Source organism: Bombus vosnesenskii, unplaced genomic scaffold (genome assembly GCF_011952255.1).
Source record: "Bombus vosnesenskii isolate JDL3184/JDL3185 unplaced genomic scaffold, Bvos_JDL3184-5_v1.1 scf7180000014628, whole genome shotgun sequence".
Taxonomy (NCBI): Eukaryota; Metazoa; Arthropoda; class Insecta; order Hymenoptera; family Apidae; genus Bombus; species Bombus vosnesenskii.
The window spans coordinates 57,362-129,450 of NW_022883560.1; the positions used below are offsets into that span (position 1 = coordinate 57,362).

Consider the following 72,089-nt stretch of genomic DNA (forward strand, 5'->3'; position numbering starts at 1 on the left):
ACATTTACCAGCGTTACCAAGTACTAAGTCTTACTGGAAAGAGGACTAACACGACGGCTCAGAAGCAAGGGAGTTACTGCACTATATTGTTTACGAATTTCTTATATACGTACAGCTACTTAGGAACTTGCTACATCCTGTAATTTTGATTCCTCTAAGAATTACTTTTCCCTCAGCGTAATGCCCGCATATATAGCCAACGATCGGATCTGCGCGTGGCCACATATCCGAGGAGGTGACTGTTTAAGGATAGAACCAAATTACCCGACTTCTATTCACTCTGTCGTGCTCTATGGTACGTAACCATGCGCGTATTAAAGGTTAGTGCGAATGAGATAGAATAGCTAAATTGCAGTAAGATATTATATATGATAGTGTTTCAGTCACGTATTACGTATTTCTTTAATTTAGTTAAAGACTGTTGGTGAAATGTAGCCATATTTAATATCATTTTGATCGCACGAACCTCAATAATCTAATTAGGGCCATTTCGTAATATATACGTCGGAAATGAAAGGGCATCGGGCCCTTTTTTTGGAACGTTAGGGAAGGCCCCGATACTTTAGTCCAGACTTTTTATTATAGCTACACTTAAATAATAAAACTGAGGAACAGTTGATTATATTCTAATCCGAGCATGGGTGTCCGAGGTTTATGGCAGTGGGCTTGGGATCGAAGTGATATGACGGGTCGCTGAACGTAGCTACGGTCACGGCAGGAAGGTGCACCTAACACAGGTATCAAGCAATTATATAGCTCTCCTTAAAAGAAATATTTGTAGCGACACGCGACAGTAAACATTCCAACGGTTTCTGTCCCGTGGCTCGCCGCACGCTGATCCTATTCTTCGGGTATGATGGTTACCAGATGCCGACGCGTCTCCACAGTACGTGATCAGCTAGCCGGAGGGACATTATAAACACTAAGATCTAGTTACCTAAAGTCCTTCAAACAGACAAACCGTCTTTGTCTCAACTACTGGAAAATAAGGGAGATCTATTTCTTTCAACGAACGACGTCTCCCACTAGCAACTTTCCCTCGAGGGCGGCTAGCTCCTTTTTCTAACCACCGATATGGAGATTGACCAATTAGCAGCAACGTCAATTTTTCTTACTTTCTGAACGAAGGCTATCCTCGACGAATCCGATGATCTCGTGTCTGTAGACACACCCCATCATAGTTTTGCTCTATGACATCAACGCGACGGAAAGTCATTCTCTCGTGAGGTCGTATTAGCGAGTTACTTAGCGTCTTTACGCTCGGTGGATATTCCACGTTTTAACAAAAAGTTAGTTTAGTTATACATCCACCGTAGCCAAGCAATTCGAGTACCATTTGGGCTTTGGAAAAAAGCGCATTCTGTTATCCCGTTGACCGCGGATTCGTTATTGAACCTGGGATCATTGTCATTAGCTTCTCGAGTATTTAATTAGCTCGGTTACTTGTCAAATTCTGTAATAATCATATTTGCACTAGTCAATGTCTTCTCTATTGCATAATAACAATGTCTAATCCAAACGAAGATTCGTTTCACGGCCCTAACCATAATCGTAATGTGAACCCGACATATATAACTGCGTATTATATATATGGCGTAAGTTGTTAATTTCTGGGTATGTGAGGGCTGGTTAACTATTTAATATAGTAATACTATATGGATAGATTGCTTATCTATGGTGACGTTTTGGCTTTGTTATGTATTATGATTGGCACTCTTTTTGGAAGGATATGATATAATGGTACGACGATTTTGGCTATGTCCCTGATCTATGCGCTATATTTGTGGTATCGTGGAAAAGGGCCTAAGAAACGCCAAGTTAACCATGAACAATGAGCCGAGGCGCTGCCGGGTCCATCAATGTGTCGTCGGTCTTGCAATTGTATAGTTTTGTAGAAAAGGCATACGTGACCCTGGCAACGAACGTCTGCGGAACACTCGCGTGGTGGGCCTAAGAAAAGACAAAGGGACGCCAGAACGGGGAGGATGTGAGTTTAGAAGCGACAGTGTCGGTGGAGAAGTCAGTTGAGGAGCGGTAGTGTATTTGTTGAGAAGTCAGAGAGAGTCAGGGGAGAAGCCGCAGAGTGTAAGTGGAGGAGTCGGTGAGTATGAGTCGGGAAGTTGAGAGCCGAGTATGATAATAACACGCACGACGATATTGTAATCTATTTTTTGTATTGAGTATTGCTTGTTAAACTAAACTTGACTCAACTCCAAATAAAACATCATTACTTGTCCTTACTCTAAGACCCATTTAAGTTATCATATATTTAATACAAATATGGACAAGTGCATTAAAGAGAAAGAAATTACAGGGGGTTTCGGAGCCCCCAGGGCCCGTCGGTGCTTCAAGTGGCGTACCAGGCTCAACCCGACGGTCGTCTAGCGACTGGACCAACAGCGGGAGGAGGGTCGATTCTAGGGCCACCTCTCGCTCGGGTAAAGCTACCAGCGATCAATCACATTCAGCGAATTTTGAAATTTTTCCAAAACTATGCCTCAGTCTTCTTAGGAAGATATAGTGAAAAAGCTTCACCTGCTTCAGCAGCTGCTCGAAAGAAATTCAATGATTACAGGGCGGTTTTATCGGAAACCCAAGAAAAAGTGTTAGCAAATTACATACTAATCTCAGAAGAAACATTATTTGACGTCACTTTAACGGATCTACAACAATTAGCTTCTCAAATAGCAGAGGAAATTAACATTTCGCGTAACTTTAACAGAGGGAAGAGGAGGCAAAACTGATCGTACGCATCCCTTCAGAAACATATAACATTATCATTAAAAGCACCTGAGAAGACGTTCGTTAGTCGTGCAATTGGTTTCAACGCGTTGTTGTAGGGCAGCTCTTCCATTCGTTACAGTCGATTTATAAATAGTACAAGACTCAACCTGGTAATATTCACAACGCTGACGAAAGCAGGATTATGCAAGTGCCTAATAAATAATTGAAAATATATTATAATTTGTATCCTTTGGTTTAGCGGATTCATAAAATTCTCAAGTCACATGCTTGAGGAACCAGTGCTTTCGTTGCTTGGTGGTCACGTATCGCCAATACACTAAAATCGTAGAATTAATTAATCTCGCTCAGAAAATAATATTATTACTTTATGTCATCAACCATAGTGCGCCCATCATTTGCAACCACCTCCACTAAATACTTTAAACGTTGTGTAACAAATGACGAAGTTACGGAATTATATAAAGCAACATTTTTTCGAAGCAGTTATCATTGAAACTGTCATTCAAGGGTCCCAAGAATCGGCAATATTTTCTTTTAATGTGTTTCCCGATTACTTGTGTGCTCCTTTAAAAACTACAAATAGAGACCACAAAATATCAGCAGCCAGATACAAGAGGATCCGATAGACCAACAGGTGATCAACATTGTGCAGCAAGTCCTGTTATCAAAAGACATAGAGACGTTACTATCCACATCTAAGGACGCAGGAACGCTATCAGTGACGTCTAAAGATGCAAAGTCTTCAGCATTTATATTTTCCCCCAAAATAATCAAATCTATCTGCCAAGCAAAGGAAAGGGTAAAGAGAAAAGCAAAGAAGAGAGGGAACACGGTAACAGTCATCTCGCAATAATATAAAAACCATCTCGAACAAGAAATTATTCAGGCTGGAAAAAAAACCGAACGAAAAAAATCTTTCATAACCAGGAGCGCACTTAGCAGTGATAAAGAAAATGTAGCAGTGGTAAATGAAAGATGCAAAATTCTTCGCTCGGGCTCGCATATTTTGTAATGAACTCTTTATATCACCAAAATCTAAGAAAAAGATGGATTCAATGTATTATATGGCATAGATGGGTACATGAAATTTACATCAATGTTGAGGCCTGATGGTTTAACTAACTATCACTGTTTATTAGGTTAGTTATATGACCTCTTACCTCGTCGCACAACTTATTCCGATTATATCCATGAAGCGTGAGTTATCTGTAAAATTTAATCGTAGCGTTTAGCTTCCCTTCATAAACGTAGCTTATTATAGTTCGTATCGTTGTCGTCTGACTTGGAGCCTACATATTCATGCACACCATCAACACAATGTTTGGATCTCTCGCAAAGCGTCTTTTAACTGTTTGCCAACCGATGCACTGATAAGGCGTCTTTCTCCAACACTCACTGCTGAAGTCATCAGGACATGGATTGCATTGGGTGATCGACAGAACGACGAGTTTTTGAAATTGCAAGGTCGTCCCGCGGCCTACTCCAAGAGAGCGTCGAACGATGACACCGCGCTCCATTGTATCTGGCTAGTCGTCGAATCGCTTCAAGTTCGTTCGAATCTATCAGTTAGGAATCGGTGCCAGTGCACTTCGCAGGGCGTGTGTTCTCGCGCGCTTTCGCGGGACATTCTCTTTGTATTAAACATTGTAAAAACAAATTATGTGTGGACACGATTAGCCTATCGTGCAGATAGCTAGAGAAAGAGAAAAACAGAAAAAAAAGGATTAAAAAATCTGAAGAAGGAAGAATGCGAATTGGAAAACAGAAAAATGGGGCTAAAAGCCGAAAGAACATTTCTTGACTTAGAACGCCCAAAGAAAAAAAAAAAGAATGCAAGGCAATTACTGGGGAAAATTAATTTTTATTATAAATTTATTGAAGATGCCTGCACACTCCTTGAACCACTTCATAACTTATTAAGGAAAAATGTGGAATTCATCTGCAATGAAGAATGTGAGAAATCATTTCAGAAAATCAAGAAATATCTCTGTTCAAGTCCGATCCTAGCAATATATGAGCAAAACAAAGAAATATTCATTTATACAGATGCAAGTGGTGATGGTTTAGGAGCCGTTTTAGACAGCACCAAGATAACGGTATTGTTAAGTAGATGATACATTTACACTGTACATATGAATGTGTGTGTAAGCGTTAGAGGGCGTTCAGATCTCAGTTGAGACAAAAGACTGTTGTTAGCTGTTAGAAGGATCTAGAAAAGTCGGTTGACAACAAGCGTGCGTGCAACATGGTTATCGAGGTCTTCAAAGTGTAATATATATGTATAGCTGTTGTGTGTGAAATAAAGTAAACTATTTGTATTTCCGAATCCTCTCTATACCTCAACAGGTATGTTACACCCGGTTGCGCACTTCTCAAGAAAAGTGAAACCAAACAGAATCACTGAGGAAAGCAATCTATCTCGAATGCCCTGCTATTAAAGACGCGACTCAATATTGGCAACTGTTTAAGTGGTAACCACTTCTAAGAAAACTCTACATCTGGTGTAGATTCGAACAATCGCGGGGAGATGCAATCGCGAGGAGAGACGTCAACGGGAGTCGTAAATTCCCGTTACGATTATAGCAATCGACACCACGAATTGATCGATCCCCTGATTTCCGTTGAGATAATAGGGGTGATTCAGTTTGTATAACACTGTGATTCACAGAATTATAAGTTATATATTTCCAACACTTAGAGTACACTGTTGAGTAGATATAAATAGATAACAACTTAGTGCACGAAGATATGCACTCTAAAGCAGGGCTCTTATAATTGAATGAATTTAGTGTATTAGTGGACGTAGCACTATAGCGTACATAGTAGAGGAGATGGATGTTCGACAATACCGAGAGCCGACTTAGATAGTTTACGTGAATTACGCTCCTCTAGCGTTGTGCTTAGACTTAAACGTTAAGCGTTAGATTTAGACTCAGTAGTTGACTTGACCCTCCTGATGTCGTAGAGAAGTAAGGTACAGTGACGATGCTGTGTCGTAGGAAAGCTAGTGATGGGTGTGTCTAGCGCACGGAACCATCGGATTTGTTCATGACATTTTTGGTCAGGAAAGTGAGGGCAGTATACATTGCTTCTGATTGGATAAACGTAGGTTGGTGGACTAGCAAAGGTCTTCGCCGCCCTCGATAGAAAGTTGCTATTAGAAAGCATCGTAGGTGAGAAAAACTAACTTTCCCGTGTCAAGCCGTAGTAGGCAACAGTCTTAAGAAATGATTCGGAAAACAGATGTTTGTTGGGTCTGAAGGATCTTAGCTAGCACATTACTGGGATTAATGACGGATCCTTAAGGCTATTGAGGGTACGCCGTAAGGATGAGCAGACATCTGGGGTCCGTCTGGCCCGTGGTGTATGACCTGGTCCAGATAGAGAGTTGCCCAACATAACATCTGGTCTTTTTAATTTTCTCAAGCACTGAAGCCATCGACAGCGTGTAGACAAAAAACTGCGACGAAGTCAGGCCATAAACAGTTGCTTCGCACAGAATGCTTCATATGAAATGAACCTTACAGCGATAACGTTCGTGAAGAGAAATAGCTGCAGTGCATATATAGCAGCAGATGGGTTCACGAAAATTGCATCAGCTCTAATATGGCGTTCTACGTGTCAATCAACTGCAACTCGAATGGTACACGTTGCTGCACCGAATAACAAGTGAAAAGATTGTGAAATAGAGATATGATGAAATGTTCGCAAGTGATCTTAGTTAATATATCTTGAACTTTGGTGCTGCATTTTCGATGATAGCGACTAGTGTTATTTGGAAGAACTGGAAAAGAAAAATTCAGTCTTCTAGAACCAGAAACCGCGGCTTAGGTTCCAAAATTGCAATTAAGTGCGAGTACTGGATGAAATTTTTCAACTCATCTCCACTAATTGGCAATACCAATCCATACCAAAAGCCATCTGAAACAAATCGCAGGATTGTGTTGGCAACTTTTAGAGAACGGAGTGGGAAATAATATTTAATGGATATTTTTCTGGGATTGGCTATCAATAGATACTATGGCTGTCCGGAAAATTTAAATTCTGTTGTCTTACGGGTATATAATCGTCCAATTTCGAGAGCTACCGAGAAAGACAGAAGAAAAGTTAGCGTTTCGGAAGAGAGAACGCCAGGAAAATGAGAGAATTGAATTCTTTGTTCGGGCTTGCTACTCTCCTCGGGAAACACAGTAAGAAAGTGCTTGACATAATTGTAAAATCTAGTTTTCCCAATCTTGCAACGTTGCGTGGGAAAATAAAATGGACACAGAACAGTACAATGATTAGTATGGAGGCGACAAAGATAATTGCACTATAAACCATATCAACGTTGGCAAATTGATGTCATCGCAGAAAGGTTTATGAGATCAGGAAAGAAACATCATGCCAAGTATACTACATGTATTGGAGATGGAGATAGCGAAACGCGTAAAGATATTAATCTATACGAAGACATTGCTGTTTAAAAGAAAGAATATGTCAGTCGTGTATAGAAACGAATAGGCGCAAGGCTAAGGGATGCCAAATAATGTTGAACAAACTGTTTTCGAATAATTACAATAGCGTTTTCGCACAAAGTGGAATTTCTAACTTGAGAAGGACAGACATAATTTGTAAATGTCCTAGGAATAGCGAAGAGTATAATAGATGCATGTTTCAAACCACTTAAAGCTGGATTCCAAGTCACTTTACACAAAGTTCATCTGAATTAGAACTTTTGCTTGTAATTGCTTTAGCGCTGCTTAAGTTAATGTTAGATGAATATAATTAAGTGCTGTGGTAAAACCCTGAACCCTCGTCAACATTTTATTGCCTACCTATTAAATTTGTATTTATGAAAGAAAATGAGGCATTGGTTAGGGAAGAAGAAGGTAATAATGGAAATAGGTAATCTTTCTCCCAATACATACAATTCAGACTGTTTCGTCGCGTGATGGGAACCGTGCGACGTCCCTCGGTATTGGGGTTAGGACTCACCATAAACGTAGAAGTTTTAAGCAATTGTAGTGCAATTCGTTAATTCGATTTATGGGTGTTCCTTTGAAAAGTCCTTAAGGTTTATTGTGCGCTGTTAGAAATTGCGGAAAAGCTGGTAATTATATAATGGGAAAACCGGTAATTATATAGTGGGAAAAACCGGACATTTACCTAATGGAAATGTCTGGATTTTCCCACGAGCAAGGTCACCCATGTGCCACAGTGGTAGGACGCTTACTCTTCCGATCTTCATTCATCAACGCTGGTCATAATCAATGGGTATCGCGGATCCTTGTCCTCACTTTTCATAACGAAAAGTGTGAACAACGAATCAGTTTCCTTCGTTCAAGAATTACCTACATACCGAGCTCTCCTCGGTAGGCATATAAGAGCGGACGGGCAGTTATATCTCAGTTAAGTTCGAATACTCTCAACCCTCAAGACTTCTTCGAAGACTACCTAACTACCCGTACTTAATCTCGGTCTTCAGGTCAGTCAACATATCTACTCGCATTCTCTCGTATCAGAGCCATCCATTTCTTCGTCACCTATATCTTAAGCAGCGGAATTACTAACTTGTGTTGTTGTACAAAGTTGTTGGAAATACATATTTTCTAACAGTGTTAATCGCAGCGTTATACCACCTCAACCACCCCTATTATCTTAACGGAAATCACGAGATGGATCTATTCGCGGTGTCGATTCTTAGAAGCGTAACGGGAATTTATGACTCCCATTGACGCGCTTCTTCGCGATCGCGTCTCCCCACGATCGGTCTGATTTACAGATACTTTCTGGAGAAAAGAAGGAAAGAATAGAATAATCTACCTATAGTCAAGTATATAAATATGATAAAAATATAGAAAAAATAATTAAAGTTACTTACTTACATATGAAACTGCTATTAATAAGTAAAAGGAACAATCAAAGTTAGAGTAGCTGAGAGGCAAGAACGATCAGTGAATGCAGAAAATAGAATAAAATACAAAACAGATGAAAACAAAATGTATAATATGTGCAAGAAAAATAAATTGGATACAGTATTCAGAATTTACAACAAAATTCATTAAAGAAACAGCAATAGGATGGTCATTTCCTTTTTTGACAAAGAAAGATAGTTATGAGGACTGACAAATTTTATTAAAAAGCAAAAGCAGTGTAGCGGCACATGAGTCATAGGACGAGGCGGATCGAGAGCGTCTCATGTTGTTGTTGTGTCTCAGAACACGAACATAGCCTTGATGCTCGAAACACATCGATAGACAACACAAAGTCACCTTTATGGGCAACCGTCGATCTTAGACGAATTCAAATTTTGCGACTCCTCCCCGACCGATACAAATAGACGTACGCGATCGCGGGTGAGACAGTATATACCAAGCGACACGATTTAGCGATCAACATCTACGAGTCGGGTTTTCCGCGAGCGAACGTACACTATTGTTGCGAACAAAGTGAATGAGCGTCTTTTGTACTTTTATTTATTTATTTGTTTAACTTATTTGAAGTATATTTGACGGGTTGCGAAAGCAACTTCTCGCTCTCGTTATTTTACATTATCTATTCACAACCAATCCTCCACAGCAGCATTAAACTAAGATCATTTCACCATAGAAGAATAGCAATTCAGACAAATTCACAATTTATAATAATCTAAGAACAACTTAAAAACTTTGTTATGTTTGTTTTGTAGTAACCAACAAATTTGTCTTTCAACCTAAGAATATATATGCCACAAATAATTTTATGTAGAAATAAACATAAATAATATGAAGGAAGTAGAATATTTCTTATTGAAATGTGACAGTCTGTAATAAAAGACGAAGTAAAAAAGAAAAAATAACTTTAACAAAGAAAAAATTTATAAAAATTTATTCCTAAAAAATTTTGGCCTATCAGATAAGTGAAATAAAAGTACAAAAAACAATATTAGATGAAACGTAATGTATTCTCTCAACGTACATTTGCGAAGCGGTTTATTTTATAGTCATTTCAGAGATTCTTCGTTTCCACCCAATCATGGCAGTTCAGAACTATTTTATGAAAATTAAGAATTTTCTACATCGAGTCATTTCATTTGCATATATTTCTAAATTATTCACACAAAATTAGTACAGCGCGCAAACATTAAAAGGAAATAAGCGATAGAGTAGCCCATACAAACAAGGACAAAGGTTAAAATAACACATCAAAAATAGCAGTTATTATTCAAATTTGTATGAAAGGTCATTGAGAATGTAAATTCTTCTTTAAATGAAAGACGGTTATGTATATGAAAATCAAAAACGTAATGAAAATACAAAAAACATAAAAGAAGAAAACTGTATTTTATATTACGACTTACTTTTAAATATAGAATAATTTCCTTTCCAATTACTGTACTACCCCACTCATTCTAGAACAAATTTTTAGGCTAAAATTATTTATACAAAACTAATACGTATACGAATCTTTTCATTTTATAAAATTATATGTATAAAATATTTACCTTCGCTAAATCACCTTTTACAGAAAATTTGCAGATCATGTTTCTAATCAAATTTAATTCCCCACTTAGTACTCATTACCAAGAAATGCTTGGTAAATTCAAAACTTATAACGTTCAGTAAATTTGTATACGATGTACACTCTATCTTGATTCGAATACGAATGACGATTGAACAGCACCCATTTCTAGGATAACAGTGTGTTAGGGAAGTGATACATTTACACTGTACATGAGAGTGTGTGTGTGTAAGGGTCAGAGGGCGTCCAGATCTTAGTGGAGACAAAAGACGGTTGCCAGATGTTAGAAGAATCTAGGATAGTCGGTTGGCGACAAGCGTGCGTGCAAGACGTTCTTCAGAGTGTAATATAGATGTATAGCTGTTGTGTGTGAAATATAGTCAATTATTTGTATTTCCAAATCCTCGAATTTCCTTAACACTAATATCATTGACAGCAATGCCGCTACTTTCCGACAAACGAGTTTTAAGTGTTGCGTCGGGTGTTTAGATACTACGTGACTTTGTAATGATTTCGATAAACAACTGTATAATGTGTACCCTTTTTAGCGGTTATTCACAAAACAGTTTTAATATAATAATAACTATATAATAACATAATATTATAATAATAATAACATAGTGGTGTGATATTGACTGAAATGCCGGAGATCAATAAAATATTAGTTATAATGATCCAATCCAATAGCTTTAAAATTAGAGTACTCACAGATTATAATTTCTTATATATAATTACAATATTTGCATTGATTAATTTATGCTTTCTTAGGGCATACGAAAATTATGTTGATGAAATAAAATAAATAAATGAAATAAAAAAAACAAAATAAAATAAAAGGAAATAAAGTAATATATGATAATATAAATAAAATAAAACAAAATAATTAACGAACCAATTTATAAAAAGAAACTTTTTACCGAAAGACTAAAGCCTCGATCAAAACCCAGCCCTTCTAGATGTTCGTTTATCTTATACCTACGTGCCGAATTCATATTGCTTTGTTTTGGGATTTGGTGTCGTGTGCCAGGCGGTTCGGGTTTCTTGAGTCGGTTGGAGATATTTGTCGACGTTACGATAGTGTCACGACCAGCTCAGTTCAAGACTGGAGATAAAGATGTGTTGACACTCGGCAACAATGTATATCGCCGAAGCGAAGTGCCCAATGAACCATCAATATCCCAACAGTGCTTCCGTCGAATGTTCGAGAGAAGGGCGTGCGTGGCAACAGTCGCGGACGCCTAACAAACTCTAGGATAGTGGGGATATAGTGTAACGTCGCTTCATATTAGAGGCAGGATGTATGCAGGTCTTCAGTCCATACCCTCAATTACCCCAAGGACCCACCATAAGCCTAAACTTTTTAAGTTTATTATTTCTGCTATCTGTTTATGGATGGCCCTTGAAACAGCCCTTAGGTTGTTATACGTCCTTACTAATTACGGGAAAGCAGGTAGTTACTTAATGGGAAAAACCCAATACTCGACTAACGAAAAAGCTGGTTTTTCCCATAAACAATATTACCTACTCGCCGCGCTGGAAGAAGGCTTTCTCCTCCTATCTTCATGACTTATAACCAATTGGCATCGTGGATCGTTACCCTCACATTTCCTAACGGAAGGTGCGAACAGCGAATCCGCGTTGTTAATTAAAAAGGGCGCACCCACGCCGAGCTTTCCTCCGTAATGAGACGGAAGCACCTGGGGAGAAATAGATAAAACTATCGAACAGTGAACATCTCTCCAATCTATGTAAACCTGTGCCGTGAAATAAAGACGATAGTTGTGTTACGACTCGGCTACTTTTTATTTTCATCAACTAACCCCAAAAATTACGTGACAATAGAGTGGTAACAAAAGAAACATAACCGAATCCGATCGGAAATCGAGTCGTAAGAGACAATCTTGAAAAGTCACGCCTAGAGCTCGGAAGTAAATTGTAAACCAGGTGTCAGAAAAAACTAAAGTTTCCTTTTTTTATTTTTCATCTTAAATTTCTTTTTTTATTTTTTTGTTATTTTACGTGACAATAGCTTGAATAAGTTAGGAAAATTATTGTAAGTAACATGGTGTTACGAATAAGATTTGGAGAAGAGACAGTTTGGAAAAAAAATGTTATTTTAGGCTGGAATTTGAATTTACAGATAATTATCTATAGTTGAGGACTGTAATTTATAAAAATACGCGAAACTTTTAGTAAATATATATAATTCTTTACTTTGTATTGAATTATTCTATGTACTTTACTGCAGTCTGCTACAAGTAGTATACCAATAACTAATTTTTTCTACGTTAGTTTTACTCATATTGTTAAGAATGATGTAAATAAAATGATAAGAAGAGCCTATCACAAAGAACGTTCAAACGTGTACTCAAATGAATGGTCAATAGCATGAAAATTCTTAATTAACCTCTTTGCATTAAGTACTTTCACGAGTCATTTCTTTTCTATGAGAAAAATTTGAATTGATCATAAATAAATAAAGATTTAGCGTGGATAATGATTCTGATGTAACTACTTTCATTCATATAACTCATATGTCATTTGTAATTGTTTTTAAAATGATTTCGAAAGTTAACAGAATTGAATAGAATAGAATTTGAATTTCTATAAAATTTGTTAAAAGAATTATCTTTTTTGTCGAAACTGAAAAATTAAGATATAGCGCCTGCTCATTTCTTAAAAATTAGTTTACATACAAAATATTACTCATACATACATATCTGTATTTATCATATTTCTTAATTATTTCACTATTACGTTATATTATATTTCAATTTTTGTATTAGACATCTTTAAATTAATCAAACATCTAGTTGTTTTAATTATTATACGTTTGTTGCAATTAGTTCATGTTTAATAACCACTGCTTTCTGTTTAATTAACATCTGCTTAATTCATTTATCATTAATAAACTAATCATAATTATTTACAATACTACATTATGATAAATAAATAATCATCGATTTTCTGTTTAATCCATTGTAATAAATCCATCTACCAGTAAATTGTTGCATAGGTTAGAAACCATTGGAAATCCTAATTTCTAACATTTCTGAATAAAGAAATTCTATAATATTGGGTTGCCAACCCAATACATTCATCCACACGTTTGCTCTCTCTATTCCGAGATAAAACCTCAACAATATGGAAAGCCAAATTAACGAAGGTAATACAGGGAGCAGAGAATACTAACCAGAAGCAGAAGAGTTTCAAGAAAACATAAAACGCGGACCCAAACTAGGATGGCTGAATAAAGTCACACGAGAAAAGCATGACAGGTTGCTAATGGCAAGAGAAATGCGCTTAAGAGAAGAAGACGTTTCGACAGATTAGAAAAGCGAAATGAGTAAACGAATGTTATTACTACCAAACAACAATGTGACAGCGATAGAATCAGAGATCGTGTCTCAACACGATGAGACAGTGCACGATATGGAGATTAGTGCAGCATGAAAAAGAGATAGAAACGATAGAAAGCAAATAGGTGTACAGTCAGAAACATTCGCAGGAAGGAAATATAAAGTACAAAGCACGATTACTCGCAGTAGCACGTAACTAGAAATCGGAATAAATTACGGGGAATCCTTCGCTCCTGTCAAACGATTGGACACAGCAAGGGCTATGCTGGCACTAACAGCGATTAATCGTGTTGAGGTTATTTGATGTGTAAACAGAGAAACTCGTGGATAAATTGAAAGGTAGAAAATATATTTAAATGGAATTATAAGTAAGAATACAATTTGAGCTGGTCCAGATCCGTAGGCTAGCTGTGTTACCCAATAACTGAAAAACCCCAAAGCCAACATCGCCGGTCTACTGTTTATGGTCTGTCTTCGTCGCAGACTTTTGTCTACACGCTGTCGATGGCTTCAGTTTTTTTCTTTTTTTTTTTTAGTTGTTCACATTCACTATTTGTCCGATTTGTACATTTGGTAGAATTTTTTGGCTGTTTGATTATCATGCGGGTGGCTACCCCCAGTGGGATACCATCTTCGTGTTTATCAGGTTGTGTCCTTTGTGAGGTCTGCTGGGTGTTTCCTTTTCAGTCTTTTGTCTATGTTTGACGTGTTGATCGTTTCCACAGCTGGCCGGTTTGGGTGTGTTCCTATTCTTTCTTTATATTTTCCTGCGTGTCTTCTAATTTCCTCTTTGACCGTTGGTATTCCCGGATCCTTCCGTATATCCTCGTTTCTAACGTACCATGGGGAGTTTACTATTGCTCTAAGAATTTTAGCTTGTACGGTCTCTATTTTGTTTGTATGACTCATTGCTGCTGTCCTCCATAGTGCTATTCCGTACGTCCAGATTGGTTTTATGATCGTTTTGTATATTTTTGATTTATTTTCTATACTTAGTTTGGATTTTCGACTTGTTAGCCAATGCATTTGTCTGCTTGCTGTTTGTATTTTGTCTGTCATTGATTTGATATGCTGTTTCCATGTGAGGTGTGTATCCATGTGGAATCCTAGGCATTTGACCTGCCTTGTTTGTATTATGTGTGTGCCGTTTAGTATAATGTTTGGTGGTTTCTGTTTTCGCAGTGTGTAATGTATTTGCATTTATCGGGGTTTGCTTTAATTTGTTTTGCTTGAAGCCACTTTTCTATTTTTGTGATATGTTCTTGTAGTATGTAACTGCTGCTGCAAGGTTAGTGCGCCTGCCTAGTACAGCTGTGTCATCCGCGAATGTCAGTATTTTGCTATTGTTAGTTGTTGGTATGTTGGCCGTGTATAATGTGTATAAAATTGGTCCTAGGACGCTTCCTTGCGGAACTCCTGCCTTGATTCCTTTAACTTCAGAGTATGTGTCTTTGATTTTTACTATGAAGGTTCTACTGCTTAGGTATGATTTGATTAATTGGTGTATCTGCTCCGGGAACTGTTTTCTGATTGATTGAAGCAGGCTATTGTGGTTTATTTTATCGAATGCTTTTTCGATGTCCATAAAGGGTGCCGTGCAATATTGTTTTGTTTCCAGCGCCAGTAACATTTCATTGACGAGTCTATGCGTTTGTTCTATTGTGGAGTGTTTGTTTTTGAATCCGAATTGGTGATCCGGTATTAATTGATTCTTCTCTATTATAGGTTTTATGCGGTCGTAAATTACTTTCTCTAGTATTTTAGAGAACACAGGAAGTAATGAGATTGGTTTGGGTAACATTATGATCTGTGGCAGTTTCCATAGTTTAGGAAAGTATTGAATTTGTTGAAGTGGTCTCCACTTCTAAGAAAACCATACATCTGGTCTTTTTAGTTTTCTCAAGCACTTAAGCCATCACCGATAAAAATAATTAACAAAGAGGAACAATACTACATAAATGAAACAACAAACATATCAAAACCAAGCCAACCATTAAACGAAGAACAGGAATGCTCAGCTACAAACGAAGTTGATATGGAAACAGTACCAAACAACGAAGAGAATGATACCAATAACGAATTAACCCAACAGGATGATAGCTGGAAGGTGGCAAGTTAAAACAAGAAACAAAAAATAACAGGAAATCTAGATACAGAAAAGCAGCGATGGTTACAAGAATTACCATTAAAAAATTCCTACAGCTCACTAACGGAAGAAATAGACGACGACTCAACAACCAAAAACACAGCTCAATCAACATACACTACAAAACTACCACCAATATTTGTCGAGGCCCAATTAATAGACCCGCTTATTGATCAACTAAACAATATAGTTGGGAAGGAAAACTACACAATAAAACAAACAAAATTAGAACAAGTAAAAATTCAATCAAACACCCCAGAAAATTATAGGAAAGTGGTAAAAGAACTAAAAGAAAAGTACGCTATATACCACACGTACCAGCTCTAAGCGGAAAGGAGCTACAAAGTAGTCATAAGAGGATTACATCCAAAAACTAACAAAAAAATTCAGTGACGAATTAGCAAAAATTGGCCACCAAACAAGAGCAATAAACAATATGACAAGATACGATACGAAGTAACCATTACCATTATTCTTAATAGAACTGGAACCTAGAACCAACAACAAGGAAATCTACGAAATCAAAAGAATACTAAATACGATAGTAACAGTGGATGCCCCAAAAAAGATGTACTACAATGCATGCGGTGTCAACAATACGGTCACACTAAAAATTATTGTAACAGAAGCCCGGCATGTGTTAAATGTGCAAAAAATCACTTAACAATACACTGCCCATACACAGGAAAAATAGAAGAAGTTAGATGTTACAATTGTAACGGAAACCACCCAGCCAGCTATAAAGGATGTGATATATGATATATGATATGATGTGAATATGAACCAAAAGCTATAAACAGAAACATAGATCCCCAAGGAAACCGAAGCTACGCGGAAGTAGCCCAAAACATTAGACAAGCAATGCTCACAAATAATCAGAATCAAAGCAAGAACACCGAAGACGATACAGAAATCAAAGAAATGCTCAAACAATCCATTAAAGGTACGGAGATATTAAGAAAAATGGTAAGTGAGCTAAACACAATACTAAGGCAACAAGTACAACAAACAACAGTCATGTTACAACTACTCACAAACTTGCTAAGTAAACAATAAAAATGTACATGCTTAAAATAGCAGCCTGGAACTCTAACGGACTACAACAAAGGGCCCTAGAAACTAAAACATTCCTGTATAACAATAATATCGACATACTACTCGTATCGGAAACACACTTCGCTACAAAAAGTTACATAAAAATACCGTACTACACAATATATGATACCAAGCATCCCTCAGGAAAAGCACACGGAGGGATCGCAGTAATAATAAGAAACGACATTGAACACCACTTACGCAGCCAAGCTAGTAAGGAATATACACGAGCAACCACCGTTACTGTACAAACTAGCAGCAACCATTTACAGTTGTCAGCAGTATATGTACCGCCGCGACACAAAATTACATCACAAATGTGGGAAGAGTACTTTCGACACTTAGGTGACGAGTACATCGCAGCGGGAAACTATAACTCAAAGCACACACTATGGGGATCAAGAATCACCACACCTCGAGGCAGAACCTTGGAAAAATACATTAGAAATGATAACCTCCATATATTATCCACAGGAAGACCGACATACTGGCCGACAGACCTGAGCAAAATACCTGACCTACTAGATTTTGCAGTTACAAAGGGACTAAACGCAAATAAACTAAACATAGCACCCAGCCTCGAGCTTACCTCCGACCATACGCCCATAATAATTACATACAGAAACAAACCAATACCTTACAGCAACACAGAGACGCTATGCAATAAAACCACCAAATGGCAAACATTTAAAGAAATAATTGAGAGCAAAATCAGCTGCAACATCCCACTGAAAACACCCAAACACATCGATCAAGCAGTAACAACATTCACAGAAACTATCCAAGAAGCAGCAAGGGCAACCACTATACCTGAAACAACCATAGACAAACAAAAACAGTTCCACTAGACAACCTCGAAAAAATTAGAGAAAAAAGAAAAGCGAAAGCAAAACGGCAAAAACACAGAACAAAAGAAAACAAAAAGCACCTAAACAAACTCGCAAAAGAAATAAAAACAAAATAATAGAGCACAACAACAACGAGTTCACAAAGTTCATCGAGTCACTATCTGCACACGAGAACTACGACTACTCCCTATGGAAAGCCACAAAAAAAAATAAAGAAGACAATAAAAATGGTCTCAGCAATCAGAAGAGCAGATAACACATGGGCAAGAAGCAACGAAGAGGAAGCTGAAGAATTTTCCAACCACCTATGCAACACATTTACCCCACATAATACCAACAACAGCAACCACAATAGTCATACGGACGAGGATGCGCTAACCACTAGTATACCAACTGACAATCACTACACCATACCCAAAGCAACAGCACAAGAAATCAGAAACATAATTGAGAAAACAAAAAATAATAAAGCACCGGGAATCGACCTAATTAACGGCAAAATCTTGAAAAACCTTCCGCCAAAAGCGATAAGACAAATCACGATAATAGTTAACGCAATACTAAGAATACAATACTTTCCACAAACTTGGAAACTGGCACAAATCATAATGTTACTCAAACCATGCAAGGACCCACACGATACCAAATCATACAGACCAATCTCATTACTTCCTGTGTTCTCTAAGATACTAGAGAAAGTAATTTACGACCGCATAAAACCTATAATAGAGAAGAATCAATTAATACCGGATCACCAATTCGGATTCAAAAACAAACACTCCACAATAGAACAAACGCACAGACTCGTCAATGAAATGTTACAGGCGCTGGAAACAAAACAATATTGCACGGCACTCTTTATGGACATCGAAAAAGCATTCGATAAAATAAACCACAATAGCCTGCTTCAATCAATCAGAAAACAGTTCCCGGAGCAGATACACCAATTAATCAAATCATACCTAAGCAGTAGAACCTTCATAGTAAAAATCAAAGACACATACTCTGAAGTTAAAGGAATCAAGGCAGGAGTTCCGCAAGGAAGCGTCCTAGGACCAATTTTATACACATTATACACGGCCAACATACCAACAACTAACAATAGCAAAATACTGACATTCGCGGATGACACAGCTGTACTAGGCAGGCGCACTAACCTTGCAGCAGCAGTTACATACTACAAGAACATATCACAAAAATAGAAAAGTGGCTTCAAGCAAAACAAATTAAAGCAAACCCCGATAAATGCAAATACATTACACACTGCGAAAACAGAAACCACCAAACATTATACTAAACGGCAAACACATAATACAAACAAGGCAGGTCAAATGCCTAGGATTCCACATGGATACACACCTCACATGGAAACAGCATATCAAATCAATGACAGACAAAATACAAACAGCAAGCAGACAAATGCATTGGCTAACAAGTCGAAAATCCAAACTAAGTATAGAAAATAAATCAAAAATATACAAAACGATCATAAAACCAATCTGGACGTACGGAATAGCACTATGGAGGACAGCAGCAATGAGTCATACAAACAAAATAGAGACCGTACAAGCTAAAATTCTTAGAGCAATAGTAAACTCCCCATGGTACGTTAGAAACGAGGATATACGGAAGGATCCGGGAATACCAACGGTCAAAGAGGAAATTAGAAGACACGCAGGAAAATATAAAGAAAGAATAGGAACACACCCAAACCGGCCAGCTGTGGAAACGATCAACACGTCAAACATAGACAAAAGACTGAAAAGGAAACACCCAGCAGACCTCACAAAGGACACAACCTGATAAACACGAAGATGGTATCCCACTGGGGGTAGCCACCCGCATGATAATCAAACAGCCAAAAAATTCTACCAAATGTACAAATCGGACAAATAGTGAATGTGAACAACTAAAAAAAAAAAAAGGAAAAAATCTGAAGCCATCGACAGCGTGTAGACAAAAGTCTGCGACGAAGACAGACCATAAACAGTAGACCGGCGATGTTGGCTTTGGGGTTTTTCAGTTATTGGGTAACACAGCTAGCCTACGGATCTGGACCAGCTCAAATTGTATTCTTACTTATAATTCCATTTAAATATATTTTCTACCTGTCAATTTATCCACGAGTTTACACATCGAATAACCTCAACAATTGTACCACACCAAATGAAGTTACTTAAAATTCTCAGCGAGAATTGATTGTAAATAGTCTACCAAATGAAACAAAAATTTCGTGGTTTTAGACACACCCACACCTAGCTTTCCACCTCCACAACATCCTCACTAAAACCTACTGATTCTCCATCTTTAGAACAGTCAACATCTCTTTACCGAGTTTCTACTCTTAAACCAATCGCCTTCTTAATTTATATAAAGTTACTAGAATAAGGTGTAATTTATACGTGTCTATTCAGTGTATATCTTAATTGTGATTATTAAGTGTATAATAAAGTGTAATAAAAAGTTCTAGATGGTTGGAAAAGTCGGCCGGCGCCACTCACCCAATTTAACGTTGGATTTCTTCAACGGAACCGTCGGTCAACGACGAAGGTCGTACGCAACTACGTTTGAAGCACTCTTAAACCCGAATCAAATGGAGGACATTTATATCGTCTATCTGGGAAAATCGCATAGTGGTACCAGTTGCGATATACACACCCGTCGCTTGTATTAATACACATACAACTTGTAACAAACATGTGAAAATTTCGCTAACAGATATATAGGGCTATGTTGGCTAATAAAAACCTCTTTTAATCGTGTATCTTAAGGCTCGGTGCAGATGAGCCATATATTATCGTAGGACATCGTTCCGGCGCCTTTGGAAGAGCAGAGAAAGAAATAAAGCTCTCCTGTTTCGCAAAAGAAGGATACATACATATGTATTTTCTTGTTCTTCCAACTCATTGCCGTTGTGGTCATTTCTTGCAAATTCGATCGTTTGCAACGGACCTACATCTTGAGGTTAAAATCATCTGTTACAAATTGTTAATTAGACCTATTTATAACTTATGCTAATCCCATATGTTATAAAATCTCTGCCAATGCGATGGAAAACGCAAGGCTAGGCATCTTGAAAATAAGCGCATTAGTAGAGGCAGGAATTCTTTTAGAACGGCCATCTCTTACTACAAGAATTATAATAGCAGCAAAAATATATTGTTAAGAGCTTCATAATGGATTTAATAATAATGATTTAATTGAGGGAATTATTTAACTTTACCCCTTGTATTTTGAAAGAGCTATGAAAAATTTGCATCTCCTTCAAGAGGCTAATTAGAATACTTCCTATGATATACATTGCCACATTAAGAATCAAATACTTTCCAATCAGCTAGAAGCTCGGCGGGACAACCAGCTACGCTCGTTAAGGCCCGGAGCTGAAGACGACGCGTTGCGAGTTCGAATCCTCGGCATTGGATGGATGCCTCTTAGAAAAGAACGGAAAAAGCGAAGTTTCTCTTTACTACAGGCAAGTGGCCTGCCCCTCCCTTGCGTTTGTTGCGGGTGTACTTTCTGTGAGTGCGCTTGGCAAAGGTGCTTGGTGATAAGCACCAGGGGCCCGAGGAGGAACATTCACGCACTGGTTTACCGTCCCCGCCCGTGGAGGTTTTAGCCGGTAAGAATCCGGCACTATCTCTTCTACCCGTCTGCACAGGGGTGGTAAGAGGTGTCTATGAAGATTTCCTCCACGTAAAAAAAAAAAAAAATTTTTTTTGTAGTACGAAAGGAGACACGTTTAACACATATATAAATGGTTAGGTGAGATTATTTTCAATCAAAAATGAATTTTTGATCAATATCCAAACGTGTTACGTTGTATATCAATTGTATAAATAACAAGAAAGGATTAATATATCCTTTCAAACTTTGCACGCTGCACAAAAATACAGAACACATTTACTCGCAATATATTCTAATAGAGTTTCATTCGCTTGAAAAGAAACAAAAGATTTTGATTGCAATATACTTGCGTCTGCAGTTTGCTACTGGAACAGACGATTATCAGACATGTACTTACATCCGTTTAAGGCGGATTCAATATTTGATAATTTTTAAAAATCAGTTGGAAATAAAATTTTTAGAATTAAAAGACAGACATGTGTTTATAAATTCCAACATCAGAAAGTATTGATTCTTTATTGCGAACGAAATGTCATTTAGATATGTTAAATCTTACACATTAAACCTTCAAAAGAGCAACTCGATTACAAAAATAGTTTCCGAATTCCATTTTCATGAAATGAGCAATTCACGTAAATTATATGATATGCCACTGAAAAGAATTCCTAACTTTGAAGTCAAAAAATGATCGATTTGATGTGCAATGACCCTTATTGGAAAACAGAAGCATGTTTCAGTTATGCAAATGGATGTGGGCCATACATCAGACGCTACCATCTGATACTTATACTGTCGGTTCTATCGTTACTTAGCATTCTATCTGGCACTTCGAGACTGAAAAAACTGAGGTTTTACATTTTCTTCCTGTGATTCTTGCTGTTCTTTATTCGATTTAATTAAGTCAGCTTTTCGTAACAGCTTATACCTACAATTATAACTAAGCGTACAGGTAGATAATACATAGATAATAGCAATAGATAATGAAAAATAAATAATAAGTAAATAGATAATAATGTATTAATTAGTTAAATGCTTCAGATAGAACGTTTTAATTTTATAAAAGGAGCGAGATAGGGAATTTTTATCAAGAAATGACTTGAAATCATATTATTGAGATATGTATAATTTTATATGCTAGACTAGGTTAGCTACGTCGTAGTAGCGATGCATGTATGTGAATATCAGTGTGTGGAAGATTGTGTGAGCACGGCGTCTCGAAAACAAAGGAATGTAAACTGTTGAGTTAACATTCTGGTATGGAAGAAAGTGCTGAGAAGCGTGCAAGTGTGTATCGATTAATATCTTTGGAATCGTTTATCAAATACATATATAACTATTCTAATATTAATTCCAAGTGTGAATTTAGTGTTCCTATACCATTATTTCGGCTATTAAGATCCAAAATTCTGAAGATGTATTTAATTAGTGTTTTTAAATATACGTAAACGCAAACATAGTAAGGAGAAAACAAAGAATAGAAGTGAAAGCTAGAAAAATTTGTTAAGAAATTGATAGTTTCGTAACAAGATATATACGTGGTTTTACAATAAAATGTCCTATTTATATTTAAAGGTAGGGCTATCTAATTTACGATACTTTGTAATGGAACATTATAAATTGGTAAAGACACCTAAAAACAATTAGAATAAATAAATCAGGTTGTTTCTAGATCCCTACAAGCTGCATAGGATTTTCTGACTTTGTTTAAAAGGTTAAAAGTATGAAGAGCTTGAAATATTTCGACTAGTGAGCAAAAATAACAATTATTCCCAAAATTCCTACGAGAGGAGTTATTTAAAAAAAAAGTTAACTCTCCTTGGCAATAAAAAAAACCTACTAAATTATAAAAGATGTTTTGAAAAAATTAAGTGATTACAAAATATTAATTTTCGAGTGTTCTGTTTACGAAAAATCATTACAGATGATGGACTCCCGGTTTGGTTCGGGGCGAGGGTAACACGCGAATGGTGAGCTCTGTGGAAAAAGTGAAGTGTGAAGGGAAAAAGGAGAAGGAAACACAAAGTGACACGAAGAAGTTAAAATAAAGGGTGAGCAGACGAGGAGAAAGTGAAAGAAAAGCGAAAAGAAGACAGTAACGAGAGAGAGATACAAATAAGAAAAACTAGAAGAGAAGAGGTTAGGAAGTCGGAAACCCGGCAAAAGAAGTAAGATGGGGAAACGACAGATGGCAATAAACAGTGGAAAACCATGGAACACGGGTAAAGCGGATGATAAGGCTGATTTCAAAACTACATTGGATAAATACAGCTTGTGAGAAAAAGAGACACCAACCAGGGAGAAAGGGGGGAGTTAATGATGGAAAAAATGGAGAAAATGGAAAGAGGATTCGAGACAATGATAAAGGAAATAAAAGGTATATTCGAAAAGCGATGAAGAGGGAAATGCGGAAAGAGAAAGAAGGGAGAGAGAGAGAGAGAAAGAAGAGTGGGAAAGGGAAAAGAAAGAACTATTGGGCAGAGTCAGAAGAATAGAGGAGGAGAAGGACAGGGCAGAGAGCGAGAGAGAAAAGAAGAAGGAACATAGTAATCGAAGGAGACTGGAACGAAGGAAGCAATGCAGAGACAGTAAAGGAGTTCATAAGAGAAAAAATGAAAGTAGGGGCAAAAATAGAAAGAACACGTATGATAAGGGTTTTATTATTTATTTATTTAAATTTTCCAATTTGTCCAGTAGGACATTTGGTAAAATATTATAGCGGTATATTAATATAACATGTATGTGGCTACACCCAGCGGGGTACCATCATCGTGTTTGTTAGGTTATGTCCTTGTGAGGTCTGTTAGGTGTTTCCTTTTTAATCTTCTTCTTATGCTTGATGTGTCGATCGTTTCCGCTGCCAGCCGGTTTGGGTGCGTTGCTATTCTTTCTCTGTACCTTCTTGCACTTCTGTTAATCTCCTCCTTGACCGTTGGTATTCCCAGATCTTTCCGAATGTCCTCGTTTCTAACGTACCATGGCGCATTTACTATTGTTCTGAGTATTTTAGATTGCATTGCCTCTATTTTGGTTATATGTCTCATTGCTGCTGTTCCCCATAGTGCTATTCCGTACGTCCAGATTGGTTTTATGACCATTTTATATATTTGTCGGAGACGAGAGGACGCCGGGGCCCCTCTGGAACTTCAGGACGATGGAGAACTCCAACGCGGAACCGCTACCTTCCGCGAGCCCTCCCCCGGAGGGCGCCTCGAGCTCGGACTCGGAGTGTGACTCGAGCTCGGATTCGGATTCAGACTCGACATCAGAAGTGGGATCCGAACACACGTTATCGGCGCGGGATCGTAAGACCATCGTGCGCGCACTAAGGCGGTCGCTAGGGAAGAAGAAGAAGAAGAAGAAGAAGAAGAAGAAGAAGAAGAAAGGACACCGGGCAACCTGGGTATCGCTACCGCGCTTCAACCCCGAAGCCGCGGACGCAGATCCAGCCGCCTGGTACACAGCCGTCGGCCTGCTCATGAGGGACCACCCCCTGAAAAACAGCGCACTGTATTCTGCCCTAAACCGTGCCCTAGAGGGTCCGGCAGCATATTGGCTTACGCAAATATTGAACGGCGACGAGCTCACTTTGCCAGATTTTAAGGAACAATTCGCCGCGCACTTCGGTGACCAAGAAGTAGCAGCCGCGTCGCTAATCAAGGTAGCCGAGGAACTACCGCGGGACGGCGAAACACCAGGGGCGTACGGAAATCGTATCATCACCCTCCTGGGGTCGAAGTGCCGAAATTCAACCAGGGAAGAGGTACTCACCGCCACCGCCCTCCATCTGCTGGCCTTGCGCGACGAACGTTTTAAACGACTAGCGCTCACGAGTGACATCACGTCGGTGAAACAATTCCAAAGAGAAATGAAGCCCTTCCTATACGCGGAGTGGCCAACGCCCCCGCCGTGGAGGTCATCAGCGAGCTCCGGAAACAAACGAGGCAGGTCACCCGCCCCCCGGACCAGGTGCGGCCACTGCGGTATTTACGGACACCCGACATCCGAATGCTGCAAGAGGGCGAAATGGGAACCGAAGAAGGACCCCCGACGCCCGGAGGAAAGCCGACCGGCTGCACCACCAAAAGCGTTATGCTTTCACTGCCACAAGCCGGGACACATCGCGTCTCGCTGTCCATCGCGGCGAGAAGGAAAACATCGCCCCGAAGGTGAGCGCCGGGTTGATGCCTGCGTGGTGGAAGCCCCGACGGATAGACTAAGCCAGCAGGGTGAGTCGTTTCCATTCTACTTCGATTCTGGAGCCGAATGTTCGTTAATTAAAGAGTCCGCAGCCTCGAAATTTTCCGGCAGAAGAACGACTCGCGTAGTAGTACTGCGAGAAATAAGAAATACGTGCACGGAAAGTACGTCTCAGATTCTGTCCACCGTGTGTATCAACGGTCTTACATTGGACATAACTTTTCACGTTCTTGCGGAGAGCAACTTAAAGTACGATATCATGATTGGTCGTGAAATTTTAAGCCAGGGTTTTGACGTAAACATTACACGAGACAGCGTTGATATTTACAGGAGCAAGGTGATTAACGTTTGTAGTAAAGTCTCGGAGGTCGCGGTCGATATTAACGAGGTCGACACCGACGTGATCGGTAACGATAAGGCTCGATTGATTTCCATCCTCGAAAGTTTCAAAGAATCATTCATTACGGGCTTCCCGCGTACTCGCGTAAGTACGGGTCAGCTAGAGATACGGCTAATCGATCCCAACGTCACCGTGCAACGAAGCCCCTACCGACATAGCGAGCAAGAGCGCAGGATAGTACGCGAAAGGATAGACGAATTAATTAGAGCCAAAATAGTAAGGCCTAGCAATTCGCCGTTCGCGAGCCTCATGGTACTCGTGAAGAAGAAGGACGGTACGGATAGATTGTGTGTAGACTTCCGAGAGCTGAACAAAAACACGGTCGCGGATCGGTATCCCTTACCCCCTATCACGCACCAAATCGCGAGACTACAAAACGCGAGATACTTTATCACCCTGGACATGGCCAGCGGGTTTCACCAAATTCCCAGTCACCCCGACTCGACAGAGTATACCGCGTTCGTCACCCCCGACGGCCAATACGAATACCTAACGATGCCGTTCGGACTGAAAAATGCCCCTGCCGTCTTCCAGAGGGCCATCCTCAAGGCCTTAGGCGACCTCGCGCACTCGTACGCCGTTGTTTATCTGGACGACGTTCTAATAATTGCCTACTCAATCGACCAGGCGTTAGAAAGGTTGCACATCGTACTAAACACCCTCGTGGACGCCGGATTTTCTTTCAATTTCGCGAAATGTTCCTTCCTGAAGACGTCGGCACTTTATCTGGGGTACGTGGGTCGTAACGGAGAAGTTCGTCCAAACCCGGGAAAGATACAAGCTTTGAATTCTCTACCAGCTCCGTTGACCGTCACACAGCTCCGGCAGTTCATAGGCCTGGCCTCCTACTTCCGGACGTTCATCCCCAAATTTTCACAAGTGATGAAACCCCTGTATGCACTCACTTCTAGTAGCAAGTACATCGCTTGGACGGATAGGCATGAAAAGATAAGACAAAAGGTCATTTCCGTCCGGCGAAAGAGATTAATATGGCCGAGATCTCCGACGACTGGCTACTAGCGGAACAACGTCGCGACCCCCAAATCTCGGAAATCGTCGGCAAACTACAGAACGAAGAGCTCGCGGAAGACGTCGCGAACACCTACGAATTACGGTCCGGCACCCTGTACCGCAAAATACAAAGGAGGGGCAAAACTCTCTGCTTGCCCATTGTCTCGAGAAGCTTCAGATGGTCAGTGATTAACCATGTGCACCAGTCAATTATGCACTTGGGGTGGGATAAAACGCTGGAGAAACTGTACGAGCATTACTGGTTCGAGGGAATGGCGAAATATGTTCGCAAATTCGTCGAGAACTGCCATGCCTGTCGAGTTTCGAAGGCCAGTTCAGGCAAGATACAAGCGGAACTGCACCACATACCCAAGACTAGCATACCTTGGCACACGGTGCACGTAGATGTCACGGGCAAATTGAGCGGGAAGAGTGACTCGAAGGAGTACGTCGTTGTGTTGGTCGACGCCTTCACCAAATTCGTATACCTACGTCACACCCGCAAAATAGACTCCAGTAACACCATCGAAGCACTTAAGTCGGCTATATTTTTATTCGGCAGTCCCTGCCGGGTAATAGCGTACCAGGGAAGATGCTTCACAGGCAAGGAGTTTCAAAGCTTTTGTAAAAACAGAAACATAAAACTCCACCTGATAGCAACCGGAGCTAGTAGGGCCAATGGACAAATAGAGCGTGTAATGAGCACACTAAAGAATATGTTCACGACGGTAGAGACGACTAGAGATTGGTCGGTAGGATTTGGTTTCGTGTGGGGCCTTGCCTGGTTTGGGTATCATTATGATTTATGCCAGTTTCCAAGTTTTTGGAAAGTATTATATTCTTAGTATTACGTTAACTATTATTGTGATTTGTCTTATCGCTTTTGGCGGAAGGTTTTTCAAGATTTTGCCGTTAATTAGATCGATTCCTGGTGCTTTATTATTTTTTGTTTTCTCAATTATGTTTCCGATTTCTTGTGCTGTTGCTTTGGGTATGGTGTAGTGATTGTCAGTTGGTATACTAGTAGTTAGCGCATCCTCATCCGTATGACTATTGTGGTTGCTGTCGTTGATGTTATCTGGGGTGAATGTGTTGCATAGGTAGTTGGAAAATTCTTCAGCTTCCTCTTCGTTGCTTCTTGCCCATGTGTTATCTGCTCTTCTGATTGCTGGTACCATTTTTATTGTCTTCTTTATCTTCTTTTTTTTGTGGCTTTCCATAGGGAGTAGTTGTAGTTCTCGTGAGCAGATAGTGACTCGATGAACTTTGTGAACTCGTTGTTGTTGTGCTCTTTTATTTTGTTTTTTATTTCTTTTGCGAGTTTGTTTAGGTGTTTTTTGTTTTCTATTGTTCTGTGTTTTGCCATTTTGCTTTCGCTTTTATTTTTTCTCTAATTTTTTCGCGGATGTCTAGTGGAACTGTTTTTATTTGTCTGTTGGTTGTTTCAGGTATAGTGGTTGCCCTATGATAAGGGTGAGGGACAAAGACACAATAATAGTGGCGACGATGAAATCAATGAAGGAAAAAATGAGGATAATGAAGGAACAAAGCAAATTGGAAAAGGGGGTATATATAGATGACGATCTGACAAGCAAAGAAATTGAGCTACAGCAACAAATAAGAAGGATAACTAGATTAAGAAGGGAAAAGGGCGAAGATGTGAGGATGGAATATAAGGAACTAAAAATAGAAAACAGATGGTACAAGTGGAACGAAAATGAAGAGAGGCTAGAGGAAGAAAGAAATAGAGGGGATGAAAAATGAAAAAAGGGGAAAGAGGGGGGGGGCTACAAAGGGGATGAAAATGTGCTTCTGGAATGTGGCAGGGCTAATAAGTAAGGTCAAGGAGGTGTGGGAATATTTGAAGAAATTCGACATGGTCAAGCTCACGCAAAACATAGATAGAGGAAGACAATTGGGAAAAACTGAAATATAGACTACCCAAAGAATTCGACTGGAAATGCACGGCAGCAATGAGAGTAAGGAAAAAAGGAAGAGCAAAGGGGGAATAATAACGGATATAAATAAGGAACTGAGAGAAATAGATTACAAAGAAATAAGTGATAATATAATGGAAAGAAAAATAGTACACAATGATAAGACGTATAGGGTAATGATGGTTTATAATCAAGACGCAAAAGGGACATGGAAAGAAATAGAGGAAAGAGTAGACGGAAGAGAGAAGGAAGTGATGATCATCTGCGTTGATTGGAACGCAGGAAGAGGGAGAAGAGGGAGGGCCGATAAACGAGGATCTAGGGAAAGAAAAAAGAAGGCGATCAAAAGACATGACGATAAACATGGAAGGAAGAGCTCTGTTGAAGTACCTGGAAGAGAGAGGCTGGATGATAATCAATGGAAGAGATTAAGAAGGGGAGGAGTGGACATATATCGGGGAGAGAGGAAACTCAGTAATAGATTGTGTGATTGGCAATCAGGTGGCGACAAAAGAAATAATCGACATGAAAGTAGGAAAAAGAACAGAGTCGGACCACGTTCCGTTAGAAATAAAAATAGGGGGGCCAGACTCATAAAAAAATGAGGGAATGTTGCGTCGCATGGAACGTCTGCATACCAGCCGACGCTACCTAGCAGCCAGCGGCCCACCGATAGCCTTCCAGACCCTCAATAAACTCAAGGACACACCATAAAACGGCACTTTTTAGCTGCATTGTTTCCACACGTTTGTCAGTCAAACTATTGCCTAAAAGTATTTTCGGTTATGCCAGAGTTCCGGAGAAGTCCTTGAGTTTATTATTCACGGAGAAAGCGGGTAGTCGCCGAACGGAAAACCGAACACATGGCCACCGAAAACGACTGGTTTTCCCCAAGAATGAAGTCACCCCGATCCACGTTGGTGGGAGACTTCCCCATATCCTTCTTCATTAGCAGGGGTCATAACCAATCGGCATCGCGGATCTTTACCCTCACTTCCTTAACGACAGGTGTGAACAACGAATCCGTGTTCTTCATTCATAGGGCCCACCCACACCAAACTTTCCTCCGGAAAAGCACAAAAGCGAAAAGCTCAGTCTCAATCAAGCATCTCTTCAAGCAGTCAACAAGTCGAATACAGTGAGCGATAATACGACTAGAGAGTCCTCGATACACCGCATTCAATCATTGCATGCCAATGCTTGATTACCCCAAATTAACCAACGAGTCTCCAACGGAATTAAGGCGCTTAGCCCACACTATTCAGCAACATATATGTGCTTTAAACAAATTAGGACAAGTCAACCCCGATAACAGTGCTCTACTTAACTGCATCATTTTGTCGAAGGTACCATTAAGTATTCAAAAACAATGGGAAATGGCCTGACCACGAAGTGTCTCAGTATAGTCATTTGCTAAAATTCCTCGAGAAATTAGCACGGAACTCCAGACCGCTTCCCACGGTTCAACAACCAAGAGCTTCACCAGAACAAACCATTCGGACTCGTCAACGCGCCCCACGAGGGCATGTACTTACAGCGACACAAGTCACTCCAGCATGCCCTACCTGTCAAGGATAACACCCGGTTCATTCAAGGCCAAAACTGTAAGTAAACGCTTAAAGGACTCTACAAAGGCGTCTTTATGCTTGAACTGTCTGAAGAAGGGGCACATAGCGCGTGATTGTCACGCCGGCTCGTGTCGAATGTGCGGAGGACGACATCACACGACATCCGGAAAAACAGCCGTCGAGGTCGAATTCCTCCACCTCGAGCCGAAGTCCCTCCTCGTCAAGCAGGAGAACAGCATTGCCCCCGTCACCTACAGGTAAGCGGAAAACCGCGAAGAAACACAATTCGGGGACAACCCGGACGAACTCGCCCACCAGTTCATCCGACAGTCCGAAATGGACACATACGCGTAAACAATGACGCCAAAAATCCAGAACTCCGACAAGGACCGAAGATACCCGACCAGCAGCTTCCGAGGTATTGCATAATGACATAGTGACTACAACCCAAGTCCACATACTAACCAACAAACAGCAACCGATCCAGTGCCGTGCGCTCCTCGACACCGGATCCAGCATGAACTTCATCACAGAAAGGCTTGCAAACATCCTCTGTTACGGCCGTTCGCGGAGAGACGCGGTCGCGAGGAAAACGCGTCAGCGAGAGGCGTAAATTCTCGCTACGATTCGTTGAATCGACGCCGCGAAGTAGTCGTTCCCCTGTTTCGGTTAGGATAACAGAGGTGGTTGATATGAATATGACACAGTAGTAAGTTATATTTCACCGTTTATTCCACAACTTATCACGAGGATAGTTACACTGGTGCGTATGTACGAGATGAGTGACTGAGTGATCTGCGGGTGTGTATACCCGCTCGAAGGATGTTGACCGTTCGAAGGATGCAAAAACAGTACTCTTGGAAGACGATGCTGTCTCGGAGGAGAGCTAAGGATGAGTGTCTCTAGCGCACGGAACCATCGGATTTGTTCGTGCCGATGTTATTTAGGAGAGTGAGAGAATAGGCTTCGTTTTTAATTGGTTAAACGAAGGGTCTTAACCGCCCTCGAGAGAAAGTGGTTAGTGGGAGGAAAGTTGCAGCGTACGTGACAAAAACTGACTTTCCCTTGTTAAGCCGTGGTAGACAATAGTCTCTAGAAATTCCTCCGAACCAGATGTTTGTTTCGTTTGAAGGACCTTTTCTAGGGAATCTATGTGATTTATGGAAGGTCCTTGGAATCATGGAAGATACGCTGCAAGTATCCCAAGACATCTGGTTGCCATATTGCCCGCGGTGTGTGGCCTCGGCTAGGTAGAATGTTACGCGACGTAACATCCTCGGAATAAGGCAAAGGAAGTGTTCGGTCCCAATTGGAGCTCTGGATACATTGAAGACGACATCAAGGCGACTCATAAGGGCGACGATTACCTCCATTGACGGCAATTACGAATGCACATTGGCATTTCTCGTCATTCCAGCCATAACGCACCTGATCTCAAGTCAGCCCATCGATCGTTCGGCGCTTGACATACCCAGGAATATCAAGCTAGCCGATCCCCGATTTCATATGCCTTCCCCGATCGCTGTCTTATTAAGCTCGGGCACAACTCTTTCGTCGATGTACGTCGGACAAATCAACCTGACGCAACCGGACGAACCGGAACTGCGCTCGCAAAAAGCACTATTCGGCTGGGTAATCGGGGGGAGTCCAACTTCCTCAACCGCGACAAACACTTTTCACGCATCCACGACGGCTCCGCAAGTAGACCTTACGCGGTTCTGGAAAATCGACGACGGACCCCCAATCAAACACATCTCAGAAGCAGAGCGACGATGCGAAGATCATTTCAGAGCTCACACCCGACGCACCAGCGAAGGACGATACATCGTCGCTCTCCCGTTCAACGAAAATCTCTCGTCGCTCGGATCATCCAAGGCATTGGCAATGAAACGACTCGCATCCCTCAACCGCCGATTCCAGCGCGACAGGCGCTTTGAAGCCGATTATCGAGCGGTAATCCAAGATTATCTAGATCGAGGACACATGTCAAAAATCAGTCCTGACAACACCGACGAAGGCGGGTATTATCTACCACACCTCGCCGTGATCAAGGTAGCGAGCGAAACAACGAAACTCCGAGTCGTGTTCGACGGATCCGCGGCTAGCAGCACCGGAGTATCATTAAACGACACACTCTATAGAGGGTCCAAGTTACAAGAGGATCTATTCAATATCCTGCTTAGATTCTGTCTGCATCAGTATGTACTCACCGGGAACATCGAGAAGATGTACAGGAAATTCCTGGTGCGATCAGAGGACCGACAATATCAACAAATCGTTTGGCGTAACAAGGAGGGGGAAATCGAAACCTACCAACTTAACACCGTGACGTTCGGGTTATCGGCAGCTCCATACTTGGCCCTACGGTGTCTCAAGATGTTGGCAGACGACGAAGGACATCGATTTCCACGAGCGTCATCGGCTCTGCGACGAGACTTCTACGTCGATGACGCCCTCACCGGAGCGGACACGAAGGAAGAGGTACTACCCCTCAGAAAGGAACTAACCGAACTTCTCCAATCCGCCGGTTTGAACATTCGAGAATGGGCTTCCAACGACCAGAGCATCCTCCAAGGGTTATCCGAACAAGACAAAAGCCGAAGGTTACAATTAGTTGAGTATCAAACCCTAAAAACACTCGGCATATTTTGGGATTCCAAGGACGACGCAATACTCTACTCGGTCGAAGCTAACGCCAAGATCTCTTGGGTTACAAAGCGATCCATCAGCTCGGTGATCGCCAGAATCTACGACTCACTAGGATCGCTTGCGCCAGTGATCGTTCGAGCGAAGTTTATACTTCAACGAGTCTGGTCGCTAAAGGTCGACTGGGACGAGGCCCTGCCAGCGGATTTGCATTCCGAGTGGAACCGTTACTACACCAAACTATCACTACTCAACGAGATACGGTTCCCACGCAAGACCATAATAAAAACACTCATCGATATTGAGCTCCACGGCTTTTGTGACGCCAGCGAAAGGGCATACGGAGCCTGTGTCTATCTGAGGTCTCTCGATCATTACGGAAACGTCCAGACACGACTACTCACTGCGAAATCGAAGGTAGCTCCGCTCAAAACGCAAACCATTCCACGACTTCTACTCACGTCACTAATTGCAATCATAAGGCAAGCATTGCATATCGAGGTAAAGCGTACAGTTTATTGGACGGATTCCACCATTGTTCTTCAGTGGATCAATTCGTCACCTCACACACTGAAAACATTCGTCGCAAATCGCGTAGCCGAGATACAGAACAAAACTAGCTTCACAGATTGGCGTCATGTTCCCACCAATGACAATCCGGCGGGTCTGATTTCTCGAGGACAATCAGCCGAAGACTTCCTGCAGCCTAACATGTGGCAAACTGGACCACGGTGGCTGCAACAACCAGAAGAATATTGGCCGATGTGGAGTCCAACACGTTTAGCCAACTTACCAGAACGGAAAGCAGCAACTTGTCTCGCCACAACTCCTGTCGACAACAGCCTCTTGGACAGATTTTCATCGTGGCCAAGGTTAATCCGCACCGCCGCTCGCTGTCTCCGGTGGAGACAACCACAAAACCGATCGTCACCACTAAGCGCAGAAGAATTACGGATTTCCCATGACAAACTCATTCGGTTATTCCAACATATTCATTTTCCAGAAGAGCTATCCACGCTCCGGAAGACTCGAAATATGCCGGTCAATAGGAAACTCCAACGACTCAGCAGTTTATAGACAAGGCAGGAATATTGCGCCTCGGGGGCCGACTGAGTCAAGCACCGATGGCTTTCACACAGAAGCACCCGATCGTCCTACCCAAATCTCCGACAACGTCCCGGATTATCGAAAACGAGCACAAGGTCAGTCTGCATGCAGGTACACAAGCGATTTTATACGCAGTGAGACAGCGATACTGGCCCATCGATGGCAGAAGTCAGGTATGGCATACGATCAAAAACTGCGTCCGCTGCGTTCGTGCTCATCCACCACAAGTAGATTACATAATGGGTAATCTGCCGGAGGCTCGAGTAACTGAATCTCGACTATTTACAAACGTCGGCGTCGATTACTGTGGGCCATTTTAAATCAAGGAGAAACGAGATCGCAACCGTCGACGGGTCAAGGTGTATGTAGCCATCTTCATATGCCTAGCAGTCAAGGCGGTGCACATCGAACTCGTTGGAAATCTCACGAGCGAATCCTTCATCGCCGCTCTTCGTCGATTCATCGCACGGCGAGGGTTTTGTTCGACCCTCCATTTCGATAATGGCTCAAATTTCATCGGCGCAAACAACGACTTAAGGGAGCTCTACGAATTGCTGAAATCGGACGATCACATCGAAAAGGTAATTACTTTCCTAGCCAACAAGCAAATCGAATGGCACTTCATACCCCCTCATTCTCCACATTTCGGGGGACTATGGGAGGCAGCGGTGAAGCCCTTCAAATATCACTTCAGACGCATCGTCGGTAATGAGTTGTTTACGTTCGAGCAATTCAATACACTTGTCATAGAAATCGAAGCAGTTCTCAACTCCCGACTATTAACACCCATATCCACTGATCCCAAGGATCTCCTCGTCCTCACTCCGGGTCATTCCCTCATCGGCGAGTAATTAATGAGTGTGCGTGAGCGAGATTTCAGGGACACTCCATCCAACCGGCTCTCCAGATGGCAGCATATCCAAAAACTTAAACAACATTTTTGGAAACGCTGGCATAAGGAGTACCTCAATCAATTGAACAACCACAGTAAATGGACCAAGGGTGGACACAACATACAAGAAGGTACAATCGTCCTCCTCGGAGAAGACAACGTTCCATCGATGCATTGGCCCTTGGGCCGTGTAGTCAAGGTCTATTCCGAAGCCGATGGCATAATACGGACAGCGACTGTGCAGACATCATCGAGCCTCCTGGACCGCGGCGTCAAACGACTGGTTCCCCTGTCATGTCAATCAGTTCAAGATGAGTCCGGACAATCACTGACATCGAAGGAGGTGGATCACACACCCACATATAGAACTTGATCGGTGCCCTCTCAACGGGGGGAGGATGTTGCGTCACATGGAACATGCATTCCAGCCGACGCTACCTAGCAGCCAGCGGCCCACCGATAGCCTTCTAGACCCTCAATAAACTCAAGGACCCACCATAAAACGGCACTTTTTAGCTGCATTGTTTCCACACGTTTGTCAGTCAAACTATTGTTAGCAGCAGCGTTATCTTTGATTTAACTACCCTTATTATCCCAAAAGAAATAAGGGATCGAACGATTCGCGGCATCGATTAGCAAATCGTAACGGGAATTTACGACTCCCGTTGGCGCGCTTCTTCGAGATCGTGTCTCCCCGCGATCGTGCGAAAACAATAGAGGGAATAATAGACGGAAGAGAGGAGGAAGTGATGATCATCTGCGTTGATTGGAACGCAGGAAGAGGGAGAAGAAGGAGGGCCGATAAACGAGGATCTAGGGAAAGAAAAAAACAGGCGATCAAAAGACATCATGATAAACATGGAAGGAAGAACTCTGTTGAAGTACCTGGAAGAGAGAGGCTGGATGATAATCAATGGAAGAGATTAAGAAGGAGAGGAGTGGACATATATCGGGGAGAGAGGAAACTCAATAATAGATTACGTGATTGGCAATCAGGTGGCGACAAAAGAAATAATCGACATGAAAGTAGGAAAAAGAACAGAGTCGGACCACGTGCCGTTAGAAATAGAAATAGGGGGGCCAGACTCATAAAAAAATGAGGGAAAGAAAGAAGAAGAGAAGGAGAAAAGGGAATGGGCAAATGAAAGTGCGGAAAAATACCTGGAGATTGTGATATAATGTGATATGATGTGATATAATTATAGGAAATGTCATACAAAGAAAAAATTTCAAGGAATATCCAGTAAAATAACCAGTAAGAAAATTTAAATGCATTTAAAGCAAGATTTAGATGCATATGAGGTTCGTCGAAGCCGGTGTCACGTAAAGAGAAAAAAGAAGACCGAATATCAACGGTTACTGAGACCACTGATTAGTGGTAGTAGATTTACTGCATTGGCAACTAAATGATTGCGGATTATGTCAATACCACCTAATGACAAAATGATATTGTTTACACGCCAAGTAAACTGTCACAATATAATCGGAACTCAAAAGCAATACATTTGACCGCTGTGAGAAGGGTATGTAGATATCTGAATTGTAATTGAAAATCAGTAGACGCCAGTTGGATGGAAAAAAATTAAATTTGTAGAAAGAAAGAGAGAAAAAAAGATTAGACAAGATCAAGTCGTGCTTTATTATCATTCTTAACAATATGAGTAAAACTAACGTAGAAAAGATTAGTTATTGGTATACTACTTGTAGCAGAGTGCAGAATTAACAAGGAGGCAGAAAATAGTGTGAAATTAAAAATTTTCGCGAGTTTACAAAAATGTGTTTTTTAAAAAGAAAAAATAGACTTTAAGATGCTATAATAATTATTTAAATAAACTTCTTGACGAACTTTCAGGGCACTCAGGATCCTCTCCTTGCCTTTCAACACTACTCTTACTACAAGAAATATAATAGCAGCAAAAATATATTAAGAGCTTTATAATAGATTTAATAATAATACTTTTAATTGAGGGAATTATTTACGTTCGCTCCTTGTATTTTGAGGGGGCTATGAAAAATATACATCTCCTTCAAGAGGTTAATTAGAATACTTCCTGATATACATTGCCACATTAAGAATCAAATGCTTTCCAATCAGCTAGAAAGCCGGCGGGGCAGCCAGCTACGCTCGTTAAAGCCCAGATCTGAAGACGACGCGTGGCGAGTTCGAATCCTCGGTATAAAGGACATCTTCAAAAAGGGGACGGAAAAACCAAAATTTCTCTTAAAAGTAATATAATACAGGCAAGCAGCCAGCCCCTCCCTTGCGTGTGTTCTCGGTATACTTTCTGGGAATACTTGGTTAAAGGTGCTTGGTGTTCAGCACACAGGGGTCCGACGATCAACTCGCACTGGTGCACTGTCCCGTTCGTGGAGGTTTTAGCCGGTAAGAATCCGGCACTACCTTCTGCCCATCTACACTTAGGGTAGTAAGGTGTCTATGAAGATTTCCTCCACGTAAAAAAAAATTTTTTTTGTAGTATGAAAGGAGACACGTTTAACACTCCCGTAAACAAGGATAGAACACATATATAAATACACATATATAAAGGCACTGTCGCCTTCCGGCGGGACTTATCAGATCTTTTTGGGGGGACCGCGAAGGGCTTCCGCTATCCTTCCGGATAACGCAGGTTATCTGTTAACCTTTTCATGTGGCAAATGATCTTTACAGCTACATCCTTTCGAGCATTGCATTTCGAACAATATATTAGACGCGAATTTAGATGTTTGATCCATTGACATCGTGTAATCAAAAACGAAATAAGAAAGATAAAAAAATTTGATATACAACACAGTATTACTGAGTAAATTTACACTATTAATTACCAAATTCCAGACTGGGACAATATAATCATAGGCAAAACTTGGATACATACTGGTGGTTAGAAAGTGGCGCCTACTGACATTCTGGATCAACTTCAGTAAACATATTTCTTTTACTGATGAAATTAAAGATGTTATACGAGTAGCGATAATACCGTAAACTGTTTATAATGTAATTAGACATAAAGTTCCTTATAAGCTTGTAAGAAGTTTCTATTTGTAAATTGGTTGGTTCATTATTTTGTTTTACTTTATTTATATGATCATATATTACTTTATATCCTTTTATTTTATTTTATGTTTTATTATCTCCTTTATTTATTTTATTTCATCAGCATAATTTTCTTTAATCTGTTCTATCTTTCCTAATAATCTGTGAGTACTGTAATTTTAAAGCCATTGGTTTGGATTCATTATAACTAATATTTTATTGATCTGCGGCATTTCAGTCAATATCACACCATTATGTTATTATTATTATTATTATTATCATATTATCATATGGTTATTATTATATTACAACTGTTTTGTGAATAAACGCTAAAAAAAGGTTCACATTATGCAGTTGTTTATTGAAATCATTACAAAGTCTCGTAGTATCTAAACACACAACGCAACACTGAAAACTCGTTTGTCGGAAAGTAGCAGCATTGCTGTCAATGATATTAGCATAGTCGTCTGTGCTATGTGCATCAGCACAAGCGTCGGACGCGTGTATCAGCTGGTGTTGCTATGAGAGTGGTGCAGACAGGCGATCAATGTCAGCCATACAATTCGGATTTAAGGCTCAGACTGCGAATTTCAGACGCAGCGGCGTAAGGCGCGGCTGTACGGCTAAGAAAATTCCATCTTTAGACGATTGTCAGACGTGTACTTACATACGTTTAAGGCGGATTCAATATTTGAAAATTTTTGAAAATCAGTTGGAAGTAAAATTTTCAGAATTAACAGACATGTGTTTATAATTTCCAACATCAGAAAGTATTGATTCTTTATTGCGAACGAAATGTCATTTAGATATGTTAAATCTTACACATTAAACCTTCAAAGGAGCAACTCGATTACAAAAATAGTTTCCGAATTCCATTTTCATGAAATGAGCAATTCACGTAAATTATATGATACTTCACTGAAAAAAATTCCTAACTTCAACGTTAAAAAATGATCGATTTGATGTGCAACGACCCTTATTGGAAAACAGAAGCATGTTTCAGTCATGCAAATGGGTGTGAGTCATACATCAGACACTACCATCTGATACTTATACTGTATTTTCTATCGTTACTTAGTATTTTATCTGGCACTTCGAGACTGAAAAAACTGAGGTTTTACATTTTCTTCCTGTGATTCTAGCTGTTCTTTATTCGATTTAATTAAGTCAGCTTTTCGTAACAGCTTATACTTACAATTATAACTAAGTATACAGATAGATAATACATAGATAATAGCAATAGATAATGAAAAATAAATAATAAATAAATAGATAATAATGTATTAATTAATTAAATGCTTCAGATAGAACGTTTTAATTTTATAAAAGGAGCGAAATACGACATTTTTATCTAGAAACGACTTGAAATCATGTTATTAAGATATGTATAATTTTATGTGCTAGACTAGGTTAGTTGCGTGGTAGAGATACTTGTATGTGAATATCAGTGTGTGCAAGCATGTATGAACGCGGCGTCTTGAAAACAAAGGAATGTAAACTGTTGAGTTAACAGTCTGGTATGGAAGAAAGTGCTGAGAAGCGTGCAAGTGTGTATCGATTAATATCTTTGGAATCGTTTATCAAATACATATATAACTATTCTAATATTAATTCCAAGTGTGAATTTAGTGTTCCTATACCATTATTTCGGCTATTAAGATCCAAAATTCTGAAGATGTATTTAATTAGTGTTTTTAAATATACGTAAACGCAAACATAGTAAGGAGAAAACAAAGAATAGAAGTGAAAGCTAGAAAAATTTGTTAAGAAATTGATAGTTTCGTAACAAGATATATACGTGGTTTTACAATAAAATGTCCTATTTATATTTAAAGGTAGGGCTATCTAATTTACGATACTTTGTAATGGAACATTATAAATTGGTAAAGACACCTAAAAACAATTAGAATAAATAAATCAGGTTGTTTCTAGATCCCTACAAGCTGCATAGGATTTTCTGACTTTGTTTAAAAGGTTAAAGGTATGAAGAGCTTGAAATATTTCGACTAGTGAGCAAAAATAACAATTATTCCCAAAATTCCTACGAGAGGAGTTATTTAAAAAAAAAGTTAACTCTCCTTGGCAATAAAAAAACCTACTAAATTATAAAAGATGTTTTGAAAAAATTAAGTGATTACAAAATATTAATTTTCGAGTGTTCTGTTTACGAAAAGTCATTACAGATGAACATTTCTACGGTTACCGATAACTATTATCAACGATAAATATTGTTTTTGGTTATCGATAACCATTACTGTAATGAACTATTTTTAGTTATTGATAATCATTATCGGTGACGGAATTTCTAACCAAAGATATTTGAGTAATTGTAATGATTATTTCTGATCAAAACAATTTAAAATAATTGTAAGATACTAATGTTTAAACTATAACGTTGTAAATTTGAGTTACAACTGTCATAGTCCCATATTTCAACATATTTTTAAAAAATGAAAAAATACTACACAGAACATTTTAATTAATTGTAAGAATCGCAGTAAACGGAATTTGGTCTTAAAGTTCGTTTCTCTTTCTTCCATAGAGAGAATCCAAGAATACGCTGTGTGGAAATACCTGGAACCCTTTCGACGCACCTCGAATCGCGTTAGTCACAACCAATGTAAGGAAGCAAAAGGGTTGCAGTTAGAGTGGAAGAAAAATACGAAACCACTGAGATTAATATGGAAATGGATGGAGTTAAAAAGATAAGAAAATCGGAAATTGTCCCAAGGATACGTCTGTTAGTTTCTAATTGTGGGTACTTTCCCAACTGTTTCGCAAAAAGCAATGTCGGTAGTAACTGCTATGGATATTCGTGAGATTACAGAAATTAGGTAATAATGGTTGTAAGTTGAGTTTATAATATTTACTGATCGTTTTGAAGCATTTACGGAACATTTTAGAGCACTGGGTAATACAATTTAATCATAATACAGATCTGAAGAAAATCATGTTGAATTTCTGAAAAATGGTTTCTAAATATGTAGATTTGAAGAAAATTGTGGTGAATTTCTAAAGGATACCTAGTATAAATTTATCGCACAGAATATCGTGTAATTAATAGTGCAATTGGTAAACGGATGTAATTAGATGATGTTGATTGTAAAGATTTTGTAAGTGTCACTGAATATTTTGTAGGAGGGAGCATAATGATAAGAATCAAGAGCTATGTGTAGGTAATGCAATTTGTACTTGCACTGACATGGTAAAAGGAATAGACAATATTGTAATATCGTAGAATAGATTTGAATTAGAGGTCGGTTGAAAATAGAAAAAACCGCGTACGTCGTCTTTCGTGGTTTGTTTACATCCAAGAGCGCCTAGTAACAGCGACGCGAGAAAGGATAAGCAGCGTCAAAACAGAGGTACGGTTTCATATTTCAAGGAATGGCAATCGAGAGGCCAGAGTATGTGAGCCGAAAAGTGTGTATGTGTGTGAGAGGACGAGAGCAAGAACGAGCACGACCGGACAGGAGTGTGTTGCGAGAGTCAGAGCGAATTGAGTCGTTGAAGAGTAGAGTCGTTAGAGGTTTTGAGTCGTCGAAGAGTAGAGTCGTGAGAATTGATAGAGTTGTTAGAGAGAGAGAGAGTGTGTGTGTTAGATTCGTTGTGACGAGAGTGGTCGAATAACTGTAAAGTTATTTGATATAGATACGAGTATTGCATTTAGTTCCGTCAAATAAATATCGTTCTCTGTCCAATTTATATCTGTATATTCAGTTTAATATTAATAAATTGTAAGTAATCGAAAAAAAAATTTCTATCCTTATTTTTCGATATTACAATATAAGATAATATTTTTTCGTTTGAGGCTTTATTTTCCAAGACAATTAGGTTTGAACTTTATACTTTATGTGAAGTATAACACATTTTGTTTAACTAATTAATTTTCCTTTTTTATTTACATAATATTAAAAATGATTATCTTTTTTTCCAATGGGTTAAGTTTAGGTTGGACTATATAAAAATGCGGCCGTCTACTCTAAAATGAAACGTAATCGTAACATAAATTGCATTAACACTTTCGCTTCGGCAGTCCAGTCCGCCTAAGTGCTCTCCCTGTACGGAGGCGCGCGCCACACATGCGCACAGTGGCGTGATTGCTGTATAAATGTTTTCCTAAGTCTTAAATAACAACTATGCTGAATAAAACAATAATAAAACAATCTTTGCTCCAATATGGTAAGTATAATTTACATGTTTAATATGAAAAGGCTTGTTACGACCGTTCGCGGAGAGACGCGGTCGCTAGGAAAACGCGTTAGCGAGAGGCGTAAATTCTCGCTACGATTATGTTAATCGACGCCGCAAAATAGTCGTTCCCCTGTTTCGGTTAAGATAACAGAGGTGGTTTAATGAATGTTACACTGTATTAACAGGTTAACATAGAATAATATATTTTACAATAATATGATGAATATGTTACAGAAATTTTTTTTTTTTTTTTTTTTTTTTTTTTTATTTATTTGTTGAAATTACAATCAATTCTCGCGTTGAGAATTTTCAGTAATTTTTCTGGCGTGGCGCAGTGACATGGCTATTTATTTACAATAAGTTAATACTATTATAGCTAGGTATAATTTATAAGTATTATAAGTAAGTGCATATGCTTAATTTGGATAATTAAGTGAATCTGACGTTTAGATCTAGCGGGTAGTGCCTCTTCAGCCTGCGAGTCTGGTCCGTCGTATGGAGTAGTCCAGTGATTAGGGGGTTTTGGTGTTTGTTGATTCTTTTGCTGTATCTGTTGCTATATTTTGCTATTTCCTCTTTGACGGTGGGTATCTTGAGGTCGCGGTGTATTGTTTTATTGGTTACATACCAAGGTGCGTCAATTAGGGATCTTAGCGTTTTCGATTGAAAGCGTTGGAGTATTTCTATGTTGGAGTTGCTTGCTGTTCCCCATAGTTGGATTCCGTAGGTCCAGACAGGTTTTATTACGGTCTTGTAGAGGGTAATTTTATTCTGTATATTTAGTTTGGAGCGTCGGCCCGTGAGCCAATAGAGTTTTTTTAGTTTGTCCTTTAGTTGCTTCCTTTTATCTGAGATGTGTGTCTTCCACGTTAGTCTCCTGTCCAGGGTCATGCCCAGGTATCGGACTGTGTCCCTGCTAGGAACTGTTGCATTGTTGATGGTGACCTGGGGGCAGGTTTGTTTTCGGAGCGTGAAGGTTACATGTGAGGATTTCTTTTCGTTGACTTTGAAGCCCCATTTGTGAAACCACTTTTCCATGGAGTCGAGACTTCGCTGGAGAGTGGATGAGGCTATTACCGGGTCAGCGTGGGAAGCTAATAGCGCTGTGTCGTCTGCAAATGTCGCTATTGTTATATCATTTGATATAGGTAGGTCGGCAGTGTAGATGGAGTACAGTAGGGGTCCGAGGACACTACCTTGGGGTATGCCGGCTTCTATTGGAAATGTTGCGGAAGTGGCGTCTAGGTATTTAACCATGAATTGCCTATTGGTTAGGTAAGATTTTAGGATGGAGTAGTAGGGGTGGGGTAGGATCTTTTTAAGTTTGTATAGTAGCCCTTCATGCCATACTTTATCGAATGCCTGTTGGATGTCTAGGAAGACCGCTGAGCAATATTTTTTCTTTTCGAGTGTTTGGCTGATCGTATGAGTTAGGCGGTGGATTTGCTCTACTGTAGAATGATGTTTTCGGAAGCCGAATTGGTGATCTGGGAGTGTTTTCAAGTTCTCCAGGATTGGAAGGAGTCGGTTCGTGAGCATCTTCTCGAATAGTTTGGACAGGGTAGGTAAAAGACTGATTGGGCGATAGGAGCAGGTTTCGTATATCGGTTTACCGGGTTTGGGGATGAGGGTAATCAATGAGATTTTCCAAGCCTTAGGATAGTGTTCCAGGCGAAGGATAGCATTAAAAATCGATGTGATGAGTGCTATCCCTTTTGTGGGAAGTTCCTTGATTGCTCTATTGCCTATTAGGTCGTGTCCTGCTGCTTTCTTGGGGTTTAGGCGACTGATTGTTTCTAGAGTCTCAGCAGAGGAGAAGGGTTCGATAGGAGGGGACATTTGGAAGGGGGTGTGCAGGTATTCAGTAACGTCCGCGGCGGTTTGGGGGGAATGGGGTTTGAATACTTTTGACAAGTGATTTGCAAACAGGTCGGCTTTTTCTATGGGGCTTCGCGCCCATCCACCTTGCGGACGGCGGATAGGTGGGATTATTTGTGGGGGGCGTGTGAGTTTCCTGGAGGCCTTCCATAGTGAGTAGTTGGCGTCGGCTGTGGGGGACAAGCTGGCGAGGTATTTATGGAAACAGTCGTTTTTATAGTTTCTTAGGGTTCTGGATAGCTTTCTAGTTGCGTTGTTAAGTTTGCGTTTGTCCTCCGGTGTTCTATGGGTCTGCCATACTCTTCTTAGTCTTCGTTTTTCTGCTATTTTTTTTAGTATGTAATGGGGATATTCTTGTTTGCTGTTAGATGGCTTTGTCGGTGTGGAGAGGCGGATTGCGTTTATTATGCTCGTGTTTAAGTATTCCGTGGCTGCTTCGATATCTTCCTTTGTTTTTAGTGGGGTGAAGGCTGAGGTTGAGTGTGTAAAGACTTCTCTGAAGAGCTGCCAGTTGGTGTGTTGGTTGTGAATGGTGCCATTAGGTGTATTCTCGATGATTGTTGAACTGACTGTTGCTATCACGGGAGAATGATCAGAGGAGAGATCAGCCGAGGAGTTGATCTGGACGTGTCTTGATGGGATATTTTTAGTTATGAAGAAGTCGAGAAGGTCGGGTATTTTGTTGGTGTCAGTGGGCCAGTATGTGGGTTCGTATGTGGTGAGGTAGTTGAGGTTGTTGTTTGTTATGCTGTTTAAGAGGTTTTTGCCTCTTGCTGTAACCAGTCTGCTGCCCCATTGGATGTGCTTGGCGTTATAGTCTCCTCCAACTATGAATCTGTTGCCCAGGGTGTCCAGGAAGTTATCAAAGTCTTCTTTGGCGATGGAGTGTCTGGGAGGGCAGTATACTGCTGAGGTGGTGATTGAGCCATGACAGTCTTCTATTGCTACGTTTGTTGCTTGGAGGTAGTCTTTCTGGAATGATGGGAGTTCGTAGTGCTTAATACTTGCTTTGATTATTATTCCGGTGCCACCGTGGGCCTTTCCGCTGGGGTGTTGGGTATGGTAGAATTTGTAACCATTTATTTTCAGGTAGCTCTTGTCGGTGAAGTGGGTTTCCGACACGAGCATCACGTCGATTTGCTGGTGTTTTAAGAAGAGTTCTAGTTCAAGTTTGTGTTGCGCTAGACCGTTGGCGTTCCAGAGTGCTATGCGCCTTGATTTTATTTTGAGTCGGGGCGTGCTAATTTTTCCACGATGAGTGTTAGTAGCGATAGCAAGTGATTTATTTGCTCCGATTGTTTCTCTATTAGCTTTTCAAGCCTTGAGGAGTTGTCTGTGTTTGGTGGGTTGGGGTCACTGTTTTGGGGAAGGTTCCTTTGACTGTTCGGGTTATTTTGGATGCCTTGTACTGCTTGGGCAAAGGAGGTTGAGGTGCAGATGAATTTGGTAGGACTGTGCGTTTGGTTGGTTGAGGGGGTTGGGGTAGTCGTGAATTTCGGCGGGCTGGGTGTTTGGTTGGATACCTCTTTTGCTCTGGGCTTAGGGTACCTGTTCGTGTATAGTGTTTTATATGCTGGGCAGCCTTTGTAGTTGGCAGGGTGGTCCCCTTGGCAGTGGATGCATTTCGCTGGGGTTTCCGGTGATTTGGCGCACTGGTCAGTGGAGTGAGAGCCTGCGCATTTAACGCAGCGGAAAGTATGGTTGCAGTATTTCTGCGTATGACCGTACCTTTGGCACCTTTTGCACTGCACTATTCCTTTTTTCACGAGCGGCGGTTCGATCTTAACTATCGCGTTCATTAGGCGACTGATGTTATATATTTCCTTATTGTTCGGTTTTTGTTTAATGTCTAGGAAGAATAAGGATAACGGGTCTTTCGAGACTCTATGCCTTATATTACTTACGTTGACGACTTCGTGGCCGAGTTTTGAGAGTTCGTATTTTAGTTCGTCTATATCTGCTGAGTGGTGTATGTTTCGTAGGACCACCCGGAAAGGCCTTTCCTGTTTAAGTTGGTAGGTGTGGAAGTTGGCGTTCAGGGTCCTGAGTGTCTTGGTGAGTTTTCTGTAAGCTTCTGGGTTCGTCGGTAGTATTTTCACCTTGTTGTTGCTTATCTTAAGGTTATATTCCTCCTTGCTGGTATCTCTCTCTAGGGACTTGGTCATTGTCTGTATGTCAATGACGTCGTCCACAAAAATTGGTGGGGGAGGGGGGATTCTCTGTGAGTGTTGGTTTGATGGCGGTTCTACGATTTCCATGGCGTCGTTTGAGGATTCCAATACGGCGAACCTGTTGTGTGTGTTTATTTGCGTTGCTGGTTCTATTTTCCTCTTCTTTGTAGTGTTGGCGTCGTTAGTGCGGAAAGTTCTGCTACACTTCTGCCACGGGGGGGGTAGCTCGGGGTAGCTGCGAGTCTGCTCCGGAGAGCCTGGTCGCGGTTGCTGGGCCATCATCGAGCTAGTTAATTCGGAATGAACAACTAGTCGTGAGGCTGTGAGGCTAGTATTCGTGTTGGGGTTAGGTGCGTGGGATTTTCTTCTCCCTAGGGGGTAAGGGGCACTTAGCTGTGTTCTCTTTCGACGTTTGGGCGACACGTGTTGTTTTCGAACTACGCTGGGTACTAGAGACACGTCTGCACGCTTCGGCACTCCACAGCGAACTCGTTACAGAAATTTGACTCGACTTTGCGATATCTCTAGATAAATTCGTTTGCTCGTCAGATTTGTCGAAGTGTCACGTTAGACTCGTCAGAAGGAACTGAACGCCCGTCGATTATTCCTTTGTCTCATTTGGAAGACGACCCCCACTATGCTCGGGTCACGCCACCGCTAGCGCCTATGATCACGTATGCCTCTTCTTGTGTGAAAAACGTAACGGTCAAAAATCGACGTTTCTAGAGCTCGCTGCTTGGCGACAACTATGCTCTCGTGGATACATTGTATATGATCCGGTGGGCAGATAAGACGGTCTGCCTGCAACGCTGTAGGACCGCGAGCGACGGTTAGAAAATACAGCCTGTGGTAAGCCTCGTGGCGTAACAAGGCTCACAAAATTGTAGGTAATATATTACATATTTACATGACTTTACGATAAGATGTTTAATATAACTAATTATGAAAAGTAAGAAACTTTAACTTCAACTTAATTTTAACTTTTAAGAAGCGATTAATCCAATATATCGATAAAATAAACAGAAAATGTTCTGCTGGTAACGAAAAAATATATTATTGACTACAGATGGCACTGGTGTAACTGGTGTATGATTGATATATGGGGTGCCGATCGTCGTGTGATATCAATTACTTTCCAATCCAATCAGAGATAAGATCTCGACCCCCGACTTTCGAACACCAAAGGGCTGCGACGCATTTTCGTCCCCATCAGAGAAAACACATCGACTCCCGACTGTCGGACGCCAAAGCTGCGACGCACCTTAATCCTCATCGGAGATAAGGCTCTACCCCCGACTTTCGGACTTCTTTGGAACTCACACCGAACCCCTCAACATCCCCAAGCCAGGGTGTATATAAGCCGAGACTTCATCCAGCTCGGGCAGTTCTTGTTCTTGTTCTAGTCGCTGTTCTCGTACAACCTCTTTTCTCCGGTTCAGTGCCAAAGTTATAATAAAGTTCGATAAAAGAAAATTAATAGTTGAGTTACGACTCAGCTTTCTTTTCTCTTACAACCTAAGTATCGATTTTACGTGACACCGTCGCCGTCTATAAGCGGCACCGGAAGCGAAAAGGTTAAATCTTTTTGCGAATATCTTGGAAACTAAAGCCATGTAGCGATAACATGTATAAAAAAAAGTTGTCCAGAATGATGACCTTGACAACACATTTCAAAATCATGAAAATTCTTATGTTCAATAAGGAATCCACGGTCAACGGAGTAACTCTTTGTTAAACGTAGAATATATTTTGAAGCACAAAATAACGTTTGTTGTGACACTCGGTATAATACTGCACGTAAATCATTACATATTGTATATATATGTCAGAGATGAAAGAACACCAGAGCCTTTGGAATTTTGGATAATTCCGCAACACTGTAATCTAGATTTTATCATAGCTGTAATTAAGCAATTGTTGTCATTCAATCTGATTGTAATTGTTCGAGATTTGTGATAGCGAGGTTGGATTCGAGGTGACAACTGGTCGCCGAACGTAGGTCACGGGATGGACGTTTTGCCTGACGGAGGTGTGGAGTGTTTGTATGGTTCTCCCTAGAAATGTGGTTGTGGCGGCATACGGCGATACGGTCGATATAATGGGACACACGTTGTATTAATAATCAAACTCCAGGCAGAAACTGCTTAGCAACGGCGATTGGAACTTTCTCGATGCTTCCAACGAGTATATAACAAACAAATGCAATGCAATCAATTTACTATTCGTGCGATCGCCTTGGAGAGTGACACATCGAGCAGTTTATACCGAGCGTCTCAACAATCGTATTTTATAGCTAAAATTATTCTACGCATAGTAAAGAGTTATCCCGTTGACCGTGGATTCGTTTGAACCCAAGAGCATTGTTAATAGCGCTCATTAAATTCATTATTCGTTAAACTTATTATGCGTAAAACATATTATTCGTTAATCTTATTATTCGTTAAACTAATTATTCGTTAATCTTGTTATTCGTTAAACACAATATTCATTATACTTTGTAAAAGTCTTGTATATACGTGTAAATATAATCTTTGCTTCGTAAAACGAAGGCTAATCCAAACGAAGAATTGTTACTGGCTCTAAATTCTAATGTTAACCCGACATATGGATTATGTGGAACATCTCGTATCTTATTCCAAAAATTACGAGCTGAGGTGGTTTATTCTACGTGATAAAATTGTAATAGTCACTGTATATTCAAATCACTTTAAATACAAGTACAGAGAGAGATAGTGTATGCCGGTTGTAATCGTCGCTCGCTCAATGCTACCGTTCAACTCTACGCTTGCTATTCCACTGTATGACCTGTTATAATGATTCGTTATAATGATCGTCCTAGAAAGGACGCTCGTCTATTCGTACCGACCGATGGCATTATAAAAAGTTCAAATGTAAATACGGATGACGATTAGAACGAACGGCGATAATGTTTTGTTCGGCATTTGTTTACCTTTAGACCTAATAAAGCAAAACAACGTTGTCACTCCAAGGCACAACAATACGATCCGCCTTAAACGTACGTAAGTACATGTCTGACAATCGTCTGTTCCAGTAGCAAACTGCAGACGCAAGTATATTGCAATCAATTTCGATCATGTTTAAGAAATGTTGACAAAATCTTTTGTTTCTTTTCGAGCGAATAAAACTCTATTAGAATATATTTCGAGTAAATGTGTTCTGTATTTTTGTGCAGCGTGCGAAGTTTGAAAGGATATATTAATCCTTTTTTGTTATTTATACAATTGATATACAACGTAACACACTTGGATATTGATTAAAAATTCATTTTTTATTGAAAATAATCTCACCTAACGCTTGGAATGCCCCTTTATATCTAACTGACTTTCCTGATCTTTTTTTGTTGTGAGGTATTTTGCAATCTGAGCACGCTTTTCCTGGAAAGAGTGTTAGACAGGGTCCTATTGTCTAAAGATGGAATTTCCTTAGCTGTATAGCCACGCCTTACGCGGTTGCGTCTGAAATCCGCAGTCTGAGTCTTAAATCGGAATTATTGGGTAAAATTGATCGCCTGCCTGCACCACTACATAGCTAGACCAGCCGATACACGCGTCCGACGCTTGTGTTGATACACATAGCACAGACCACTATGCTAATTGTTAGGGAAGTGATACATTTACACTGTACATGAGAGTGTGTGTGTAAGGGTCAGAGGGCGTCCAGGTCGTAGTGGAGACAAAAGACGGTTGCCAGATGTTAGAAGAATCTAGGATAGTCGGTTGGCGACAAGCGTGCGTGCAAGACGTTCTTCAGAGTGTAATATAGATGTATAGCTGTTGTGTGTGAAATATAGTCAATTATTTGTATTTCCAAATCCTCGAATTTCCTTAACAATTATCCTTTCGCTGCATTCCCACGGTCACCGTGACATTCGCCCCTCCTTAGCTTCTCTTTGCTCCGCTAAAACGTAAGGCTCTGGTGGGGCTTCTAAGTTGAATGATCCGCTTATCTTCGTCTTCGGTGATATTTTGGAAGGTGACCGTCCTTGGTACTGTTGATGATTGATCGAACCTGTTTACGCGAGCGGTAGGGCAGAGTATTTTGATACATACATTTTTAGGAAGTGATCGGCGTAGACATTCGAAAAGTTTACATTTGTACATTACATATATTGTTCCTAGTCCTGGGGCTACGATTCCTAATATTTGTAGTGTGGATATGCCATATTCCCTCAGTGAATTTATGCGTCGCTCAAATTGAAGGGTACTGATTTGTGTTTGTAATGCGTCGAGGTTGGCTTTATATCGGTTAAAATTGTGAGTTACCTTTGGAGCTGTTTCTAATATTTTCTCTAATATTGGAACATCTGTTTCTTCGAAGCTGTATATACTATTCTTAAATTTGGTTTCGTAAGAGATATTTTTACGCGATCCTCCTATTTTCATGATATTATGATCGTATGTGATTATGCACCCGGTTTTACTGCTAATTGAGCTTGGTTGTCTAATTTCTAGGATTTTATGTGTCTTACATAACACGTCGATTTGTACATTTTTCGCAGGAATAATAATATAATGGTTTTCCGTCTGCAAAGGTACGAACGTCAATTCTTCCAGCTTGAAGACAGCAGTCGGGCAAGTTTTGACCGTCTGTCGATTAGTAATTAATTCTGATCTGCATTCAGGTGAATTGATTCTATTGTGACTCGGTTGAGTTCTTTTACAAATGTGGATGATTGCTGTTCGTTTAGAATATTTATTTAAGTAGTGACTATCGGCAAAGGTGTATTGTTCTGAGTCGGTTAGTATCAAGTCAGTTTCTATTACAATGAATACAGAGTTTTGTTTAGAAGGTATCGGGTAAATTTTAGTTATTTTCCATTCATTGTTTTCCAAAAGCGGCACAGTTATTGTATATATGAGTTTGTTATCTCTTATCCATACTTTTAGTTTACTTAGATCTAGAATTAGTTGAAAGTTTTGAACTGAAGGTTTGATATGGATAGTCATAAAATTTTGTCTCGTTATTTGGTCAAGTGTTTTTAAGAATTGTTCAGGTTCTATAACTTGTGAGTTTATGATTCCTTGTTTCCCTAGCATGACAGTGTTAAAAATTTCGTCGATGTTAATATGGAGCTCTGATATGGTAGATTCAGTTTGAATTAGTAGGGAGACTAATATTTCGTTTTTTTCATTGTGGATTTCAATCTTCTGTATATCGTTGGCTAAGTTTTCAAGTTGATTTGTTTTGGTGTTGTATAGCACGCGTTTGATGAGTGCGGTTTGGTTACTAAGGATTGTTTTTATTTTGTTATTGAAATCAAATAATGTATCGATGTTTTTGTTAATGAGTTCTAGATCCTTTTCGTCAAGAGTTCCGAATAAAGTTTTGGATACTGAGCCTACGACATTGAGCAATCCGCGTTTGCTTCTATAACGCAATAATAATTTGAGTTGCCGAGTCAGGTTTTGAAGATTTCTATACTTAAATTTAGGCTGCTTATTTCTGGTATGTAAGCGCAAGGTGGTTTACATTGACGGTCTATTAAATCTATTACGCGTTGTAATCTATTAACTTGGTCAATTGGATCGTTAAGGCCTACTATAAGGGTGATATCTATTTGTTCGTTGTACAGATAGCGATCGTTGATATGTTCCAAGAATATGTTGGCGTAATTTAATGGTTTTACTACTAGATCGCTTTTAATGTACTCGAGTGTTATGATGATCCATATTATGGTCTTCTTCCTGAAAGGTAGGGTTTTAGCCTGTTACCGTGGATTCTTTGCGTGTGACCGTTGCAATATTCGATAAGATAGGTGGGTGGATTGGATGAGAGGATTTCTGCAGGTCCTAGCCATTCGTGGTCTAGTTTATTAGTTTTGTGATCGTTATGTACCCATACTTTATCTTTAACTCGGAATATCGTCTGTGTTTTAATAATTTTCCGTACTTGATCTCTTTGATATCGCTTTCTGTTAGATTCGGTAATTCGTGTTGCTTTAGCTATATAGGCGTTATGTCGATTTTTCCAGAGGTTAAACAATTGTTCTCTAGTTAGGCTAGGAGTGGTTGATATTGAGGATGGCATGTTAGCTTGTCGTCCAAATGTTAATTCGAATGGGGTATGTCCGGTTGTCTCGTGTACTGAAGTATTATATCCCATGCATATTAATTTTAAGTTTTCATCCCAGTCGTTCTGTCGGTCGGTCGTACAAGTTCGAATAAGGTCCTTTACTACGGCATGCGTTCGTTCAAGGGATCCGTTAGATTGTGGATGGAAAGAAGTGGTTTTTATATGTCGGATTTTGAAAGCCTTTTCAAATGTGTCCATCAATTTACATACGAAATTTCGTCCCATGTCCGTGAGAATACTTTTTGGTGCGGAAAATATATATACATAGTGATCCAAAAGTTCGTTAATGATTGAGTTGGCTGTTTGGTCTTTTAAGGGTATGAGGATGAGATATTTGGTTAATTGATCTTGGATAGATAGGATAAACTAATTGCCCCGTTTGGTTTTGGTGAGAGGTCCGAATATGTCCATTGCGATTTTGTCATTAGGATTAAGGGGTGTGTCAGTTATTATAGGTTGTTCTTTGGCCCTGATACGATTTAGCTTTTCTTGTTGGCAGGTTTCGCAGTTCTGTATGAATTCTGTAACATCTTGTTCTAGGTTCGTCCAGTGATGGTGCTCTTGTATTCGTTTCACGGTGCGGTGTATACCTAAGTGTCCTACTATTTCGTTATAATTTTCGCGTAGTATCGTTTGTTTTTGTTCGTTATCGTAGTCTACTGGCGGATCTTGTCCAAATATTAATTTAATTTGAGGGAATCTAGTTGCTAGAAACCTCAGCATAAGTTGAATATTTACCTTTTCTAACGTGCTGAAGCTATTGTCGTTTATTCCTATTTGTAAGCGTCCGGTTCGGTGTTTAATAAAGTGTTTGGTTAATTGACGCAACCAATGCTGTTCGTTAAAGTCTCCTAATTCGGTCTTTGTAATTTGTTTAAAGTGTGGTCTGTTAGGTTTTTGAGTTATCGGAGCTGGAGTGATATTGATTTTCCAGTCTATATATTCGTCATAATAGTCCGGGTTTTCTACATTGGGTTGGATTTCTTCATTAGTGATAGGACACAATCGGGATAGAGCGTCTGCGGCTGTATTTTCTTTTCCTTTTCTGTATTCGATTTCATAATCGTACTCCTCGAGTCTCAAACGCCATCGCATGAGTCTCGATGAGGGATCTTTAACATTCTTCAACCATTTCAAGGCTTGATGATCACTTTGAATTTTAAATTTTCTACCAAGTAGGTATTGTCTTGATCTTTTGATTGACCATACTATTGCCAATAACTCTTTCTCGGTCGTGGAGTAATTTTTTTCAGAAGGGTTCAAAGTTCGGGATATATAACAGCATGGATGTCCGTCTTAGGAGAGTATTGCTCCTAACCCTTCGTTACTTGCGTCTGTCGTTAATGTGAATGTTTTGTCAAAGTCTGGATATTGTAGTACAGGGGCTTCGCAGAGTTTTCGTTTTAGTGTGTCAAATGCAAGTTGTTGTTTATCGGTCCAATGGAATGGAGTGTTCTTTTTCGTGAGATCTGTCAGTGGTTTCGCGATTCTAGAAAAATTACGTATAAATTTTCTATAGTATCCAACGAGTCCTAAGAATGACTTTATGTGGGTCGCGGTTTTTGGCGTTTTAAAGTCTTTCACGGCTTGAATCTTTTTGGGATTAGGCTTTACTCCCTCTTTTGTTACTGCGTGTCCTAGGTATTCCAATTCTGGTTTCAAAAATTCGCATTTGTCCGGTTGTATTTTTAATCCTAAATTTTGTAGTCTGTCTAGTATAATAGCTAGATTTCGGTTATGTTCTGGGATGGTGCTCCCGAATTTTATAATGTCATCTAGGTATACAAAACAGTTATTTCCTATTAACCCCCGTAGCGCGGTATCCATCATACGTTGAAACGTCGCCGGTGCGTTTTTTAGGCCGAAGGGCATGCGATTATAGTGGAAGTGACCTTGTGGGGTTGAGAATGCAATATATTTTTTGGAATTTTGCTCCATAGGTATCTGGTGAAATCCCGACGAGAGGTCTAGGGCTGAGAAAAATTTAGCTTTGCCTAAGTGATCGTGTATTTCGTCCGAATTTGGTAAAGGATATGCGTCTTGGTCTGTTTGCTCGTTTAGTTTTCTAAAATTTATAACGATTCTCCATTTTTGTTTGCCGGATGCGTCTAATTTCTTTGGAACTACCCAAATTGGTGTGTTATATGGACTGTCCGATGGTTCTATGATTTGTTTGTCTAACATGTCGTTGATTTGAGTCTCGATTTCTTTTTTATGACATTCGGGCGGTCTATAGGACTTGATGTTTATAGGTTTGTCTGTCTTGAGTGTGATTGTATGTTCTGTCAAGTTAGTACATGGTAATGAGTCTGTTTCCGTATTAAAAACGTCTAAGTAATTGATGAGAATTTTCTCAAGGGGTTCTCGAAGTTCTGGATCAATATGTTTGGTACGTATTATTTGTGCGAATTTATTAATTTGGCTTAGTTTATCGGGTTTCTCTATTTCGTTTGTAATGTGACAGATTTGCTTACCAGTGTTGATGAAACATACTGCTGTGGGCTTTCCTTCGATGTATTGGGTTGAAAGTAAAGTTTCGCCTGGTCTTATCTTGCTATCGGTTTTCTGGAATGGTAATATAATTTCGTCTAAGGTTAGTTTATTGTTAGTGACGCTGTATTGGTACTTTGTAAGGAATGGGATTCCTTTGTAAGGAATGGGAATTAGAGGAAAGTTGTTAGGGACTACGTGGAATTGATGATTTTTCTTGAGCATGGTTAAATTGCAAATTTTGTTAGTGGTATGTTTGTCACTTCCCATTAGGAAGGTCTTTGGGTTAGAGGTTTGGACGTTTAGCGAGGCTTTTTCTTTTATAAGGTTGATTCCTGCTCCGGTATCGATGAGGAATCTGGCTCTTCCTCCGTCTCTTCGTTGCAGTACGATTGATAATAATCTTCCAGTGGTGGTGCAGTTGACTCGAGGTAAGCTTCCTCTGGGTTCTCCGTTGTTTGGTTTACTCGAGGTGGAATCTTTCCTTGGTTGGCGAATGGAAAATTTCGAGAGTAGCAGTTTTCGGCTGTGTGTCCAGTTCGTAAACACTTCGGACACTTCGGTTTCATGCGATCGTCTAATGGTCGGCTAGGTAGCTGAGCAAAAGATTGTGGTTGTGGATCGGTAGTAGTTCGCTTGGATACTAGTGTAGTATTGTGAGATTGATTCTTTGGATGGTTGGCGACACGATTTGCTTCTCGTAACCATTGTTTTCTGTCGGCTGCTAGTTGTTGAGCAAGGTTCAGGATCTTTGGATCGCTAGATACTACCATCTGTCCTATCTAGTATCGTAAGTTGAGCAAATAGGTTTTAAGTGCTTCGCGTTCTTCAATATCTATAGCTACACGTCGTTCTGTTGGTGTGCGGTTTTCGTTTTGAACTGCGTAATTTAATTCGTTTAGCTGTTGTCGGAATCTGGAGTTGAAAGATTGTATACTTTCTGTTGCCCCTTGTTTTAAATTCTTTAATTTGTCCCTACAATTGCTAACAGTTGTTGGTGTCAATACGTGTTGTCTTAAGCATGAATATAAGTCTTCGAACGAGTTGATTTTTAGATATCGTATGTTTCGTTTCGCGTTGTCGGTAATCCTTTCGATCAGTATGAGATCGCGGCGCGGTTAGATGCGGCTCGTGGTCTTTGTGAAGCGTTCGGTCCGTCAGTTTCGTCATTAGTTACGTTATCAGCAGCAGTTTCTAAATGGGTGTTCATTAGCGACTGGTCGGTCTCGGTATCGTATTTTATTTCCATGGTTTTTGCAAGATCGCGTATTTCTTTCGAGCGGTTTCTATCACTAGTTTCCGCAAATTCCTTTATGTTTTTAATGTTTTGATCGGTGCTATTTCTAAAGCTCTTAAACTCGTGAGTTAGGCTTTCAAATTGTTCAATCAGGGTAGCGATTAGCTCGTTTTGTTTAGCGGTACTCTTGTCAGTTGGGTTCATGCTGAGAAATATGACATTTTCGGCGGAAGAAGAGTCACTATCTTCAGAACGTATTTCGGGTTTACGGTTTCGATAATGTACGAAAGCCAGCTTACCGAGATTCTTTGTAGATCCTTTCTTTTGATCAAGGAGGTGACCGTGGTCCTTCGTTGTAGAATTCGTATAGTTCCCGTTCAAGTTTCCTCTTGATGCGTTGAATGGATCCTGGCAGGATCGCCAATTTTGTCACGTCGATTCGGGGTAATTTCACGTTCCGCACGTAAGGTGGGAGATTCGCACTTCAATTATGATCGTTATTACAAATTTTATTAGAAACTGACAGAGCAACGATACAGAATGTTTCAACAGAACAGAATAGAATGTCGAGTACTGACTTGGGAGGTATTTTTATATCAAGGGTTTGGTTCCTGTGGAGGTTATCGCTGGATGCCGGACATATAGGGATTCCGTTACTGCTTAGTTACTGTTTCGATGGCTAAGGTATGTGAGATATAATTATCCTTTCGCTGCATTCCCACGGTCACCGTGACACAATCGTATCCCACTATTGCTTATACAGTTCCGATGAATGCGGCCCATCCTTCTGTTAACACTTTATTACTTACATTTATAATTACATGTTGATCATTAATTGTCACTGTTATTATTAAAGCACTTATTTTAACGTTTCATCAACGAGTGATAACGCGTATTGTCTTTCGTCCAGATGTCATTTCAAAATGTTTCACAATACATTCAGGACATGCTGCGTCGAAGCATGCGCAAGTGATTCGTACAGCGCAAACTCACAATCCGTGACACGGGCAAGATGTATAGCTGCACATATGGAATGCTTTCCTGTCTTGTCATAAAATTCCTGGTCATTAGAATTCAGATTGATATAAAAATCATCGCAAATCATGTGAATTGCATTTCAATAGCAACATTCCAATAACTCTTTATATGTTTTCGGATAACGGGTGGGAAGTATTCTGTGCATTGGATCGTATAATTCTTCTCTTTCTTCTTGTTTATAATATATTACATCGATTATTATGACATCGACACTTCGTCCAACATTTAATGCCCGTCTTAAGTTTACTGATAGCTGAAAATGTTGCGCTATACATATTGAATATGATACAGCTTGATAAGCGCTTGTACGATTCGTGTTTCACAAGTTTCACACCACATGTCATAATATCATCCCACTGTTCTGCACATATAATCCTAGCCTCCTGTGTCAACAAGGCTCTTAATAACACCATCCAAATCATTGTAGCAATCCTTGTGAATCCTTTGCATGTACTCGAAGCAGTAAACGATTGTATATGATTGTATACAATAATATGTCCATAATTACTCGTGTGATTCATGATGGATAAACCGTAGTGTTACATCCATGAGATCATTGAATTCTTCATCTTGATCTTCTTCTTCATGTGGAAGACCCATATTTTGCAAGTAAGACGAATTATTAATGCCACCGTCATTGTTCATGTCTATGTTTGCTCGGTTCGTATTTTACATTATAACCTATTTCTTACATGTGCAACTTTAAATTCACTTATGTGCACTGTATGTTGTTGACGTTTGATTAACATCTTCTGTATATATATGTCGGAGATAAAAGGACATCGGGGCCTCCCTTTTGGAATATTGGGAAAACCCGCAATACCCTATTCCAGACTTTTTATAGCTACATTTAAGTAATAAAACTAAGAAATAGTTGTGTTCAAGGTTTATGACGATGGGCTTGGGCTCGAAGTGACATAACGAGTCACTGTACGTAGCTACGGTCACAGGAGGGACGTATACTTAACAGAGGTATGGAATAATTATGTAGCTCTCCTTAAAAATAAAGATTGACCCGAGAGGTGGGGAGAGGACTATATAAGGGCAGTTCCACTTGGACTGAGGGAGAGTCTATTCAAAGCAGTTTATTCAGATAAGTTTTACTTGTACGTGTATCACATCGCATTCGTCATCCCGTTGACCGTGGATTCGTTATCGAACCGAGATTCATTGTCATCAACATTTCGACCATTCGATCGCCGCTATTACTTGTAGCCTCTTATAATAACCGCATCTGTATCAATAAACAGCAGCTATAACCGCGATTGCAAATTCAAGTGAAGACTCGTCAAGCGCCCAAAATTCCAACATTAACCCGACATTAATGTCGGAGATGAAAGGACACCGAGGCCTTCCCTTCGGAATTTTGGGAAACCCCTTAACACTTTAATCTAGATTCTACCATAGCCGTAATTAAGCAATTGTTGTCATTCAATCCGATTGTACTTGTTCGAGATTTGTGATAATGAGCTTGGGCTCGAGGCGACAACCAGTCGCCGAACGTAGCCGCGGTCACGAAATTAACGTGTTTACCTAATAGAGGTACAGAGTAATTGTATTGCTCTCCTGAGAAAGACATATTTGCAGCGGCACTCGATAGTAAACGTTCCAACGTATTCGGTCCCGTTGTTCGCCACACGCAGACCCTATTCTTCGGGTAAGACGATTACCAGATGTCGACGCATCTCCATAGTACATGTTCAGCTAGCCTGAGGACTCGTTATAAATCTTAAGATTTAGTTAACTAAAGTCCTTCAAACAGACAAACAGTCTTTGTCCCAACTACGGGAAGATAAGGGAAATCTATTTTTCTCACGAACGACACTTCCCGCTAGCAACTTTCCCTCAAGGCCGGCTAGCATCCTTATCTAACCACCAACATGGAAATTAACGAATTAACAGCAACGTCAATTTCCCTCACTTTCCGAACGAAGGCATCTCTCCGCGAATCCGATGATCTCGTGTCCTTAGACAGACAGCATCATAATTTTCCTCTGCAGCATAATCGTAACGAAAAGTTATTCTCTCGTGAGGTCTCATTAGCGAGTTACATAGCGTCTTTACGCTCGGTGAATATTTTTACGTTTTAACAAAGAGCTAGTTTAGTAATACTTGTACCGTAGATAGGTAGATCGAGTCCGACTTAGTCTTTGGAAGAAAGTACATTTGTTATCCCGTTGAACGCGGATTCGTTTTCGACCCTGAGACCATTGTCATTACTTTCTAATCACCGCGCTTGTCAATTCTAGAATACTTGTCAATTCTAGAATATCCACACTTGTACCAATAATCATATTTGCACTAGTCAATGTTTTCTCTATTGCATAACAACAACGTCTAATTCAAATGAATATTCGTTACACGCCCCTCACCCTAATTCTAATGTAATCCCGATATATATAATTAATATGATTATACTATTATTATTCTATATCTGACTAATGTTTAATAAATGTTATATAATATAAATAGCTTTTTTATTACTAAACACATCTCCAAAGTCTGAAATTATGCTATAATTTTAGGTATTTGTGCATCAAGGCTTGAAATGTATGATCGAATGTACACTCAACTTTCCAAACATCATTCATTCACTCGGCGACTTATTTGTAATATTTCCGTGTTATATGCATATATGTGTAGTGTCATGGACAAAAAGGCTACACTGTGGCTACACTCGATAACAAATACCACCACTCGACACTAACTAGTGTCTGACGACGGCAGCGCAGTGGTTAGCGCCTTGAGTTACGAACGTTCGGGGCACGAGTTCGAATCCCGGCAACCGGAGTCCGACTTTTCTTCCACGCATCTAAATCAAAAGAAAGAGCCGCAGTACCCTAGCAACAGCGACAACTACAGCCAGCGCAACAATTATCACGGACATCACTTACACCTCAGGCGTACTAAGCATAGAAAACAAACTAAAAATATAGATGTCGGTTTTACATTAGAATTAGGGTTAGGGGCGTGAAACGAATCTTCGTTTGGGTTACACGTTGTCGTTATGCAATAGAGAAGACATTGACTAGTGCAAATACGATTATTATAGAACCGGACAAGTAACCGTGGTAGTTAGGTACTCGAGAAACTAATGACAATGATCCTAGGTTCAATAACGAATCCGCGGTCGACGGGATGATAGATGAACGCACTCACAAAATCTAAGTCGGGCTAAAACGTGAAATAACCACTGATCGCGAAGATGTTACTCTTTAATTGGTGAGATCGCGAGCGAGAATGACTTTCCCGTCCCGATGATGCCACAGAGGAAAACTATATTGGGGTGTGTCTAAGGACACGAGATCATCGGATTCGTCGAGAAAAGCCTTCGTTCAGAAAGTAAGGGAAATTGGCGTTGCTGCTAGTTGGTCAATCTGCATATCGGTGGTTAGAAAAAGATGCTAGCCGCCCTCGAGGGAAAGTTACTAGTGGGAGACGCCGCTCGTTGAAAAATAGGTCTCCCCTATTTTCCCGTAGTTGGGACAAAGACTGTTTGTCTGTTTGAAGGACTTTAGTTGACTAAATCTTAACATTTATAACGGGCCCTCGAGCTAGCTGAACATGTACTGCCGAGACGCATCGACATCTGGCAATCATCTTACTCGAAGAATAGGGTCTGCGTGTGGCGAGGTACGAGACAGACACCGTTGGAATGTTTACTGTCCAGTGTTACAACTATTTCCTTTTTAAGGAGAGCTAAAGAATTATTCCATGCCTTTGTTAGACAAAACGTTCATCCCGTGTCCGCGGCTACGTTCGGCGACTGACTGTCGCCTCGAGCCCAAGCTCATTATCACAACTCTCGAAAAATTACAAACCGATTGAATAACTACAATTGTTCAGTTACAGCTATAATAGACTCTAGGTTACAATGTTGCGGGATTATCCAAAATTCCAAAGGCTCCGGTGTTCTTTCATCTCCGATATATAAAATGGTCATAAAACCAATCTGGACGTACGGAATAGCACTATGGCGAACAGCAGCAATGAGCCATATAACCAAAATAGAGGCAACGCAATCGAAAATACTCAGAACAATAGTAAACGCGCCATGGTACGTTAGAAACGAGGACATACGGAAAGACCTTGGAATACCAACGGTCAAGGAAGAGATTAGTAGATTCGCAAGAAGGTACAGAGAAAGAATAGCAACGCACCCGAACCGGCTGGCAGCGGAAACGGTCGACACATCAAGCATAAAAAGAAGATTAAAAAGAAAACACCCAACAGATCTCACAAAGGACATAACCTAACAAACACGATAATAGTACCCCGCTGGGTGTAGCCACCCACATGTTATATTAGTATACCGCTTTAATATTTTACCAAATATCCTACTGTACAAATTGTAAAATCCAAATAAATAAATAAGAAAAAAACCTCAGGCGTTTAACAGGAGACGTAAGAAGGCGACACATACAAGATGTTGTGAGCCGAGTGGGGGGATAAGTCATACGACGATTTTGTAGTCAGCTTTTGCACTGAGTATTACTTGTTAAAATAAAACTAAACTTCTCTTCAAATAGAACATCTGTTTCGACCATTCGCGGGGAGACGCGATCGCGAGAAAGCACCTCAACGGGAGTCGTAAATTCCCGTTACGATTGGATAATCGACGCCACGAAATGATCGATCCCCTGATTTCGTTTGCGATAATAGGGGTGGTTAAATTGATTTTACACTGAATTAACGAATACAATTAATGTTTATTCCAACAACTTCTTAACTAGAAATGTACAATTAATTCGATTGATAGCTGGAGTAACAAGGTGTTGTACGCGACGCACGCTTAGATGTTGAAGGTTCAAAAAACGTATAAGGACTGACTTTCTGTAACGATGCTGCAGCGGAGGACACTTGCGATGGGTGGGTCTAATGATGCGAGAAAAGCTGATTTGTTAAGACCAAGTTCTTGTTGGGAGAGTGAGGGAAGGACTTCTCTGGTAATAGGTTAATTTTCTGGATTGGTGTGGAAGAGTGGGGGAAGGGTGTTAACCGCCCCGAGAGAAAGTTGCTAGTGTAAAACATCGTACATGAGAAAGACGATCTGCTCCTATCTTTCCGTAGTAAACAATAACCTTTAGACAGTGACTTAGTGCAGATGTTTGGTTCGGTCTGAAGGACCTTAGAAATTCCTCTAAGATTTATGATCGGTTCTTAAGACTATTGAAGGTACGCAGTGAAGGCGTGCGGACATCTGGTTGCCATCCTGTCCGCGGTGTGTGGCCTGGTCTAGATAGAATGTCGCACGACGTAACAACATCCTTTCTTGTCTTTACTCTAGACTATTTAAGATACTACATATGTAATTAGCATTCATCGTCGTGATAATTTACATATCTTTGTTGATTAAGCCAGGACATCATTTCTAAAATTTTCTTTTTGCGTATTCAACGATAACATTACAAAACAACATCAGTATTAAACACTACATTGCGTCTGTTATTGTATTTTGTGTTATGTTATCATTGATGTGAATTCTTTCAAAATTAAGAAAATGACGCTAAATATCGTAAATGGAGGTTAGAATAAATTTTTTGACAGAATAAGGGTATCGTAGTCTAATCTATTTCACAATCTGTCTGTTGTTTAAGTCAAAGCATCTGATACGCTATTTAGCCCTACTTTTTCTACAACCATAATATATCAGAACTTAAATATTGAAATACATATATTATAATATACATCAATATTGTATGGACAGGATTGATGGAAGTTTGTAAATAAAAGTTCATGCAAAATTGATTTAAACATGACTTTTAAAGTCAAATTTCTTCTTATTGCATGGTATCCTACTCATCATGAGAATAACATGTCTCAAAGGAATCGCAGGTCGTAACTCAACTGTACTCTTGCAAAAAATTGGTAAAGTTCTACTAGTTTTCGAACTCTCACTTTTATCTAATGCATTTACATTCTGGTAGCATCTATTGTTGCATATAGATGCTCCACATCTTCTTTCTTCTTCGTTTCTTTCTGTCTGCCTAAACAGCCTCGAACTTGAATTTCTATATTTCTACCAAGTTATTGCCCAAGATTACATGTTGACTTTCTATTGTAAAAACCATATTGAATTGGATGTTATGTATTAGATTGTCCTAAAAGTTTCTTTCGTTTTACAAGGAAATAATAGACGCACAACATTTTATGTTTTATATTATTTTATTAAATTTTGTATTATCCATACTTTTCCAATAGGACTAAATATTATGCATTTATTATTTTTTATGATACTGTGGCGGATCGGTATCAACATGACGCCGACAGGTCGAGGCATCAACGCGGCGCAACACCTCCCGGGCGATCCGCTGGTACCAACCGCCAACACTAGAGGGCTACGACGACAACGAGTCTATCTAACTCGCTAGCGGTCGAATATACGAGCGATTGATACAAATACCGCACCTAGCGAGACTCCCTCTACGTCTAAGGCAGGGACTACCGGGCACAGCCTTACTGACGAGTCCATCGGTAGTCCCGGGACGAAACGCAAAACACTCTTTTTCATTCGCCACACTACTATACATGGAAACTAAAAACCAATGCAAGCAAATGCGAAACCATACTGTTTAGACCCAAGTCAAGTGAAATCGGCCCAATAGAAAGAGAACACAGTAAAAAATTCCAATTAAGAGAAAAAGCAAACGAAGGGGAGCTCATACCTCACAAAAATTGCGTTAGAATAAATTAGAAGAAAATAGCGATAGAATCAGAGATCGTGTCTCAACACGATGAGACAGCGCACGATATGGAGATTAGTGCAGCATGAAAAAGAGATAGAAACGATAGAAAGCAAATAGGTGTACAGTCAGAAACATTCGCAGGAAGGAAATATAAAGTACAAAGCACGATTACTCGCAGTAGCACGTAACTAGAAATCGGAATAAATTACGGGGAATCATTCGCTCCTGCCAACGATTGGACACAGCAAGGGCTATGATGGCTCTAACAGCGATTAATCGAATGAAAATCAAGCAATCTGACGTCAAATCGGCATACTTATACAGAAATATAAAGGACATAGCATATATGGAACAAGCACTAGGATTTATAACCGACGTTAACAAAGTATGGGAGCTAGGAAAACGCTCATATGGATTGCTTTAATCTGGATACCATTAGATATTATATAACACAATTTGAAGGAGAATCTTGTGCGTGAGAATATAAATGTGTGTGCGTGTGTGTGAGAATATAAATTAAGGGATAGAAGCAACCTATCGTGGAAATATACGTAGCTGACTTTTTATAGTAACAAATGATATTGAATTGATATTGAATTGAATAACTCGCATCAAAATTGAAATAGCACTCTGAGTTAACCGAATCGGAAGAAAATAATTCCTTACATATAAAAGTTATAAAAAAGAAGGATGTGATATAATTATCGGAAACATCATACAAAGAACAAATTTTAAGGAAACACCGCCTAGAAAGTTGCGATCCAGTAAAATAGCCAGTAAGAAAATTTAAATGCATTTAAAACAAGATTTAGATGCATATAAGGTTCACCGAAGCCGGTATCACGTAAAGTGAAAAAAGAAATGGAAGATGAAAATAAAAAAAGAGAGAATTTATTTCCTAACATCTTGTTTACACTAATGACAGTTTACTTCCGAACTCCAGTCGTGACTTTCAAAGACTGGAGCTCTTACAACTCGGCCGCATCCCTACACAAGTGGTTATCTTACGAAGTAGGGAGGACCCCCGGGTGTTGGGTCTGGGCCCTGACCCCCTGCTGCCGCGTGCACTACCTTGCCGACTGGTGAGTGTCCGTCATTAGCTCGTCGGTTTTGAAGTGTACCGGTCCTGACACCGGATAAGACCGAATACCAACAGTTACTGAGACCACTGATCTACTGCATTGGCAACTAAATGATTGCTGATTTTGTCAATACCACCTAATGACAAAATCTGCAATGACTTAATTGCCAACCCCATGTATAGCTATCGGAACGAGACCTGATATTTCTTCACGGTAAGTAAACTGTCACAATATAATCGGAACTCAAAAGCAATACATTTGCCCGCTGTGAAAAAGGAATGTAGATACCTGAATCAGTAGACGCCAGTTGGATGGAAAAAAAATTAAATTTGTAGAAAGAAAGACTGAAAAAAGATTAAACAAGATCAAGTCGTGCTTTATTCGCTTTATAATTGAATATGTCTGCAGAACAGCAAGGAATATTTTAGTAATAGCATTTTACAATTAATTTGAAATTATCTAATACAAAAATTGAAATGTACCATAACGTAATAGTAAAATGATTAAGAAATATGATAAATACAGATATGTATGTATGAGTAACATTTTGTATGTAAATTAATTTTTAAGAAATGGACAGGTGCTATATATATGTTTCAGTTTCGACAAAGAAGATAATTCCTTTGACAAATGTTATACAAATTCAAATCAGAAAATAAAATAAAAACGTATACAACTTTTTATTAACTTTCGAAATCAGTTTAAAAACAATTACAAATAACGTATGAGTTGTACGAACGAAAATAGTTACATCAGAATCATATCCACTCTAAAACCTCATTTGTTTAGTATCAATTCAAATTTTTCTGATAGAAAAGAGATGTCACGTGAAAGTATTTAATGCAAAGAGTTTAATTAAAAATTTTCATGCTATTGACCATTCATTTGCATACACGTTCGAACGTACCTGGTGATAGGCTCTTCTTATTATTTTATTTACATCGTTCTTAACAATATGAGTAAAACTAACGTAGAAAAAATTAGTTATTGGTATACTACTTGTAGCAGACTGCAGTAAAGTACATAGAATAATTCAATACAAAGTAAAGAATTATATATATGTCGGGTTTACATTCGAATTAGGGTTAGGGGCGTGAAACGAATCTTCGCTTGGATTACGCGTTGTCGTTATGCAATAGAGATGACATTGACTAATGCGAATACGATTATCATAGAACTGGACAAGTAACCGTGGTAATTAGATACTCGAGAAACTAATGACAATGATCCTAGGTTCAATAACGAATCCGTGCTCACAAAATCTAAGTCGGACGCGTAATATTCACTGATCGTAAGGTGTTACTCTTTTCGTCGATGAGATCGCAAGAAAGAATGACTTTCCGTCCCAACAATGCCACAGAGGAAAAACTACGATGGAGTGTGTCTAAGGACACGAGATCATGGGATTCATCGGGGATAGCCTTCGTTCGGAAAGTAAGGGAAATTGACGTTGCTGCTAATTGGTCAATCTCCATATCGGTAGTTAAAAAAAGATGCTAGCCGCCCTCGAGGGAAAGTTGCAAGTGGGAGCCTTTCTTTTGAAATTTTGGGAAAATCCTCTAATACTTTAGCCTAGATTCTATCATAGTGGTAATTATGCAATTGTTGTCATTCAGTCTGATTGTAATCGTTCGAGATTTGTGATAGTGAGATTGGACTCGAGGTGATATAACTGGTAGCCACGGTCACGGAATGGACGTTTTGCCTGACAGAGGTGTGGAGTGGTTGTATGGTTCTGTTAGGGAAGTGATACATTTACACTGTACATGAGAGTGTGTGTGTAAGGGTTAGAGGGCGTCAAGGCCTTAGTGGAGACAAAAGACTGTTGCCAGATGTTAGAAGAATCTAGGACAGTCGGTTGGCGACAAGCGTGCGTGCAAGACGTTCTTCAGAGTGTAATATAGATGTATAACTGTTGTGTGGGAAATATAGTCAATTATTTGTATTCCCAAATCCTCGAATTTCCTTAACAGGTTCTCCCTAGAAATGTGGTTGTGGCGGCATACGGCTTCAAGAACGAGCCTGGCCACGTGTGATTTTACCTCGGAGGTGCCAATATAATGGGACACACGTTGTATTAATAATAAAACTCCAGGCACAAACTGCCTAGCAACGGCGATTGGAACTTTCTCGATGCTTCTAACGAGTATTTAACAAACGAACGCGATTGTAAAGCGAGGAAAATTTTCATCAGTCTATTATTCGTGCGATCGCCTTGGAAAGTTACACTTCGAGCAGTTTATACTGAGCGTCCCAGCAATCGTATTTTGTGCTTAAAATGTATTCTACGCCTAGTAAAGAGTTATCCCGTTGACCATGGATTCGTTATCGAACCCAAGAACATTGTCAATTGCATCTTGCGTGTCTCAACACCTCTTATGTTTGTTAAACTCTGTTAAAGTCATTTTTTTTGTACCTGTAAATATAATCTCTGTTGTTCAAAACGATGGCTAATTCAAATGAAAAATTGTTACGCGCCCTAAATTCTATCGATAACCTGACATATAAATATGTTGTCGGTAAGTTACCGACTGCAAAAGTTAATTGTCGATAGGGTTCAAATAATCATTTCTTTAACCACATTTTAATTTCTTGAGCAATAGGATTCTTATTCTTATCGCTAGAGTATAAAACAGATATTTTGACAAATATTTTAACAACCAATGGTATCTCATGAGCCTTTGACAGAGTCAACAGTAAGAAGATGTGTGTGTGTGTGTGCGTGCGTGCGTGCGTACGTGCGTGCGTGCGTACGTGCGTGCGTGCGTACGTGCGTGCGTGTGTGTGTGTGCGTGCGCGCGCGCCTGTGTATGTATGCATATATTTGCCATTTACGGGCCAGAAAGCATTTCTCGAGTAAGGGACTTGAATCGATTTGTTAGACTTCGCCGCGCAGCGCTTCTTGTGTCTGCAGCACGATCGTGTCTATAACTAAACTCTATAGCATTATGTAAAACTACATTCATTTAAACAACATTCTTTTGTATCACGTGAAATACTGCATGTCTACTTTAAGTATATTGATGAAAATTATCACTAAAGGTGAAGAATATAAACTAAACTGCTTTTCATAATTTTGCAAACGAAGGTGTTAACAAATCGATGCCAGCGCTGCGACTAACGGCCGATTTGTAAAGCACATTTCCGAATATTAAGAGCATTACCCCCTCTACTGGAGTTTACAAACCTGTGTATACGAATACGAAGCTTGCAGTACTTATGATGCAGGAATAATCAGATATTCATTGACGTGTGTTGGTGTTGCTTTTTAGATGCACAGATATACATACATATATAACGTGAGTTTATACAGAAACGTGAACAAAAAAATTGTATTGAACATAACGTGAAGTTAGTCAGAAAATCTACTCAGTAAGACGCATGCGCTGCAGCCACGTGTGAACCTATCTGAACTGAGCGTCATGTTTGCTACTAGTGGAGGATGCCATTTTAATGCCCACAGTGCTGCTCATGGTGGTGTCCTAGTTCGAACGGTATTTTCTCTCTCTTTGCATGTTTATATGTGTATAAAAAAATTTACATTCTATCTTGACGCGAACTATTAACAAAGGAAAACATGTTCTGGATGCAAGTGAATAATAAGTGAATAATAAGAGAGTGTAAACAACTTTTAAGATCATGTATGACACGTTAACCTGAAATATCTTCCATTGTCTTCTGCTTTTCATTGATTTCACGACTTTTTATCAAATAATTACAGTTTTGTTAAATGTATTTGATAACTGTATCTCATACAATTTCTATATTCATTTACAAATTGCTACTGTTATCGTGCAGTTATGGCATATTTTAAGGAAAACGCGAATTGTTCTTTGAGGATATTATTAAAGTCTACTGCTCACTAATCATAGATTTTCCTTGTGCACAGGCAAGCAGTTTGTCTAATAATAATAATAATTTCGTAAAGCAAATGGCTCGAGTGTTAGTTTACGTGCGGCCCGTTTATGCAATCTCCATGGATATAAAATTGGACAACAAAATGGACGTAAGTACCTTTTGAAACATCATTCGATAAGTGAACTTTGACCGTATTGAATAATGTATTTTGTTTCTACAAATCTTGGTTAATATAACATATTAAGCTAATGTTTATGTACCACTCTCTTTAACTATTTCAATATGACAATGTAAGATTTGCTTCTTTGGCCGTTGTGACGCAAACTTATGATTTGTAATAGAAATGAAATTTAATTGTTGAATTAAAAGGAATTTCCACGATGGTACATAAAATTTTGTATAATGTATCTGTCAATTATAAGACTACTTTGGCCAACGCGCTATAATCTCTTGCGTCTATACTTCATATATTATGGCTCAATAATAATACATGGATTAAAAATACTAAAGTAATGCAGAATGTCTAGCATCGATGCAACCGTGTTTATTATTGTTATTAATATAATATTTAATTGCTCCGTTGTAGAGTAATGAGTTTATGCGAATGTGATCATTTTACAATTAAATTTCATTTACATATTTTATTTTATAAAAATGGAAATATTGAATTACAAATGATTTTCATTAATATGTTAATATTTAGTACACTGATTATGTTTGCCATTTGTGTTATTATTATTTGTTATTAATTTTCCTCGGCTTGTAGAATATAAAATTGATATTTATACATATATAAATATGTTTTATGTAATATTAATGTAAATCGCTGTTGTATCGTGAAAAGTTATCTATTTATTCGTACGATACCAAGTGGATTAGTAAGAAAGATTAGATTTTCATCATATTAATGCGTCGAAGCATACGAGCGTTGAAACAAGGTATGTTGTAAAAAATATATTGCCGTATAATGGATTAATACTCACAGATGTACCAGGAACGTTCATCACTGGGAACGTGCGCCACAGTCAAGAACAATCGCTATTTTTGAGAACTAGAAATTTAGCGCTTCGACCATCTGCGTGTCAGCACACTGATAGGGCGTGAGTAATTGTTCCGCCAGCTCTGCAAAACAGACGACGCTCGTATGCCGTGACTTCTACGTACGTTCGAAATGACTGTGAAACGTATGCCCGTTTTAACGCTCGTGTAACCTTATGCCCAGGTTTAAAGCTGTATGCGTTATGAAAAATATTGCTGTTGTGAGTTTATATACAAAATTTTTCCGCACACAGTTATAACGAGGCACAGATATGCGTGTGCGTTTACCCGCGTGTATATATATTCTTATACAAATTGGCAACATAGTGAAAGGGAGGAATTTTGCATATGTCCCTTACTGCCCGAACAGCATCGGGACAGTAGTTCTAGTATAGTCTAGCGTAGAAAATTCGTTGAGCAGCCTGTATAGCTGAAATGTATCGTAATGACGCTACGCATCGACTCCAAAGTCTCGTGAAATGACATCAGTATATCAATATATACTTAATATATACCCAATGGCTTTTCCTACCAATTAAGGAAATAATATTACTTTCTGCATCGATGCAACCCAATATACACCATAAAAGATCAAAAAACGTTGATGCGATTGTCACGTAAAATAACAAAATAAAAAAAGGAATTTGAGGTAAAAAATAAAAAAAAGAAAACTTTATTTTTTTTCTAACATCAATACACTTTACAATTTACTTCCGAACTCAAGGCGTGACTTTCTAAGACTGACCCTTATGATTTTACTTTCGATCGGATCCGATTACTTTCTTTTGTCATCTCGCAACATCCCCACCGTCCATGCATTTGCTAGGCGTCCGCGATCGTTGCCACGTGCTCTTTCTTCTAGAACCTTCGGTGGAAGGACCGTTGGGATGTTGATGGTTCATTAGGCACTTCAGCGATATACATTGTCGCCGAGTGCCGCCACATCTTTATCTCTATCGCCAGTCCGTCGGATTTGAAGTATGCCGGTCGTGACAGGAGCATAGTTGTCGCCAAGCAGCGAGCCCTAGAAACGTCGATTTTTGTCCGTAACGTTTTCGACACAAGAAGAGCCATACGTGATCATAGGCGCGAGCGGTGGCGTGAAGCGAGCATAATGGGGGTCGTCTTCCAAACAAGACAAAGAAATGATCGAAAGGCAATCAGTCCCTTCTGACGAGTCAAGCGTTAGACATCGGGAGCTCTGACGAGCAAAATCAAAATCATATAGTTTAACGAATTCATTGAGAGATATCGTAAGGTCGAGACAACTTTGTGTAATTTATTCATCATATTATTGTCAAATATATTATTTCATGTTCACCCGTTAATACAGTGTTACTTCATTGAACCACCTCTGTTATCTTAATCGAAACAGGGGAACGACTATTTCGCGGCTTCGATTAACAGAATCGTAGCGAGAATTTACGCCTCTCGCTGACGCGTATTCCTAGCGGTCGCGTCTCTCCGCGAAAGGTCGTAACAGTATAAAAAAGAACATAGTCTGACTACATGCCGTTGAATAGGGACGGGGGGGGGGCAGAATTATAAAAAAACCAGGAAAAGCTAGAAGAAGAGAAGGAGAAAAGAGAATCAACAAGCGAAAGTGTGAAAAAATACCTGGAGGAATGTAAAGACTGGACCTGCAGTCCAAGGGAAGAACAGTAGAGGAAACGTGGACTGAAATCAAAAAGAAGATAAACGAAGCAATGCCAAAGAAGAAAGTGACGATGAGGAAATGGGGTATGGGAGAGAAAGCGTGGTACAACAAGGAGTGGAAAGAAACGAAAAAAGTGATGAGAAGGAAGATGACAAAGTTTATGAAAGGAAAATGCAGCAGAGAAGCGCTCATGGAGGGAAAAGAGAAAAGAAAAGAAAAGAAGCAAAAGAAAGCAACGGGGGAAAACGGGTTAGAATATGAGGTACGAAAGTATGCACCGAAGGAAGTGGGGGTGGCCTTATGGGAGTTAAGGGGGGCTAAGGTTAATTCGTACAAAAAAGGCATGCTTCTGTGAATTTTTTATGACGACACAGTTAGAATCTCTTTATTAAAACCAATAATACACTAAAGTATGACATTCGAAGTACATTGTATAAAATTTTCACGGACGTGTCTCGGAAAAAAGTAGAATTGCGGCGCCTCTCGTAACTTGGTGCTGTATCATCTGAAATCAAAAAATTAAAGTTCATTCGTTAGGAAACAGTTTTCTCCAGGTAACGCTGGGAGGATTTTTCG

General features: G+C 39.7%; 2 protein-coding genes and 3 pseudogenes across 2 annotated transcripts in view; 4 read left to right on the top strand and 1 right to left on the bottom strand.

The window, feature by feature from the left end:
* The first annotated feature begins 28,942 nt into the window (after positions 1-28,942).
* On the top strand, positions 28,943-29,441 carry LOC117240435 (annotated as a pseudogene).
* A 959-nt stretch (positions 29,442-30,400) lies between these two features.
* LOC117240438 lies at positions 30,401-35,016 on the top strand. The gene is made up of 4 exons (XM_033506477.1): positions 30,401-30,669; positions 30,788-30,966; positions 31,830-33,930; positions 34,704-35,016. The coding sequence occupies exons 1-4, from the start codon at positions 30,401-30,403 to the stop codon at positions 35,014-35,016; spliced, it is 2,862 nt and encodes a 953-aa protein (XP_033362368.1).
* A 2,512-nt stretch (positions 35,017-37,528) lies between these two features.
* LOC117240441 lies at positions 37,529-37,643 on the top strand (annotated as a pseudogene).
* Positions 37,644-55,106: 17,463 nt separating this feature from the next.
* LOC117240439 lies at positions 55,107-57,837 on the bottom strand (annotated as a pseudogene).
* A 10,576-nt stretch (positions 57,838-68,413) lies between these two features.
* The window catches only part of LOC117240440, a 9,235-nt gene continuing 5,559 nt past the window's right edge, over positions 68,414-72,089 (top strand). The window contains exons 1-2 of the mRNA XM_033506478.1: positions 68,414-68,601; positions 68,850-68,966. Coding sequence (XP_033362369.1) covers positions 68,892-68,966 — 75 coding nt within the window. The 5' untranslated portion in view covers positions 68,414-68,601; positions 68,850-68,891. The remainder of the gene's footprint in view (positions 68,602-68,849; positions 68,967-72,089) is intronic.

Bases quoted from the DNA above. Each gene is read 5' to 3' on its own strand.
- LOC117240438 (XM_033506477.1), top strand. From the start codon at position 30,401: ATGCCCTACCTGTCAAGGATAACACCCGGTTCATTCAAGGCCAAAACT. The intron at 30,967-31,829 runs GTTACGGCCGTT...TCGTCATTCCAG, and splicing joins AAGGCTTGCAAACATCCTCT to CCATAACGCACCTGATCTCA. The intron at 33,931-34,703 runs GTTAATCCGCAC...CAACGACTTAAG, and splicing joins AGATTTTCATCGTGGCCAAG to GGAGCTCTACGAATTGCTGA.